Source organism: Emydura macquarii, unplaced genomic scaffold (assembly GCF_026122565.2).
Source record: "Emydura macquarii macquarii isolate MOO-44397 ecotype Brisbane River unplaced genomic scaffold, CSIRO-AGI_Emac_v2 contig_318, whole genome shotgun sequence".
Taxonomy (NCBI): Eukaryota; Metazoa; Chordata; order Testudines; family Chelidae; genus Emydura; species Emydura macquarii.
In genome coordinates, this window is record NW_027130455.1 from 2,841,449 (window position 1) to 2,896,607 (window position 55,159).

Sequence of the window (55,159 nt, forward strand, 5' to 3'; positions counted from 1 at the left end):
TTACGCCTGCAGAAATTAAATTTGTTAGTCTTTAAAGTGCTACAGGATTCGGTGGTTTTATTAATTCAAATGTTTCTGCCAGTTGAACTATATCATCTGCATAAAGCAAAGAAGGTTGACTCTAGATCATCCAATATCATACCCTCCAACTTATCTAACATTCTTAATGTACAATTTAAAAACTGGATGAAAAGCAGCAGTGATTCCACACCCCCTTTGACTTAAGCCAGTTGCTTAATTTTCCACCAATTATGGCATCATAGGAGTCTTAGTATATAACTGCAATTATAAAAACTCTTATGTGAAACGCCATATCATTTTGCTACTTTCCATAATGCTTCCCTCCAAACTGAATCAAATGTTTTGTGAAGACCATGAAAACTGCAAACATCTTTAATTCCCATTCTTGCTTCTCCCCACCCTTCACCATCAACTGTCAGAGAATAAATATCTGATTCATGCAATTTCTGCCTGTTCTAAACACTCATTGTTCCTTGCCCACAGCTTCCTCTAAAATTGGCCTTAATCTGTTAATTGCAGTCATGAATTTCCCCACCATTGACAATAATCTTACATCACTATAATTATTGGGGACTGTCAAAACTCCTTTTTTCATGATTGCTAAAACTATTGCCTTTAAACACTCATCTGATAGGTCTTCTTGATCCCATACCTTCTTGAATTTTTCTTTAATGCTTTAATAGAACTTGTCCCACCAGCTTTTAGCAGCTCAGCTGTTATATTGTCTATTCCTGCAGCTCTCATTTTTTAACGGCGTCACTGCTCTTCCTATTTCTTCTTCTGACAGATCAGTTCAGATATTCATTTTACCACACAAGTTGCCCTACTTTCTAGAATGCTTGCATCTGGATGAATGACAGCGGTCAGCACTTTGTCAAAATGCTCCTTCCATAATCTCAGCACCACTTTGGCATTTGTTCTCAGTTCACCAGTAGCCTCTCTTACCACTTTCATCACTGGCCTGATTATGTTTCCACCTTTTTGTATCCTGTTTTCATATCTTGTTTGCTTGATGCCTCCTCTACTTGTTGGGCCCCTTCCTTCCAAAACTTTTGCTTGCCCAGTCTATGTGTTTATTCACTGCTTTGTGCAATGCTTTTGGAAGGCAAGCAGATGAGGGTGGAACTGCTGATAGCCTGCTGGCTTGCTAGGAACAGGTATGCAACATGGAATTCCCCATGACCTGGACAGGGTTGATTGGCCTAACAAGACATTACATCTGAAACTCACTGGTTATAGGAACAGTACTGCAAACCAAACTGATTTATATAGATTCTGACCCAGGCCTATCAAACAGCAGTGGTCTTGGATTTCAAATAATGGCTAAACACATTACACATATTGCAAGCTGGAATGGTAGATCTCTGTTTGCGTCAGACCATGCTCAGTTAGTAAGGAGTTATGGAAGTTACAAGTTTTCCTTGCTGCCATATAGGCAATACATTGCATAGGTACAGGAAAGATGACACTTGGAAATTACAGTGTCCTTTACACTGGACATTCAAATGGACAAGCAAAGCATAGGGTTACTATAGCGATGGGCAAGAGAATAGTTAGTTCAGCAAACAGCTGGAAACTGGTGTCTGTTCAGATGGTGGTAGTAGTAAATCTTGCTATGACAAACAAAATATGAATAACTGTGATCTGCTGTTACAGACAAACAGTTGCAGATGAGGAAGAGAAGGACAGAATTATCATCAGCTAGATGGAATTTTAGAGGAGATTCCTGATCAAGCTATGATCCTGATAATGGGAGATACGAACGCAAAGGTTTGTAGCAGATATGGAAAACAAATGAACAGAGTTGGACCACATGGCATAGGGATAGCAAACGATAATGGGGAAAGGTTAAGAACTTGCGGTGACATGCACAATCTGATTATTAGTGATAATGGATTTCCTCATAAAGACATGCACAAGGTTACATGGAACTCACCAGACGGTCAAACCACAAACCAGATTGTCCACATGTTAGGATACCTGGTCGCAGGCAGTCAATCCTAGTGGTCAGAGCGGTAGTCATGCCCAATGGTCAGAGTCCAAAAGCCAGAGCCAGGGGCAAGACAGGGCCAGAACCAAGAGGCATATCCAAAGGTCAGAACTGGAGTCAGAGTCTGCATGCCACAGCCAAGGGTCAAGACACAGAGTCAGGAATCAGAGGCGATGTCCGAACCAGATTACTAAGAGTCAGGGAAGGCAGGAGCAGACCTAGTTCGGAGGCAGAAGCAAGGATGGAGCAAGGCTGGATTCAGGGTAGGAACTGTGAAGAAGCAGAGCAGAAGCAGGGCTTGGCAAGAGATGCGCACAGGGAAGCAGAAAGTCCATGGGCAAAAACGTTGAGCATCCAGTGAGCTACTGCACGTACGAACCTGTCTGCTAGCTTCCTCAGCCAATAAGGCAGGATGGTCTGTCAAGCTAGGGTGTCAGGAATAATAAGCAGGCACAGCTGAGGGCCTTACTCCTGACACCACATATCAGTAAAAGGCACAGATGATCACTGCTGGAACTTCTATAAACTCTAACCTCCAAGTGTGGCAGTGATCATGAACTACTAATGGGAAAGACTAAGTTAAAGTCCAAGAAAATGATGGTGCAATGGGAGCCAAATTGGATCTTGATAAATTAGAGGATAGCTCTTTGAGGAAGGCATAGAGAGTAGCATTTAGGGTGCATTTCAGGCCATTAATCTGTGGTGAAGAAATCTCACTACAGACTGACTGGGAGATATTCAATACAAAATGCAGTGGAGGAAGTTACTAGAATGTGTAAAGCAAATAGAGAAAAGCAGATCAAGCCAGGGAAACAAGAATATTACAGGAAAAAGAGTAAACAAGCTAAGACTACTGAGAAAGGGAAGTAAAAGCACTGAACAAAGTGTTGGGGGGAGTAAGGGGGGTAATCCACAAAAGTTCCCCAAATCCTATTATTGTCAGTGGAATTAGAGAGCCATTTCTGTATTCAAATTGCATGTACACACACACACACACACACACACACTAATCAGATGGATTGAAATTTGACTGGATTCTGATCTCATTTGGGCCACGATTCCACACAGCAGTCAAGCATGCATTCAAGGCACCCCTCTCCAGAACTTCAGTGGGATTCAAGCACACACAGAAGTGCTTTCCTGACTAGAAATGCTTTTTGGAATCCAAGCTGTTAAGTCCAGGGTAGTAGGGTGCAGTCTCTGAACATTCCCCCCATAATGTAGCATGCTCCAGCAGATACCTTGTCTCAATTCCTCTCCTTTATCTTCACCATCCCACACATCTTTCAGCACACTCAGCTGCCAAAGTGACTTTAGCCTTCCAGCTGAGTCATACAAGAGTCAAAACCAAACCAATCTTCTACTCCTCTTGGGGTCTGTTCAATTTCTGTTCTCTTATACTCTCCCTAGAATCCCTCCACAGCCTGGATCCTCTCCCTTACACAATAGGCATCTGTTAAAGACCTCTTACTCCTTGTAACTCATCCCTGTTCTAGTCCTCCTCTGCTGATCTTTTGCTTTAAATATGCCAGGTGCTCTTCATCAGGCCCTACAGCTTCAGCTAGGAGGCAGCTAACCACTCTCAGGTGGGGCTGGGCCCATCTCCTCTTAAAAGGCCAGTCACTTGTAACACTGAGAAAGAAAGAGATTATTAGTGTTTGTAATTTTGAGCCTAGCCAGTGTAGTTGCAGGTATTAGTTTTATGCCAATTACAGAGAGGGGCTTTGTTTTGCTGCCTACTCAGCTGAACCAAAGAAATCTATAAGCATAGCAACATATAACAGATGCATTTCTGGAAGGTACTCAGTACAATGATGAGAGCTGTACAATAACCAGAATAGATCAGAGAAATAACAGAATGCCGGAAATATATAAAACTCTGAACCTTTTTGACTCGGTGCAAGTTATATAGCCTAATTACCCCATAACAAAAATGTAATGTTTTAATTTACTAGAGGCTCTTGCTGAGGTTTACTCACAGAGAAAAAAAGTGAATAAAAGCAAGCAAGCATGGTTTTGTGGTTAAAGCACTGGAATGGGACTCAGGAATCTGAATTCAGCTCTGCCACAGACTGGCAGGTCTGTGTGACCTAGGGGAAGTTACTTTATCTGTCTGTGCTTCAACTCCCCAGCTTCAAAACTGATAAAACACCACAGTGGTGCTGTGACAATATATTCATTAATATTTGTACTCAGCTGTCACTATGATGGAGCTATATAATTACCTACATAAATAGAAATTATTTTCCTCTAATTTATGAGGTTGCAGGGAATGACACGTTTTCATGCTTCCGATTCTTGTATTTTATAAAAATCCTACTCACATTCCACTCTTTAAAATTAGGGATGCTTTCCTAACTTTTCTATTTCCTCCCAAAAAATTTTATCATCTTTAACTTTATAGGTACCATGAAAAAACTTTAAAGAAATACTGTTGCAAAATTAGTTATTGAAGGACATCTAAAGATTTTTTCACTACTATTCTTATCCGATATAGTTAGCTCTACAGAATAACAGATGAATGACTACAGTTCAGTCACATAGTGTAATAGTTAGTGATGTACAAAGCTCTCGAGTACACAGAAATTTCACAATACTTTCACATCTCAAAGCTTTAATTCTGATTGCTTAATGGCATGAAACAACAACAATAGATTATACAATAGTCTGTAGAGCCAATGCCAATTTAAACAGGGTGTGCAAAGTACGATAACTTCAACCCTTATTCAAAATATTCTAAAAGATGAAAAATGAGAGTATTTGCACTTTACTATTATTCTGGATCAACAATAGATTGCCCTATCGATGAGGAGAATAAACTTACATTTCATTATTGAGGCTTGAGTGAGCCACTTGAAACTGTTATTGACAAAAGGTTACTTAGTTATTGATTCCAATATAAGATTTGTTTGTACAGTATACCGTTTTGTTTGTCTCTGTCTTTAGCTGCCTTTCTCCACTCTTAACACTTTCAGTTATGCCCTCGTTTCCCTGGGTGCATGCATACACACACAAATTCATGCACTAGCTGTTCCAATAGTCTCTTCAAATGTTTATGGCAACAACACGTTCCTTTTATGTACAACATAGCTAGACTCTCTATATATTACTATATTTCAGTCTCTCCTTCATACACCTCTTAGCCACCCAATAAATCCTCCAGTCTTCTATAAAACTACAACATACAGCAAACTCTGACATAACATAGATCCGATCCTTCATTGAGCTTGGGCACGAGGATTCTTGCCCCCATGTGCAGCTCACTGTAGGATCAGGGCCTACATCTTTCCAAGATACATAATCCCTTTGCTACTGATAGTAGTAGCAGAGAAAAGAAAAATACCCTGTAATATATTTTCCCATACCTTTCATATATCCTGGCTTTCCTAAAATCAGTCAGCATTCATAGAAAATCACAATTCACAGTTAAGTCTCCTCTAACATGGCAGTGACTCCTTTAACTACTTTCTTGATCAGTGACATATATAGAGAGGCCTATATAATACTGTCTCATATAGGTCAACACAAATTGCCTCCTGTATTACATCATTTAATGCAACATCTCCTGTAAACAGGTGAGACTAGGAAGATCTGACTCAATGCAATGGCAGTCAGACCAGGTGAAGGAACAGCAGCACAGAAGAAAGTGGCAGGCAGCATTCTTAAACTCAAAACAATATTCAAAAATCAACAGAGAGAATTCAAAGTTTCAGCAACAAATCAAAAAACAGGAGAAAATGACTCAGGTAGAGAAAACAGTAGAAGTAGGAACAAATATCAAAATGCTATGTCTTTCTCAGTACATCTGCAATTGGGGGAACCCAACCCAGGCCTAAGTGGCAGATACCAAGACTTAGGGCTTTAGGCCCAGATCCTCAGAGGTACTGATTGCCTCAGAGGCATTGATTTCCATGGATTTAGAAGCCTAAACACCTTTGTGGATCTGGGCCCTACTCCTGCAAAATGATCCACACAGGTAGATTTCTGTGTCTGTATTCATTTCAATGGTACTCTACACAGACATAAAGAATCAAGAGAACTCCATACATGTAGATCAGAATGTAGGTCAAAGAGCGAAAAGGTATTCATTTGACATATCCTTCCTGACACACACATACATGTGTGCGTGCACATATAGTATCCCAACAGTTTGTTTATTCTTGTAAAGAAATGATGTGACACACACAAAGCTGACTCAAAGGAAGGGACCCATCCCTAGATGCAAGCCATAAAAATGTGTAGTGATATATGCCTAGAGAGCCAAATTATAGGAATACAACCACTGGGAAATGCAACTTAAAGTAGTTTTATTTCCTAATATCCCTCATGTTTGGGGTGCACACTGAGGCAGGGAGTAGCTAGCAGTTTGAAATATACCCACACACAAGCTGATCTGTTGCTCTTCATCTACACTCTTTATCCATAAACTTCCAAGACCGACACGCTAGTTGGCGGGTATTGCAAGGCAATGAGCAAAGAGCTGAGTGTTATCAACTTCCACTGACTTTAGTGGGAGTTGCAGATGCTGAGAATTTCTCAGGACAAGGTCCCATATGATTACCAACCAGTGTAGCCAACTTTTGCAATTTTGGGGGGAGTTCCTCAAAGCCCTAGCTCCTGGATTTATGATTATGTGTGACTCACTTTTCGCCTTTAAAAGTAGGTTTCTAGACCTCATGAATGCAGAGAAAAGCTTGAAAATATGATCCAAGTTCACTCAAAAGGCTCAAAATTCAGAAAACAAAGAGTTCAATATTAATTATTTCTTTAAAAATCTCATAATTTTTAAGCCAAACTAATAGTTTGAGTTGAGGCCTGACCTGTGATTTTTTTTTTTAATGCTTGGGCTTGGCAATATGGCTAACATGGTAGATGCAATTATATACTGCGCTCTTGCAGTGCATTAGGAAGTCTGCTGAGTGCTATCCCCCAGGAAATATTGCTTTCACACTGGACAGGAGGATCTGTGGGATCAAGTTCCCATATTGAGAGAGAGAAGACAGTTGGGGTATGTCTACACATCATTTTGGAACAACCCTTCCAGCTCAGTCAACAGAGCTGGGCTAGCAGGGCTCGCACTAGAGCTCTTTAAAGAGCAGTACAGACAGTGCTTTGAAGTTGTGGCTCAGACTGGATCTTAGGCTCTGAAGCCCAGGGAGCTTAGACTTCAAAGCCCAACAGCAGCACAGGCCAACGGTGCTGTCAGTACAGCTGAGCTATTCTGAGAGACCTAGGACCAGCCCTGCTAGCTCAGGTCTGTAGACCCAGGCCAGGAGGCTGGCTCCAAACTGCTGTGTAGATATACCCTCAGAGGCAAAGTAGCAGGCAGCAGCACTTGGCTGATCCCAGCTGCCCTCCGGGTTGGCTGACTTCATCTGGGCAGATCACGGACTCAGGCATGGTGGGGAAAAGACAACAAGCCTCCACCTTGGTGAGGGGGGATGGTGGAGCAGGTAGGGAAGGGTTAGTGCAGGCAGACTGAGTTGAGAGGAATTCCCTTGGGAGTCCTGAAGGCTTTCCAGGGAGAGGGGCTGAATTCACCCTGAATCCTCCAGCAGAGGGAATTAATTCTGCGGCCCATGCCTAATGCCTGCGGCCATAGCCACAGTGGCCTGCCCCGCACCCTTCCCATAAACCCCGCGTGGAAATGCCCCGCAGCCAGCTGCGCCTGCCCCAGAAGGCGGCGAGGGCACGTCGGGGGAGCAGGCAGGGCGGGGACGAAGGCGCCCCGAAGGGGGTAAGCCTAGGAGAGACGCGTGGCAGGGCACAAGCGGCCTCTCTCACAGGCTCAGCCGCTGGCACCCAGCCCTCGGCGCGGCTCCAGGGCGCAGAGAAGGTGGGGGGGCTCCCCGCAGCGGAGCGGAGCGGCCAGCCGGGAAGCAGCCGCTAATCCGGAGCACGGCGGCAGCAACAGCAGCTTCCTGCAGCCCCGCCGCAAAGGAAGGGAGCCACCGCCGCCACATGACACACCCTGCCCCGCCTCTTCCCTCCCTCCCTCCGCCCGCCCGCCGGCTCCACCACGTGAGCTCCCCGCCTCGGTGCTGGCGGGCCCTGACCACGGGCGCAGCGCCGCGGAGAGAGGCGCGGAGGCGGGAAGGGCGAGTGCCGCCGCTGTCGCACGCAGCCGGTCCGCGTCTGGCTAGCAGCAGCAGCAGCGCTCGGTCCTTGCCTCCTGTCCCGGGGCCCGGCTAGGAACGGGGCAGACCCGCCACCATGAGAGCCTGCGCCGGGGCGGCCAGCCCCCTGCACGCGGCGGCGCTGCTGCTGGTGCTCCTGGCTGCCCGTCTGTCCGTGCAGGGCATAAGTAAGTCAGAGGCGCGGGTCGCGGGGCCCAGAAGAGGCTTTGCTCTGTGCCTGCTCCTCGCCCCGCCCCAGGTGGGGGCCCGTCTGTCCCGCTCCGGGCGGTTGAAGGGCCCGGCGCCGAGCACACGGCGGCGGAGGCGAACTAGTAGCGGGGCTGGCGCCAGCGCGCCTTGTAGCCAGCGTCTGGGGGTAGGTCGCCTCGCTCAGTGTGTCTCTAACTTTTCGCCGGCATGCTGCCTTCCTGAACTGTGCCAGCGAGATCTCAGGGACCCGGTGCAGTCCTTGAGAAACGCTGCCCTAGCCCATCACCCTGCAACGCAGGAGGACGGTTCCCCGCAGCGCCTTACGCTGTGCGCACTTGCCATGCTGCAAGAGGGGTATGTGGCCGGGCTGTTCCCTGTACCGAGACCCCAGGTTAGGAACTGTCTTTAATGCCATTGCTTGGGGTAAACTGGTGAGATGTAAATCCAGCTTTCAAGAGGGGCCCTGAAGCCGCTGGTCATGCAGGTTTAAAAAAGCCTGCTTCCTTACCGCACAGGTACAAAAGGGGTGCTAGTGTCTCATGGGTGCAGTCATTTCAGTTTGTTTTGCACCAGGCCTTTTTCAAATAAGGGATCAGATACATCTCTAGCAGAAATGTGTTGTGCCTTTCAAAGACACTTGCAAAAGATGCTTTTCACCTTTCTAGGATGAGCTAATCTAATCCGTAGATGATTTACTTTATGTCAAAATCACACACTGCAATCAGGACTACCGTTTTACAATGTGCAGAAAGGTTTATGATCTGCATTTACTGAGCGATTGTATCATATTTATTGGGTCAGTTGTGCACCTCTTATCCATATTGTAAGCGATGACACGTTCAACTATGTCCCAATTTAAGTTTCTCCCCTTTATGGAGGGATCTAGGGAGTGGACCAGGTGTGCTTTTACCTTAGAACAGTGCCCACTTCAGATGGATTATCCAGAGTACAAAGTCTGAGAATCTGTGTTGTACTCTTCCAAAATGACCTTCATTTCAAACACAGTTTATCTTTGGTTTTATCATGTTTACTGTTTGATTACATTGTAACTTTTTTTCCTAATAAAATCTGAACCATGACACTGAAATTGCAGAAATAATCTCAAAACCTAACATGTTTGCTCTGTGTCTTGCAAGATGTCTAGAGTAGGAAATGAAATTGTAATACAATTTTATTAGCCATTGGGTCAGTGAAGAAGCAAAATCCCAGAAAAACAGACCAAAAATTACCGTATTGGAGAGAGTAGCCTTCTATCTGTTTTAAAGTTGTCCTGCAACGAAAAATAAAATTGTTTGTGTGTGTTCCTTTAAAAAAAAAAAAAAAAAAAATTGGTCTGTTGCTTTTTTTAGAATGGAAATCGGGTCATATCTGCCCAGTTTTTCTTGTAGGATCTATGGATAACTAGTAGGTTTTGATTTCACAGATATCAAAGAAGTGAAACATAACTGAATAAAAATCACTTCCTCTCTTAATTACACTGTTTAAAACTTTATTTTTGGTTTCTATTAATATGCATTTGACCAAATGTCTAATTAACAATTGGAAGAGAAAGGGTTCTTGTTAAAGAATCAAATTCTAACCTCTTTAATTTATAGCTGAAAACTCCCAATCCTCAACTCTGATTCCTCTAAAGAAGACCTCCAACAAAACAGGGAAGACAAGACTTGACATTCTTGATATTTCTAAAGTGGAAAAAAAAATAGAATCCCTTCTTTCTTTCTTTCTTTAAAAAAAAAAAATCCCCTTAAATCTTATACATCGCAAGGAAGCAGAAGAGGAAACAACTTCTCTAGTTGGGGTTTTTTTCTTGTTCACCTTTGAATTCCACTATCCCCTCTTTTCCTTCAACAAACAAATATACTAATAAATTGGGACACAAAATAGGGAGAGGAGATAAATATAAATGGGATAAATACAACCAAAACCATAGCTGACAAGCAACTGGAACAAAGCATGGATCAAGGTCCTAGTGAACTATCCTAGGAGCTATACTTGATGTAAGAGAAAGGAGAGGAGGGTGTCATAATACTCCTGGCCAGTTGTGTAGTATAGTGTCATAAATTGGGGGGGAAATAGTTTTCCTGATCAGTGCTGCATTTATGGCAAGACCATGGTTATCTGCTGCTCTTTCTGCAGTTGTGTGATAACTCTTCAATGTAAAGAAGGGCCCATTTTTGTTATGCACTTTGTCTGGTGCTAATGATAATGTCTCCTAGTGGCTGATCCCTGCAAATCTACAGATTACTGTTTTCTCACATCAGATGAGTCCTTTAACTCAAGTGGTGAAGGCCCCAGATTCATTCAACCCTGATACCCTCTGAAAACACTGATGATGCAATAATGGCTGTAAAAACTGAGACAGACAGAATGTCAGAAAAATTACCTTCACAGAGTGCCACTCAAAACACAACACTTTTGTTAGATTAGGTAACCAAAATAATCTACAAAAAGCAACCTGACATCAAAAATTAAAGTGAAATGTCACTTGGTCTAGCAATCCTTAGTTGTTTCTCGTATTACAGATACATAATTAGTAAAAGTTTTTAGGCTGAGTTTACTTGGGTGAAACGGCAATAAAAATAGAATAAAAAAAAGCAGGTATAGGAATGTGACAGGCTTTAAAACCTCCTTTTAAGTAGAAAACAACTCTCCCTTAGATAAAAAAATGCTCTTTTGAAGAAACATATGCTGTATCCTGTCTATTGTCTTGTTTAATGCATTATGACCCTGTCATACAAAGAAAAGCTGCAGGAGGTTCTCTTTTACATAATGAACAGCATGATTTGTCTTTGTAAACCAATACAGGACCATGGTAAACAAGTTGACTGGTAAATATTGGTTAAATGTTGTAAGAAGTTAGTTCTGTTTTTATTGTCTGTATTTTCCATGTACTGTAAAGTAGCATTTTCTTTTTCAAGAAATGTGATCTAGATGAGCAATGCTTAACTGACTGTAGAAAAAAAAGCAGTTATAGCATGATTCAAAGACAGTGAAAAGATTCAGATAACTTCAGTGGGCTTTGGATCAGGCTGTTAATGTGATACAGTGATGAAATTACAAGTGCTATTCCAAGATAAATAACTTCATTAAAGAGACACTGAACTTGAAGGGTTTTTTATATTAAGTAATTTTAAAACAAGGCCAGTCACTAATAGAGCACCCCTTAAATATTATGTTCTGACCTTTTTAAAAACTAAATTCCATTAAAAAATTCTGTGATAGTTTTTCTGCTCCCCTGTTGATATTCATGTCTATTTCAGCAAGGATTAAAATGATTCACTATTTGACAGTACACTGGAAAGTGTGACACTAACTGTACTCAAAATGCTGTCAAATGCACAAAGTAAACAAGCTGGGAGGGAATAGAGAGAAATGGGTTTTGTAATTATAGTGGGTACAAAATTTTCAGGCAAAATTGTGATTCCAAGAAGTTGATGGTGTCCTTTTAATCTTCTACTAATGTTATGAATATGCATCAAATATTTAAGGGGAAAAAACTTTACTAGAAAATTATGGTTTAAAGACCCCCCCCAAAAAAATCAATTCATGAATGTGTGAAATCCCAGAGATTCAGAGTTATGGTTAAATTTTTTTTAAAAAATGTGGAAATGAAGTTAAGGTATATCAGACAAAACTCTGTATGTATATCCCCATCCACCTACATCCAAAGATCAGAGCCAAGTGGACACTGATGACATAGGCAACACTAACCACATACCGCTACTGTACTTGCTTGACATATGGACACATGCACTTGCTCATGAGTTATTGACAACAAGTCCTGTGATTGCTGCTATGATCATGGGTTCTCAACTTGGCAACCTGGGCCTCCAGAGTGGTCACGGCCACCTTCCCTTTCTTTATCTTTAGATGGGAGGGAGGAAGATGTTCCCCCTAATGTTTTTTAACATAAAAACAGCCATATTGAGTCAGACCAATGGTCCATGTAGCCCAGTATCTGGTCTTCTGACCGACAGTGGCTAGTTCCAAGTGCTTCAGAGGAAATTAACACAATAGGGGCAATTATATAGTGATTCATCCAGACCCAGCTTCTGGCAAACAGAGGCTAGGGACACTCAGAGATTGGGGGTGCATCCCTGACCATCTTGGCTAATAGCCATCAATGGACCTATCCATGAACATATCTGTTCCTTTTTTGAACCCTGCTATAGTTTTGGCCTTCATAACATCCTCAGACAATGAGTTCCACAGGTTGACTGTGTGTTTTGTGACAAAGTGCTTCCTTTCGTTTGTTTTAAACCTGCTGTCTATTAATTTCATTGGGTGACCCCTTGTTCTTGTGTTATGTGAAGGGTTAAATAATATTTCCTTATTCACTTTCTCCACACCATTCAAGATTGTAGAGACCTCTATCATATCCCCTCTTAGTCACCTTTTTTCCAAGCTGAACAGTCCCAGTCTTTTTAATCTCTCCTCATAGGAAGCTGTTCCATATCCCTAATCATTTTGTTACCCTTCTCTGTACCGTTTCCAGTTCTAATATATCTTTTTTTCTGTTGTAACATTGGACTTTGGAGCATCAGGGTTCTTGAATTCTGAGTTATGTTGGTAGAAGTTGAGTGACTCAGCGCTGAATCTAGCCTTCCTTGTACATTGTCTCTCCTGCTAATGGCTTTAGTTTTGGTGAAGTTAGACTGGGATTCTGATGAAAGCTAACTTCATCCACACTCCCCATAATGTGAGATTATATAGCACCAGCTCTATACAACACTTGGATTACTCCTACAGACTCAGGCCCTGATCCTGAAAACACTTCCACACATGCTTAACTTTAAGAGCAGGTATAGTCCTTCAATCATCATTTCAATCATAACTTCAATCACAAATTGCTAGTGAGTGGTCCTCCATGCCTGATCTGCAGAGGAAAGGAGTCTTTTATACCCCCACCTCCTGAGCTTTATCTCACTCTCAGCTATAGCAGCTCATGGTTTTAACTCTGGAGATCCTAAGTACAGTCCCCAATGTGTCAGCCAGAATAGTGGCCATCACAGTTTAGGAACAGGGCCTTCTTTAATATGTAGAATAAAACACATTGTAAATTTGGCTCCTCTTTGTTTTATGCAAGTGACAAAACTGTGCATATTTCAGACCTTTTTGGCCCAGCGAAGAAAGATCTTACACACGATTCTGTCGCATTTCATCTATCTGTCTATTTACCAGAGCCCCTGGTATAAGGGAGGAGTGTTGGGTTTGCAGGGAGTCCCTGAAATAGAGGGTAATGGGAGATTGACACGCAGGGAAGTTGTGGTGGGGATGGAGGAATGCAAGGATCCCACGTGTGTGCAGTGAGCTTAGCCTACAGAAGCAACAAAGTGCACAACCCTGTAGTTATGCATTGGTTTAACACACATGAAGATTTCCACTTTCTATATATATACGCTCACACTCAATTTCATCGAGATGCTTATAGAAATAACCATTGGAAATGACTCAGACCCTTTCCACATAAAACAACTGACTGATTCTCTGTGTATGAAAGTTTGTTTCTGGGCTATCAAAGTTAGCTTGTCTCAGGGATTTGACACTGTGTGTGGTATAAGACCACAAGTGTTTTCAGGAGATAGAATAAGTCATTGTGACAGACACCATCTTAGATCTGCACAGGAAATGTTCTCTCCTTCAGATGCAGCTGATCCGCCTCAGCAGAGCAGACCACAAACAGTTGTGTTTCAAGATGTATCTACAGATGACACTAACAAAGGAAAAGAACAGACTGATAAATAGCTGGTAGAGCAGATAGTGAATACACATTTACATGGGTAAAAGTAGGTCATTGTGCCTAATGCAGAGAGCACATGATTGAACTTGCATATAAAACGCCATCATTAGAACTTATAAATTGTGCTTAGTATAGTAGCAGAGACACAAACTATTGCAACGAATTAACTTTTAACACAATTAAAATCCATTCTTTGAACTGCCCTGGAAATTGGAGCTTGATCCTACAGGCCTCTCTCAGGCAAAACTCCCCCTTATACTCTGAGTAAGTATTGCAGGATTGGATTCTTTGTAGTGAAACATATTTTAACTCTGTTCCTGTGCGTTAACATAGCCCATTAGGAAATATCATCATTGTCAACAAGTATTCTACCCATTACATCAGTCCCATCGTAATATCAAAGTGTCTTGCAACACTGCACTCTGCATGGGTACCTTAGATTTAAAATACAATGGGAACTAGTTCACCTCACTCATTTACAAGCCTGATTATTTTGAGATTTTTACTGGGAAGTAAGAATGGAGGTTGCATTATTATTAAGCCTCTATTGTATTTATGAAGTAAATTACAAGACAGGACAGTGACTTGTATTTTATGGTGTATTGTCATATATATTCAGAACTAAACGATGCTTGTAAAAGTAATAAACAGTACATTTTTGCAGTGCAGGATTACTGGTCTCTTCTGCTATACCTGTGTTTCTTGCTAAGTCACAAAAGTTAGTAACCACCACAAGTCTCCCGATCACTTGTGCAAATTCATCAGTTTGTATTGTATGCGCGTCTGTTTTCTTTCACCTTTTTTCCCTTAACAACTGTACATAGACCATGTGCTCGCACAGACTAGACTGGCCCTGCTAGAGAGGAGGCTCAGAAAAGTTAAAACATATCAATTAAAGATGTCAAGTTAAAGTGAATTAAATCTTTGTGTGGGTGCTGTCATTCAGAACTGGCCTTAATTCACTGTAGTGTAATACTCATTAACTTCACACTGTTAGCTGATTTGTCTTAACTGTCCTGACTACTTGTGTGGACAAGGCCTTGGAAGAAAGAGATTTGGAAGCTTTATGTGAGAACTGGGGACTTCTCTTCCTACCATCCTGCTTCTCCCTCCCAGCATGATGTAGCTGGCATGGATGTTGCATTGGTGTTACCTAGGGAGGATACATGCCTTTGTGCCTTGCTGTCATTTGTACATTAGGTACTAGAATCATGCAATTTAAGAAAGAATGGCAACTCTTTTTCCTGGGCATTTGAGGAGGTGACGGCTTGAATGTTAACATCAGGGACTGGAGGGGTTTTCTGTTGATTGATATTTTTATATTAGGCCTTCTGAGAAGTGGAGTAATCACTCTTTTATTAGTATATCTGCAGATGGGTATGTTATTTTTAGCATGCAACCAGCAGACTTCTATTCTGTGAAGGCTGTTATTATGCACTCATTACTGTAGCAGTTTAACTTAATTTTCATAAAGGTGCCCAGAGCATGGGATGGGGTCTTTACCAATGTTACCTATGTTGAAAATCATAATAAAACAGATAAAACAAATCTTTTACTTTTTTTTTTTCCCCCCAAAGGAAATACCACCACAACCATGACCAGTGCAAAACTTTCTACATCAGGTAAGCCTGTGTTAACACTTTAGTTTCTGTCTCTGGTATGTAGAGACCCTATATATATATTTTTACACACCCTAAAACTGTCCTCACATTATTCTGCCTTTTCTCTCAGAGATTTCTGGTTTTGGGGAACAATAGATTCTGTGAATTCTACAAGTATTTCACAAGACCAACAAAAAAAGTAGAGGTATTCCAAATGTACTGGTTAAACAGCATAATGCAGCCAAAGCCCCTGCTTCTTTCATGGACTCTGGAGCAACAGAGTGGTGAGAAAATACAGTGGGGAAAAAAGTGGGAGGAGGAATAAAATATGAAAACAAATGATCATTTAAAGAAAGGTGACTGTATTTACATACTTCCCTCAATGCACAATTAAAAGGAAAAGGCAAACGTACAATAAGCAGGGCCATTCACATTGGCTGACCAGGGAAGGCTACACCTGTCAATGAAGGTATGAATGAAAAGAACTAGTTCCCATTTCAATTTGATTTTTAAACTGAAAATAAAATGTAATAGTGGCTCTATTCCAGGTATTGTACAGGCATGGCCGGCAGATTCCTAAGAGAACATTAAAGGCTAAATTTTGATGGTAGGCACAGCCCGGAGCAATGGGTGGCAAGGTGGATTGATTTCAATCAAAGTAATTTCATTACCAATTTTAATCATGATTTAAACCAGCAAGCAAGAAACTTTGATTTAAATCACTAATTGTAATAGGGTTTTGCATTTGCACTTTTTAGTTATTTTGTAAACAAGATTGATTCTCATTAGTTGGTGACCATGAAAACATATTGATTTGCAATTAAATATAGCCTACTAAATTTGGTGCTTCTTTTTGCTATCCAGGAGGATACATTATATCTGTACACATTTATTTAAGTAATTATCTAGCTTAATTTACATTTATTCAGATTGTTAATTTTTACATTTTTTAATATATAAGAAAATGGTGAATGATGCTTTTTTTTATTTTACTAGATGATGATTACTTTTTTTTAGTTGTGACTTGTGTCAGGCTGTTTGGATGGAAATTCAAATTCAGTTAAAAATACATACAAGCACCATTTTCATTTGTTTAATGATTTAATAAAATTACATTAAAAGTGCTGGCAATATAAGAACAAAAGTTTTTCAAAACATGTTTTGCATTTAATACTAATTGTCTATCCTTCTGTCTGTGCCAGGCAGAAGTCATTCTTATGAAAATAACACAGCAAACTGTATGTGTGTGTGTGCAATTTGCTTAATCTGGTTTTAAACCTTTACACGCTAATTGCCTGTGTGCAGCTGTGACCGAATCGCTTGGAAGGGAGAGGTTCCATTTCGTTATGGAAAGAGGTGGAGGTGGAGGGCAACGTGAGAGGAGAAAGAAAGAAAGAAAACATATGACAGCCCCAACTTCAGAGATCCCGAAATAAGGAGAGGAACACTGTCCAAAACTGAAGGGGAGAAAGGGGGGAGGAACAGCCCCAAACATGGGTTGAGAGGAACAGCTCCACTAAGATATAAGGATTGTAGTGTGGACACATCACAATGGGAGCTGGAAGAACAATGGGAAACAGCATGTGGAGAGCAGGAGAACTGAAAAGAGCAAGAGAAGAAAAAGGAGCTGGGAGAGAGGAAAAGAAAAACTGAAAGACTAGGATGGCCTTTTTGCTATACCAGCAAACTTTCCCAGTGTAGACACAGCTTATGCTAGCCAAAAAGTGATTTTCCCAGTATAAACTATACCAGTTCTCTGAGCAAAATAAGCTCTACTTGAAAAACACTTTTATGCCAGTATAACTATTTACTCTAGGACTTTTGCCAATATAGAAATATCATAAAAATCACACCCCTAACTGACATTTACTGTAGACTTGGCCTAAAACAAATGCAGGAGAGGAGAGAATGGTGTGGGAGGCAGAGAGAGCAGAAGAAAACAAAATACTCAAAAGCACAACCAGAAAAAAAAACCCAGGGAAAAATCTAAAATGCAAAAATCCAGACGAGGACAGTCAGAGCATGTCCAGATGCAGCAGCTGTGACAGAGCATGGAGGCAGGAGAAAAGGGAACAAGGGAAGGCAATTAGGTAAAAAGGCAGGTAAGCAGGGATTCAACCCATAAAGTAGGTATCACTGGACTTAAGGAATATAGCCCTGATCCTGCTCAAAGGGAAATCAATGGCAAAACTGTCATTGCCTGCAGTGGGAGAAGACCCACTCTGTGTGACTATGCCCTCTGCCCTGAACCCTAGTCATGGCCTCCCATTGGATGTTATGAGGAAAAGCTGTGTGTACCCTGGGGACTTGCTCCTTCAATTGCAGTACATTATTGTTGAGCAAAAATGGCTAGTTTTGAAAGCTAAAAGAGTTAATTCTCTCACTATTTTCTTTTTTCCTTGAAGGGCCCAGGATTACATCCAATACAACCACACAATCCCCTTCAAATACTTCAGCACATGGTAAGTGTCTGATAACCCTTTTCCTGCTGGGACGATGTAGGCAAGCACCAAAAATACCCAAACTGAAAAATCAAACGACACTCCACAGACAAAAATTGAAACAGTGCATTTTGGGGGCCATTAACAATTTCTGCAACGGGACGGCCAACACTAAGAGACCTCGCAAGCTAGATTTTTATTTTATTGGTAAAATTGAAGGTGACACTATTCCAGATAACTCGTTGGCCACAAGCCATGAGCTCCCCAATGCTATAGGAAGAGAAGAGTCAGGAGAGCAAAATCTGAAGTCTTTTGATTAATTTTCTTCTGGGTCTTTCAGAACTTTAGCAAACATGCTCCATTTCAATGGAGTAGAACGGTGAGTAGACTGCTGTGTAAGCAGTGGATGTTTGTTTGAATTTTCATTCTCTGCAGTAGCCTGGAAATGTAACCAACAGGTGGGAATCCACATTTCCTGGGGGAGGGAAAGCAAGATAGATTTCTGTTTGGCTGAGGCTCCGGGGTAGGTGTACCATGGAAACGTGCTCAGTCTCCCCGGAGTCTATATCACAAAATACTGCAATTCAAGCAAGATATTGACAGTAAGAGCGAATCACTCTTTCAAAGGTATGCCACCAACTCCGTCCCCCATTCTTTGGGGAAAAGCCTCAATACTTGGAGGCCTCCAAATCTTTAAAATACAAGTTATTCAGACTTTTAATGCCATACCATTAGAGGGAGCAAGAGGTTCATATTGCCAGGTATACTATGGTAAAATACATCAGTATGTATAATTAATGGGTGGTAGCTGTAGACATAGAGCCCTGTAAAATTATGTTTCTCTTAACCCAGACCTCTGCCCCATCTTTAGCAGGGCTGAGGTATGAATTTTCTATGCAATTTTTTAATCTGCTACTAAAACAAATTACCCATCTCATTTGATTTGCAACATTCCAGTCTTGGGTTGTTGCAACATGCCATTATTAAAAGAGAATAAATCACGGCAGGAGAACTGAGAAACCTGAAAGTGGTTTTCCATGGGAACTTCGCATAGGCATGTTTCACCATGTTAGTAAAGGGTTGGATGAGAGCTAGCACATCATACCACTTTCCAGTGTGTGAACAAGCAGCAGAACAGATAAATTGTTGTCATGGCCCTCTGAAGTTTTACACTTGAAAGAGGGAAGAGAAGGAAGTCTAGTTTTTTCCCCTCGTCTCTATTTTTGTGTCTCATTATTTGCTTTAATATCACAAGTTGAATACTACTTACTTATTATTTGTATTGCAGTAGCATGTAGGGGCTCCAGTCGTGGACCAGGACCCCTTTTGTGTGCTGGATGCTGTACAAACATGAAACAAAAAAACAGTCTCTGCCCCAAAGAGCTCTGTGTAACATAAGTGGGCTGTTATGTCTTTAACAACAGCTACTTCTACATCAGTTAACGAGTTCCCAGTACTCCTATTTCTGTGGGTCTTGGTGAACACCAAGTAGCCCTGTCACCTGCAATAATCAGGAAGGTGAGCAAAGGGCTGTGAACATTATCACTTGGCTGATTCCTAGAAATTCCTCTTGGGTCTTGAATATTGCGCTGAAGAGTGTGGTGATTCATATAGATGAAACTCCATATGCACTTTCCTCGGCCATTAGCATTTTGACTTAAGGATTGAGTGGTGGGTACAAAAGAAAGGAGAACAGAAAGTGATCTTACCAAAGACTGGTAGCCTGGGTTAGCGGTGGAAATTCTGCACGTTTTAATTTTATTGTTTGCAGAATACCTGTTCAGGCATGCAGGCATAGGCATGAATGAAAAAGAGAACAGAGAGATTCGTATTTTACAGTTACTCTGTCCACAATAGGGCTGGACACCACATTTGAAACCATTGTCAAACACAGTTGTAGTTTGGATTGTGTCCACACTCAAGATGGTTCTTAAATCCAGGTTTCCTGTAGAGGTACTAACTTTATTATTTGTATTATGTTAGAAAGTAGAGACTGAAGTCCCATTGTGCGAGGCACTGTGCAAACCAAACAAAATGAGAGTTTCCTCCCAAACATCTTACAATCTAAGTAAACTCTAGCACCCCTCCACCCCTTATTTAATATGTGTAGATGTTAAGACCAGAAGGGTCCACTGTGATCCTCTAGTTTGACCTCCTGCATAACACAGAACATAAGAACGACCATACTGGGTCAGATCAATGTTTCATCTAACCCGGTATCCTGTCTTCTGACAGTGGCCAATCTCAGGTTCTTCAGACTGAACAGAACAGATAATCATAAAGTGATCCATCCCGTCTCCTGTTCCCAGCTTCTGGCAAACAGGCTAGGGGCACTCAGAGCACCGTTTTCCATCCCGGTCTGTTATGGCTAATGGCCACTAATGGACCTCTCTGCCATGAACTTATCTAGTTCTTTTTTGAATCCTGTTATAGTTTTGGCCTTTACAACATCCTCTGGCAAAGCGTTCCACAAGTTGACTGTGTGTTGTGTGAAGAAATACTTCCTTTTGTTCATTTTAAACCTGCTGCCTGTTTATTTCATTTGGTGACCCCTAGTTCTTGTGTTATGAGAAGGAGTAAACACTTCCTTATTTACTTTCTCCACCGCATTCATGATTTTTTAGACCTCTATCATATCCCCCCTTCGTCGTCTCTTTTCCAAGCTGAAAAGCTCCAGTCTTATTAATCTTTCCTCATATGGAAGCTTTTCCATAACCGTGATCATTTTTGTTGCCCTTTTCTGTATCTTTTCCAATTCCAATATACCTTTTTTGAGATGGGGCAACGAGATGTGCATGCAGTATTCAAGATATGGGGGTACCATGGATTTATGAAGAGGCAATATGATGTTTTCTGTCTTACTATCTGTCTCTTTCATAATGATTCCAAACATTCTGTTAGCTTTTTTGAATTAATTCGTGCTTCAAGTCAAATCTTGTAATTTGGTTTTTTACTTGAATAATTTTTTACAGCATTGGTGAAAAATGTCTCTATTTACTAGCAGTAAGTAGAAGAAAAGTGTTTCCTTGAGAGAAAATAGGATTTGTTTTATTTTAAGAGCCAATCACAGTGAAAATTATTAAATTTGTCATACTATGGTACTTAAAATATGGATGCATTTGGATGTGTCCATAGGGCTTTACACTTGTGGTGAGTCAGAATTAGGGATGTAAAATAAGTAACGGTTAAACGGTTAACCATTAAGTATTAGTCTTAGCATCAAGACTAATACTTATCGGTTAGCCAGCAGTGTGGGGGTTAACCGGAGGCGCGGGCTGTCTGTTTCCATGATGATGGCATCGGGCCACAGCAGAGGTAACCACGTTGCTGCCGCTGCTGTCTGGGGAGGCTGAGGCCCTGGTGCAGGTGCTGCAAAGCGGAACACTAGGGACCATAGGTCCGAGATGGGGGTCCTCTGTGGAGCCGGGCTGGGGTTGTTACGTGGGGAGGGAGCAGGGAGTGAGGAGGGACACAAAATTATATCGGTTGACCATTTAACCGATATAATTTTAATAGTTTAAACTATTACCTTTTGTAACCGATATGTACATCTCTAGTTGGAATATAAGCTACAGGTTGGTATTCAGAATTGATGTCATCTTTATGCACTCTCAATATTTGATTGAAAGCATTTAGTATATCTTTAAACACAGGCAACCTGTCATGCTCATACCATCATAAGAATTATGGTTCATTTTTTAAAAACAAAACAGAAGATATTTAATTGCATTATTAACCGTTTTCCCTTTTTAAGTAATAAATATGAAATAATGCAATATAGGTATGTTTAGCATTATGCATATCTGAGTACAGCTGGTTTTTTAGGGGAGAATTAATAATATGCGAAGTAGAAAGATAAAAGGACAGATGTTTTTCTTCTGTTGCTGTCTGATGTTCTTTCATCTTGGATTGGCTGCTAGGGTAAGATTATTTCCAAAGGCACAAAATAGGAGTTGGGTGCCCAGCTCACACTGACTTTCACTAACTCCCCTTCGTGCCTTTGAAAAGCTCACCCTTCATGTTTGGAAATTATTGAAACTAAATAAACTGCAAGAGACAGGCAAAGAAAAAGCTTACTATGTCACTGAGCACTATAGTCTTGGTACAGTAAGAAAAAAAGTTAGTTCAGTAATGGGACTGAGAATGCAAACATGCTGGGAAGCTTTACCAAAATCCCTTGGAAAAGAGCACAGGTGGCTTTTGTACTGACTCAAGGTTTGTGTATTATGGTGTTCGGTATGTCTGCTCGTGGCCCAGGAACCACGTTTGTTTAATCCCATATGCATATATATTCTACTCACATTAGTCAATTTGGCATGTTAGGAAGTTATGGACTTTTTAAAAATAAAAACCTATGACTTGAAATACTTTTACTGGGATTTTCCTTGTTTTTGGTTAGATTTCTGTTTTGTTCTGGTTTTTATCTTTTGGAGTAGGAGGGCAGTTAGCATTGATGTATGATACAACTCTATATGTCTGAAGACGTTTCCAGGAAGATGTCTGAAATCATCGAACAACGAGCCAGTTAAGAGACACTGCTCCAGTTCAATCCCAGAATTCAGTGTCATCAATGTCATCCATTTTAAAAGGGGCTACATAGCTCCGTCAAAAAAAGACAGTCTGCAATGCCAACCAGCATCTTTTTTGCTCTCCCGAGGGTTGGGGATTCTAGAATGCAGTCTGCAGATCATGTAGGAGACGTAGCCAGAGCTAAGTTATTGGGGTGGCACATGTTGGGGAAAGATTTATTTGTGGGTATTCAAGAAAAATCAGCACCTTTCTTTTCTTAGCACCTGATCCAAAGTCCATTGGAGTCAATGGTAGTCCTTCTGTTGACTTCACTGAGCTTTGGATCGGGACGTTAGGACACACCCACAGCTCCAATTTCTGTTACTGGGACTTGCACAAAGATATCAAGTGTAGATTATAAACCACTGTGGCAGAAGGAGCAGCGGTCAGGCACTCTGTCATCTGCAAGTCAAAATAAGATGCAAGCAATAAGTAGCTGAGGTTTTGTAATGCATTTTAATGCCAAAACAAAAGTTGATTCTTATGTCTAAGCATTGATACTTGGATTTATTGTTTTTTTTTTCTCCCCCTTCCTTTTAGATACAAATGTCACTTTCACAACTACATTGGGTGAGTTTAACCTTTTAAATTGTGTGATAACCCTTTTTAATTACTCTTTCAGTTTTTTAACGGTGCAGTCAAGTACTTACTCATTACTAATTTTGCTGTTATTAAAAAAATCATACAAGTTAATCTGGTCAGCATTTATATATTGTGCCTTTTAAATTACATAGAAATAGTGCTTTGATTTTCTATTTTTGTTTATATAATATTTGATTGATTTTAACCACTTATTGGTTTGGATTAGTCCATGAAATACAGTTTATTGCATATGACCCTGATACCGTGACTGTATTCATTATTGTAGAGCTGAAAGAGCATATGGCAGGGGTAGTCAACAGGCAGACCGTAGGCCAAATCTAGGCCGCCAGATGCTTTTGAATGGACCATGAAATCTTTTTTTTTTAACTTATTATCATTATTGTTATTATTTTTATTACTTTCTCTGGAGTCTGGACCTTGACTATACCTTGATCAAGAAATTTGGACCTTGACAAAAAATAATTGACGACCCCTGGAATACAGTATTGCTAGAATGGCTGCAAGTTGAGCACACTGTAGTCTAGATTGGTCTCTAGCTTCTATACATGCCTCCTTCAGTTGTTCATGATTTTCTGAAACAAATTTCTTGTGTCAGTCTGGGTGGGTGGGAGAACACTGAGGAGAAACAGCTAAGGTTTTTTTGAGTTTTTAATGGGGAAAATGCTCGAATTTGCTTTGTGTTAATCTGCATATGAAATTCTATTTTCTATATATAGAATTTTATTCAACAAATATATAATAATATAAAAAGAGACCGTATTTTAAGGACTATGGGCATATGCATAAGGGAACAGTTAAGTTCAGGTTTCAATTTTACCATTGCATTTTCTGACATTTGAGTGTTTGATTTATCAACCTCAGTGTTGTATCAGTAACACAAGATGGTTGCATTGAATATATGTTTATTTTGTCTTTTTCATGAGTGAATAACTGCCATCCGTAGTATGTTCCATTTCTGTTTCCTCTCTTGTGAAAAGTACAGTGAACATCATTAACTGAAATGCATTAGAATAAGAAATCCATCCTTTATATTATTGTGCTTTTTATTCCAAATGACATTAAACACTTTTCAAACACAAGAATCACTTCACCCACCACTGAAATTCAGACACCTCTGGGGTGAGGCTTGATCATTATTTATGGTTGCATAGGAACTCTAGGTCATGTGCTGAAGAATATTGTAGCCAGTAACACCTTCAGGGGAAGGGGGAGGGGAATGAAGGCTAAATTTCTGTAGCCACATTGAAAATGTTTGGAAGCTATTGCCCCTAATCATTCTTCAGTGACCATAGATGGAACAGACCTCCATTTCACATCCCTTTTACAAGGCAGCACCTTGGGTAGCACCGTGCCCCGTCACTGGTTTAGGGCATTGGGTCAGTACTGATTCAGAGGAAAGAGTTAGGTTGCTATAACCAAACTGAATTTACTGCAGACTATTGTGCGTAAGCACTATGGGCTCATGCCTAGGGCCCCCCACCCTCAGTGGCATCTGTGCACTCTTTAGATGGCTGATGTGAAGGCAGGTGTTATCAAGGGATCATTTGGTCTGCAGACCATCTATTACGGATAATGATGTTTGGGGTTTTTTTACACTGGATTTTGACTCGAGAACTATATTAAATCTCAGACTCTGTGACAGATTGCCTGTGAGCCACAGGCAAGTCAGTTTCTCTGTGCCTTGGTTTTGCATCTGTAAAATGGTGACAGGTGTGTTACAAGGATAAATTCACAGTATCGTCCAGATACTCTGGTGTTGAAGGCCATGTATGCACTGGAGGCAATGTCATGTAGTGGAGAGAGCACTGCATTAGGATTTTGGAAACCTGGGAGCTATTCCTGGCTTTGCTACTGGCCTGCTGGGTGACCTTGAGCAAGTCACTTCCCCTCCCTGTGCCTCAGTTTCCCCATGAAACTGAATAATGGGGATAATGATACTGCCCTCATTTGTAAAGTGCTTTGAGATCTGATGATGAAAAGTACTACATAAGAGCTGAGTATTTAAACAACTGGTGACAACACACATTTGTATTCACTAGATGGTAATGCCCTTTCTCATTGCCACATTACACCCTGGGCTCTGACAGTTGAGCTTAGATGTACCAAATAGAAAGAACCATCTATGTTACCACGAGAGTCATTGTGACTCTGTCGAGTATGTTTAAGCCCTTCTCCTTGAAGATAATGCCAGCAGAGCCAGCTGGTGACCAAAAAGTCTGAGGGTCCCAGAGGTGTCTGTCTCATAGTATACGCTGGCAACAGTGATTTTGCTATCTACCTGCAGTATGAGCTCATCCCAGTTTACTTCACTCTATTGGATTATAAGGAACAAGCGTGTGTGCCCAGCAGCTGTTCTGGTAGCTCAGCACTACTTTTTGTCAACCCCCCCCCCCCCCCCCCCTCCCCTGCTGGTTCAAGCCCCATGTGAAGTCTTAAATGCTACCTGTGGTAAGGGCTGTTTGGATATTTACAGATGATTGTGCCATTTGGAGGGTTTGCATATCACCTTTAAAATGTGTTCTGTATTTTACTTAATGTGTTTTACACATGCTTCAGAGAGGAGCTGAATTTCCTAATTGCTACAAGGTAAGCACATGAATGGAACAGCGCCAGATACTTTAATCAGAATGAACGTTGCCTTTGAACTAGACATGAGGGCTATTATGTGCCATCTCATAGGATCAAAGGAAAGTGATAAGACAGTATGGGGATGGTGTAGGGTTCTCTACAGTACATTTTCTAATATTTTGACCAGTTCAGTTTTAAGTGTCTTAAGGAATGAGGTGTCTACCACTTCCCTTTTAAAGATTGTTTCACAGCCTGGTAGATCTGTACTGCAGCCTCTCAGTTCTTTTTCCTGTTCTCAACTGTACTTGAAGCAGTGCTATCTCAGTCTTCGAGAGAACCTCATTTCTAAGATCAAAATATGGCTTCTCAAGTTTTATTTAAAGCTTCTCTATGAGACTGACGTGCTGTGGAAGGTTATATGGTGCTGAACAAGGAAGAGTAGAATTTAGAGTTAATAATTATAGTGGGAATTATAGATTTAAGAGTTGTGTAATTAAAGTGAAACCAATTTCTTTTTCTTCATTAACTTTATTTTTAGTCAATTTCAAGAAAGCATTTGTATTGCTGTAAATTTGAATAATCTAAAATATGAATCCAGATAAGTACAACTATTTCATTGTATCTAGATGAACCTTAGATGCTATATGGTTATATAAATAATGCAAAGGTAACCCAGCTATGAAAAGCGCTTTACTTCCAAATTCCTACAACCAAAATAGAAAACTCTTTTGACCAATATTGTCTGTTTTAGGAAATTTTAGTTATATAATGTTTTAGTGTTTTACGTTAGTTCTTCCTCCTAAGAATTACCTTTTCTCAGGATTTTTCTGCTTTTCTACTTCAGTATTCAGGATTTCATTATAACAGATATATAGCATATTAATCTCTATTATTTTTGTATTGTTCCCCTATGGTGGTATTATTCTGAACAGTTCATTGTCACTTTCTTAGGAGTGAGAGTGTTTGGTTAAAAGTTGAAGTTAGAGAGAGATCACATGTCAGCGAGAACTTGTAAAACAACATTCCATTCTTTGTTTGAAGTTTAGCAAGATCATCCCTTAGGAGGAGGAGGAGACTGTATAACTGTTACTTATGCAGTATTACTTTAGTTTAATTTTCATCATAATAGGGAAGGCCATATGGAATCCTGGGTCTAATATGTATCGGATAGGTATTCTTTTGGGCTGTGGTTTCAGAAGTGGTACAAAAGGAGATATGATTGATTAAAATTTGTCATTCTGAAAACTATAAAAGATTTCAGATCTGCGGTGTCTCATGCAAAGCCCTGATTCAGGAAAGCTTGTAAGCACCGGCTTTACTTCAACAGCAAAGCATGTCTTTAAGTGCTTTCCTGAATAGGGTTGCTTTCCTAAACTGAGGTCATAATAAGGAGAGATTGGGCACAGAAATCTCTTTATCTAAACAGGTTTGACACACCTGCAATGTAAGTAGAGTCAGTATCACTTTCAAGAACAACTTATGAATTTAGGGATAATCACTGACTCCTGTTGGAGCCTTGCCATAGACTTTAGTGGAGCAATGTAAAAATATTGGTATTTTATGGTAAAATTGTTCAAGGCCAGATTCTCATCACATTTAGATCAGTGTAAATCCAGATTAATTCTATTGAATTAGAATTCAATTAGAGTTCACTGAAGACTTTAACACTTGTGAAATTAATCAGAATTTATCCTCATATGCTTTTTTTTTTTTTTTTTTTTAACTTACAACCATAGTATTTGTATTTACAATATTCCCACCTAGTGGACATGAGCAGAATTCAATTCGCAAGCACTTTGCAATTCAGATATGAAAGTGAACAATTGTTGCTAACAATTGGCGGAAGTCAAACCTACCTCTCTTTCTACCACCCCCAAACCACTGTTAGGATAAATCCCTTATGGCTCTCAGCTCAAGTTACCAAAAAAGAAAAACCAGGATGAACAAATGCATCGTGCATAATAAACTCCCAAATGTGGGCTGTAGCTAGGCACAAGACAAAGCAGATTACATGGCAGAGGGCCTTGTCACCCCCTCCTGGAGTTCAGCACTGGGGACTAGCAGTTAGAAATGCAGGTGAGCAGGTGGTCTCTGAGACCCCATAACAATGTGCTGGTAGCATGTGCTTGCAAGAGCAGAATAACATCCAAAGTGATTAACTTGACCCCTTCTTTCTGGAGAGGGAGTTCTCCTTTTTAAAAGGAGCAAGGGAACTTTTTTTGATAAAGGGAATCTTTCAAAACAGTGTTAATCAAAAGCTGCAATTTGATTCCTAATTATCATCTTCTTTTTAAATATAAATTTTATGCAATATAATTATTGTATACGTTTGCAGATTCTACCAAAGCAGTCAGTACCACCAAGACTGCCACCACCGCCACCATCACCACCCAGACAACTAAATCATCCACCACCTCAAAGCCCTCGACAACCATGAAATCAATAACCAATGTCACAATGACCACTTCCAAGACTATGTCTCCTTCCACCTCTATAACAGGTATGTACTGTAGACTGCTGCCTCGTTCCCACAATGTGCTAGCTTATATTCTTCTATTCTCTGCATTAGCATTAGGAAAAGACCTTTTGGTCAAATGTGCTTTTGGGGTTTCTAAATGGCACAACGTGTTGGTGAATGCATTTTCAGGAAATAAACATGCCAGACTTACATTAAATGATTGTTTTATCTGATTGGGCATTTTAGACATGTTTTTCCATTGTTTATGAACTGTAACAGTAAAAATTTCCTTAAAAGAAAGAAGAATCTATTGAGTTACTGGTGTAACAGAAAGATTTACACAAATATCATTAAGATCAAATTCTGACCTGTCAACACTTAATTAAGAAGGAAATTTGTTAAGATGACTTAAGAACTTATGACTCTAAGGGCTTGTCTACACTTACCTCGGAGATTCGGCGGCAGTCGACCGGAGTTACGCAAACTACGCAAAAAATTTGCGTAACTCCCATCAACTTCTGTGCTTCTGTTCTGCACGCCATCTTCACTGCAGTGCGCCACTTGAAAAGGTGGTTTTCATACGTTGATTTCTGGATCGACCGAGCGGGTCTTCACTGACCGTTCAGTCGATCCAGATAAGACGACCTGACGGCGGTGAATTTGCCGCCATCAGTGAAGACATAGCCTACGTCAGTTTTGAAAATGTTAGCTGGGATTTTGAAATGGGCACCCCACTCCTATAAGACCTTTTGAAAATCCCATCCTCAAGCTAATGTGAGGACAGTGCACTTAAAGGTTAATGTAAGATTTGACTGCTTTTTTTGGTGAGGTATATGGGGATAGAATTCTATCTCATATGCTGTATTAGTGGTGAATCAGTACTTTGGTGGTGAGTACACTACAGTACACTAGTGGTGAGTCAGCTGTTCGGGAAGGGGGCTGGCAGCCATCCGTGATCTGGGGGCTGGCCAGCCAATCAGCTGCTCAGCGGTGGCCGGAGAGGTGGCAGCTGCTCCAGCCCTGCCCCAGAAGTCCTGGGAAGTCATGGAATCCATGACCTCTGTGACCAAATCGTATCCTTATTCATAGCATACATTCATATGACCAGTGTATGTCCTCTCTCTGTTGCTATGAAAATGGAAACTGAACTCAACAAAAACATCAGTATAAGCATAGTAGGTAACAACTGTGCATTGGTAAAGTGAGACACACTAGATAACCTGATAATTCTCTCTTCTCTCCAGCATCTGGGATTCTTTGTTGATACCAGCTAAGCCAGTCACACCTGTTGAGTTCAGTTAATTGACAACTTATGACCTCCAGATGCTGGAGAAGCATTTCCAAGAGTTATCTCTGTGCCAATAACACTGGGAAAAAATGTAGCAAAAACACCATCTTCCCATTTGGCAACTGTCATACAGTTAATATTCTGTTAATTTGCTGACAGTAAAGCCAAGAAGGGCCCTACTTCTTTGCTAAAAAGAGGAGGCATTCCTTCTCCTCAGTGAGAGCGATGTTGGGTGAAAGCCAGTTACAGAAGATAGCAAGAACTCTGCAGGAGACTAAAGAACTCAGCTTCTGTATTTCTGTCATTCATAGAATCATAAAATCATAGAATATTAGAGTTGGAAGGGACCTCAGGAGGTCATCTAGTCCAACCCCCTGCTCAAAGCAGGACTAACCTCAGCTATATCATCCCAACCAGGGCTTTGTCAAGCCTCAGCTTAAAAACCTCTAAGGATGGAGATTCCACCACCTCCCTAGGTAACCTATTCCAGTGCTTCACCACCCTCCTAGTAAAAAACTTTTTCCTAATGTCCAACCTAGACCTCCCGCCCTGCAACTTGAGACCGTTGCTCCTTGTTCTGTCATCTGCCACCACCGAGAAGAGCCTAGCCCCATCCTCCCTAGAACCCCCTTTCAGGTAGTTAAAGGCCGCTATCAAATCCCCCTCACTCTTCTCTTTTGCAGACTAAACAAGCCCAGTTCCCTCAGCCTCTCCTCATAAGTCCTGTGCTCCAGCCCCCTAATCATTTTTGTTGCCCTCTGCTGCGCTCTCTCCAACTTGTCCACATCCTTTTTGTAGTGGGGGGCCCAAAACTGGACACAATATTCTAAATGCGGCCTCACCAATGCCGAATAGAGGGGAGTAATCACTTCCCGTGACCTGCTGGCAGTGCCCCTCCTAATGCAGCCCAATATGCCATTAGCCTTCTTGACAACCAGGGCACACTGCTGACTCATATCCAGCTTTTTATCCACCATTACCCCCAGGTCCCTTTCTGCAGAGCTGCTGCCCAGTTCGTCGGTCCCCAGTCTATAGCTGTGCATGGGATTCTTCCTTCCTAAGTGGAGGACTCTGCACTTATCTTTGTTGAACCTCATTAGATTTCTTTTGGCCCAATCCTCCAGTTTGTTTAGGTCACTCTGTATCCTATCCCTACCTTGCAGGGTATCTACCACTCCCCCCAGCTTAGTGTCATCCGCAAACTTGCTGAGGGTGCAATCTACCCCATCCTCCAGATCATTAATAAAGATGTTGAACAAAACCGGCCCCAGGACTGACCCCTGGGGAACTCCGCTTGTGACCGGTTGCCAGCTAGACATGGAGCCATTGATCACTACTTGTTGAGCCCTATGCCCTAGCCAGTTCTCTATCCATTTTATAGTCCATTCATCCAACCCATACTTCTTTAACTTGCCGATAAGAATACCGTGAGAGACCGTATCAAAAGCTTTGCTAAAGTCAAGGTATATCACATCCACCACCTTCCCTACATCCACACAGCCAGTCACCTCATCATAGAAAGCAATCAGGTTGGTCAGGCATGACTTTCCCTTGGTGAATCCGTGTTGACTGTTCCTGATCACCTTCCTCTCTTCTGTTTCATCTGAAGACAATAATTCAGTTTGGGAGAGGATTTCATCACAAGCATCAAATCTACTTCCTGTTAAACTGAATTTATAGTCTAAATTACCTGTTTTCACCTACTACAGCTCCTATGCTTAACAGCTCCATATAGGTAATACAGGCCCTAATGAGCTTATTTAATACCATGTCCCTGGATGGGTCATTTGTCAGCAGGTATTGAATTTGGGACTGCTAGACCTAAACACATGAGCCTCTGCTGCCTGAGCTGAAAGATCTAGATCTGTTAGCCAAGACTGTAGCAGACTCATGTATCTCTAACTGTGGCTCAGGCACCAGCAGAGGCGGACAGAGTGCTACACTGAGTAGGTTTACTTCATATGAGTAAAGGTTGTCAGATGTGAACATAAAACTGTCAGTGTCCATGTTACCTAGGAAAAACCACTTTCATCATTGTCACATTGACACTTACTTATAAACAGATCATGTGCTTCAAGTTAAGTGAAGTCTTTTAAAATGGGAAGTGCCTGTTAACCTCAGCAGGTGCCGTGGAACATTTCTTTGGCCACATCAGCTCAAATTTCATCTTCTGATTGGGATCCTCAACTGGCTAAGCCAGTCGGGGGTTGGAATGTGGCTGGGGTGAAGGTGTGGGATGGGATACCCAGGCTCATGATCTCTGGGGCAGGAATCTGCCATAGGTGAGGGGCAATGGTGCAGGTTTCTCTTGGGCTGAATAAGTGTATCTAAAGGTGGGAAACCCCATTTTCCTAACCCACTGAGTTAGGAGTTAAGGCACTGAGTCTGGATTCTGGTAGACTAAAGGAATAGCTGTCTAGTTGTTCCTAAGGGAAGGTGTATGGTAAGAATATCTCATAGCATAGGAATCTAGGCATGGAAATGAGTATTCAGTTATGATTGATCAGTTTGTTTACTGTTCCAAAATTCCCACTGTCCTGTCGATCTCTGGAAAGCACCAACCTCAAAGAGTGTTCATTGCACTCTCCACTCCAGGACCGGCCAGCTCAACTGACTGGTGCAGAGAGAGGTGTTGGGGTAGAGAGAGGGAGTTCCCTCCCAATGGAACTCTTGCCAGCCCTTGTGCAAGCATATAAGGGAAGAGAGTAGCTCCTAGTGCCATCCTCCTCACTCATCGTGTGTGCTGGAGCTGGTCAGAATCTAGCACTAAGGAATGTGGCTCTGAGTTCCAGTGGAGTTGGTTGATACTTTACCAGCAGCAGGGTATAAAGTTGTCCCCTTAAGTCCTCAGATGATATGATGATTGGGCAGAGGGTATATAAGAATCTAGATAGATAAAACTATAGTCACAGTGCATTACAGCAAAAGTTACAAGCGACATAAAAACTTTTTTTGTTTGTTTTTTCTTCCTAGCCACACCAAAATCTGCAGGTGCACTGGCCAAAACCTCCAGCTTTGATGTGGGCAGCTTTGTCGGTGGCATTGTGCTGACACTTGGAATGCTAGCCCTTCTCTACATTGGATGTAAAACATATCACTCCAGAAGAGGTGTTCAGTACAGAACCATGTGAGTTGTTAATTTGTTGCTTGCTTGTTGGAAATGAAGGGAAGAAAATGCTCTTAATTTCCTGTTCAATACGGATTTTTTAAAAAGGAATCTCCGCTGCTTAGAACCTTCATCAGTTTCACCAGCTCAGCTGATCCTCGTTTATTCATGGGGCCTATTTTTGATATGGGATTTTCTTATTTTAGATTTTAAGATCCTTGTTTGTACAGTCCCATGGACCATGATGCTAGGCACTTCAATAACACAAATAAATAATAATGCTAACCTGTTCAATAAAATCCTTTCTTACTCCCCTGCCCTTTGGCTAGTCTAAATTAATTCATTCTACTTTTTTGTTGTCCTTACTTATTTCCTTGAAAGTTTTGACTGACTCTAATCTTGTTCCCTCTTCTTTCTCCATTTCCATTACGGGGTTAGGGTTGGGTTGTTTTTAGGGGGTGGAAGGGTTAATCCTCAGATCTTTTGAGAAGTTCCTCAGAAAGTTACACTGATCATCTCTTGTTCTTTGCCTTCTTCTTTTACACCAAACTGTTGTGCTGTAATTGTGCTGTCTTTTAGAATCCTCTAGCCCTCTTCCAGAATCATGCATGTTAATATTTGCTAGAATTCTTCATTGCTGAGTATTTCTTCCATTCTCTCTCTCACCCACACCCCTCTCTCTCACTCTCACACACACACTGTGTGTAGACCCTTTTGGGGAGTACTTTTTCTTATTCTTCATTTTCTGTGTTATCCTGGATGTGTTGGGTGCCAGATTATTGGAATTAAATGACTACTTGTTTCTTAGTCACTGATCAAGCTACTGCATGTTTTTGGTTTGTTAGTGATATGTTACTCCTTCCTGTAGGGGAATAATAACTATTTTGACTGCACCTTTTTGTCAGGATATATTTCAACTGTAGAGGTCAAGAGGATGTCTCTCTCTTTTGCTTTTCTTACTAAGCTGCCTTCTATCTTCTTCATTGTCCACTACTGTCCCAGTTGTGATCTCACCCTGAGGTGTCAGACCCTCTTGGTCAGAAGTTGGAATATTTTACAGTGGATTGCCTACTGCCTTTGGTTTCCACTCTCCATGTCAGTTGAAGGCGTTTGTTTTACTTGAGGAGACTTATTGGAACTTGCTGGGGTCCAGGCACACTGGTACATCTCCCTCATTTAACTTCTGTTGCTGGTCACAGGATTCATTGAGTCACAGCTCCACCCCTCATTATCAACAGTGACTCTCAAAACACCCCACTCTTCATTGAGTCTCCACCAGCACTCTCCAAACAAAGAAAAACAAACAAGAATCATCAACTAGCTCTCATTTTCAGCCATTCCTTTCCCAGTATTGCCAACCCTAAGCATTCAAAAATCATGTATCAGCCCCTCCCAATCACAAGATTAGCTTAATCATGATTTTTTTAAATAGGGCATTCTTTTTATTTACCTTTTTGTTCTTTGAATCTTTTGATTAGTGTTTTTAATTTTTTCTCCACAATAATGAGGGCTAGAAATGTCTCTTTAAAATGGAAGCCGAGATGCCTCATACTCAGATGACCCTAGGGGGTGGGCTTTGGGAATAACATATATTGTGAAAGTCATGATAAAAGTGTGAGTTGGCAACACGCACTGTAGTAGTAGTTGCCTCTCTCATTTCACAAGAATTGCCGTGTGGAATACTCTTCTCTGATCATTGGTGACAGTTTTTAAAAACTCTTGTCATTTTTCTTGTTAGAGAAGCGTGGACACTTAGGAAATAATGACCACATTGTCAAAATAGCTATTGATAAAAAGCAGGTACAATGAGGTACTTGACAAATTGGAACATATGATATGCAAATTAGTGAATCTGAGTGAAATGTACCCTGAAAGCTAAGGGGTGGTAATGAACCTATCAAATCAGTAAAATCTATTTTGAAAGAAGTGTGGATAAACGGAGATGTATTAGACAAGTAGGTGGGGAAAAAAACAAGTCTTTTTCAGAAGTGGTGTCCTGGTAGTTGCCATTTGGCATGTTTAAGTCCAAATGCTAGCAAAATCTAGAAGAAATTGGAGAAAATATAAAGGAGATATCATATCAAGGGCCTTATTTTCAGAGCAGCTGAGCACCAGGTGCTCCCTTCTGGACTTCAGTTGGAGTTTTGGATGCTCAGCACTTCTGAAAGTCAAGCCCCAAAAGGATAACACAACTGTAATCATGAAGCAATATAGCTTTATAGAGAGAAATCAGGCTAAATAAACGTAATTGTTTGTTCTGATAGAACTTCAGAATGATTGATTAAAGAGAAATACGCTAGATGACGATCTGCCACCAAAACTCTTATAGACTTCAATCATTATTATACATCATAGATTTTATTTTGGTTACAAGCTCTTCATCATGAGCAAAGCAGCTAACGAAGGCCATCTTTACACATCAAGAAACTTGTCACCAGAATACCCTATATTAATCCTTTTATTATTATTATTACAGTAAAACCTATAGATCCTACTCCAGTTGTACTAGGCACAATCCAATGTAACAAAGAGATGCTCCCTGCCTTGAAGAGTGTGCAATCTATGGGTCAGTGGAGCCATTCTTTTTCTAAAGCCAATGTACTTAAAAAGGGAGCATCAGATATCCAAAGAATGTAGGATTGGGCCTGTGTGCAACAAGAAAAATGTTCTCTTTGTAGTCTGGTGACCTGTTGTTTCTCTTAGTTTCTGGAGCTGCTGTGGTCATGTCCATGGGTAATAAATAAAACCCCAAGTAAAATATTTGATGTGGACTAGCAGTTGAAGTCAACTGGAGTGTTGGGTGAACAAGACCTGCAGAATCTGGCTCTAAGTGTTTCATTTGCCCAAATAATACACTGTTAGCCATTTGTTTCAAAATGTTTACATGCCCCAACAAGGGTGTCCACATCTGATGGGGGTTTTCAGAAACCATTATAAAAAAAATGCAATCCAGTACATAAATTCATGAAGGATTAATGCCAGAAAATTCTTATTTGTTTTAAAAAAATTTCATTTTAGCACGTAAAAGAGAAGAGAAAGAAATAGAATGAATTGCTTCAATCACTAATATAAGCAAAGGAAGACCGAATAAAATGTACCCATTGTGAATTTTGGTAGTTATTTATCTAGATGAATGAATATGAAAATACTGCAATGTCTGATACGTTGAGCAAGGCTTAAGGCATGTTGTAAAGAACAACTGTTTTAACATCAGGCCTCGTTCTGAGAAGCACTGAGTACCAGAAAGTCCCATAGAGGCATTGTGGGTGCCTAGCATTGCCAGGATGAGTGCCTTTATTAGCAAATAACCCTTCCTAGCAATAAATTGGGTCATCACAGTCTGAAACTTTTGATATTGTGGTGTTGACCATTGATGCTTCTACAAAATATTAATTACTATGTTTTTGTTACAGTGATGAACACGATGCCATCATTTAAAGATACTTCAGAGAAGACAGTGGTGAAAACCCACCCTACCACTGCTTTTAGAACATATATTTGAAAAATGTTTTTCCTTTTGTAAAGATGATCCCTGTCTCTAATGCATCCATGGATCTGATCCTGCACAGTGCCGAGAGCCTCCCAAGCATCCTGAACTCCCACTTATTTCAGTGGGAACTGGAGCAAGTTAACACTTTGCAGAATCATGCCCAGTTATTGATGCAATTAAAACAAAATCTTTAAAGTTAATTACCTAAAGATTAACTGAAAACATACAAACTTTGAGATACCAAATCATTACCATAATATACCACGTGACATTAAAATTGTGAATCCACTTGATTATTGCCTACATGTCTTCATAAATGCAGATGATCCTAGATTGGGTACAAGTGGCTGAACAAATAGTCACAGTTAAGGCAAAATGCAGTAGGTTTGGCAGGTAAAATACAAGAGGAAGTGACTTTGCTATTTTGTTTTCAAATGTATTTATTTGTAACTTAAGACTTTGAGAGGAAATTTTGTTAATGATTTGGGAATCTCAACTTTGTTTTTGAACAAAAACATTTCAGTTCAGTGCTGATGCTAGTAAAGGGATGTGAGATTATTCCAATTTATCAAATTCCAATTTACAATGTTGTAAACTGTACAGAACAGGGTGGCAGAAAACATGTACCTAAATTGTGGTCTACAGATCACCAATGATGGATCTGCACAGAGACTACACCTAACTGTTGATAGTTGCGGGGGAGGGGTACAGTTTAAAGGATCTGGGGGTAGGCAGCAGGGTTCAGGACAGGGCATGTTAACACTGGCAGAAATCTGGGGAAGGGGGCACCGGACCCCACGTGACCCTCTCCCACACCCCCGTGTTGCCTCTGGGTCTGCAGAATGAAATATTTGTGACAATCAAGCTGTGGGGAATTGATATGGGAAGGAGATATGGTCCATGAGAGGACCTCTCTCTTATGAAGTGGTGTACAAGTTGAAATGGGCTAGATAATCATTGTAATATACAAGTTTTATTTAGAATTAAATTAGTGATTCATATCCAGCAAGTCACATAAAATAAGCTTTTTTAAAAAAAAACAAAACAATTTCCTACTGTGAATATGAATATTCCCATTGAAAATTGTTCTAGCTTGACTATAACTTAAAATCCTCCTTTGTTTTATTAGGAAGCTGTATATAGGGTTTTTAGTAGGATTTTTTAGGCAGAGTTGGGAGTAACTGTCCAAATGCTTGTGGTAAAATATATGTAGGGTAGCATTTAAAATATATATTTAGGCCCTACATTTTTTAAACTGTTTGCAGGACCTGGTGCTGCTGTACTTTACGCTTTAGGGCCTAGTCCAAACTCCACTGAAGTCAATGGAAAGACTCCCATTGGGCGCTATCAATGGACTTTGGATCAGATCCTTACTTCATTGGGAGTCATATGCAAGGGGCCTGACGCTGATTTCTCATTCTCTTCCTATTTACACTGGTGTAATTGTATTGACCTCAGTGGATGTATTCCTGATTTACCTTGATATAAGATCAGTGTGAGGCTCAAAGACTGCAAGTCTGGCATTCCTTTAGATTATTTCAGCAGCAGTGAGATTGTGTCCAATCCCAGTCAGTTTCCCTTTCCAGTTGCCTTTGTATGGGGAAGTGCCTCCATCAGGGAAAACTGCTTTGGTGGTTACTATTGACGCTAATTCACGATCCAAAATGCAGCCATGTAGGGATTAGACATTGAAAAGTTTGTCTGGGGCATTTTTGCATGCAAGGTGGCCAGCAGCGTGTGATGCAGCACTTTGATGGAAACCCATCTTATACCCATGACTACTTTGTTTAGAAATGTTCCTCTCTTTTAAGTCTTGCACTTTCATAGGATTTTATTTTTTAAAAAATTCTGTCCTAAAGATAAAGTTCTTCCTGTATAAGATAAGGTCCAGGCCTGCGAACCCTTACTGCCATGGGCAGTTCTTATTCACACATGCCCTTTGCAATCAGTAGAGCTACTTGTTTGAGTACTCCCAGGAGGAAGGGTTTACAGGGCTGTCATTTATTTAAAAAAAAAAAAAAAAAGGAAAAAGTATCTTAAGTGATTCCCTAAAGCAGTGAAATTAAGAATACCTTATCTCTTTCTTTTTATATAAACTTTATCAGTTTGCAATCATTGTTCTACAGAGTTACAACTCCTTTTTTTTGTAGTAACCCAGAGTTTTACCCTATTAAGTGCTACTCAGTTGAATCACTGAGATCCTCTAACCTCTGTTGTACAGATGAATAATAAAATGAAATGTTTGCCTTTACTACCAGAATGACATGTCCATTGTATTTTTGATTTTATTAAATGGTGTCCTAATTCCTTCACAATCATTCCCAGAAATATAATGTTGGATGAAAATGTCACTTTACAGTATCCAGGTATTTAATCATCCTCTCTTTAGATGGTAGAACACAAGAACTTACATTTTTGCCAGACCTTCTGCAGTTTAAAATACATTTTATATTATGCTATGGAGTTTGTGTGTGGAAAACAATATTAATGTCTGCAGTTAAGATGTAGCAGCAACTGATGCAAAGGAAAGAGTTAAATTCGTTTAGCGCTGTGTGTATACTGTAGAAAGTGAAAATTATGAGTCCTACTCACAACTAAGGTTCAGCATTTACATTCTGACGAAAGAGAAATGGATTTCAGACTTATGGCCAGTTGACTCTTAAAATAATACCAGTCAGATAATGACTAAGGGTCCCAGATTGAGGTGTCAGAGGAGGATTTGGAACTAATTGATAAAATAAACAGCAATGAATCACCAGGACCTGATGATTTTTATTAAGAGTTCTGAAAGAACTCAAATATGAAATTGCAGAACTGCTAACAACTGTGATATGTAACTTACCCTTTAAATCAGCTTCTGTACCAGATGGCTGGAGGATAGCTAATGTGACACCAATTTTTTAAAAAGGCTTCAGAGGCAATCCCAGCAATTATAGGCCAGTATACCCAACTTCAGGACCAGGCAAATTGGTTGAAACTATAGTAAAGAACAGAATTATCAGACAAATAGATGAACATGATTTGTTAGGGGAGAGAGTCAACATGGCTTTTGTAAATGGTGAGGCATGATTTCCCATTTACTAGAATTCTTTGGGGGGAGGAGGGGAGGACGATCAACAAACATATGGGAGAAGGGTGATCTAGTGGAGGTAGTGTACTGAACCTTTCAGAAAGCTTTTGACAAGCTCCTTCACCAGAGGCTCTTAAGCAAAGTAAGCAGTCATGGGATAAGAGGGAAGAGCCTCTCATCGATCAGTACCTGGTTAAAAGATAGGAAACAAAGGGTAGGAATAAATGGTTAGTTTCCAAAATGGAGAGGTAAATGGTGTCAACATAGTCATAAATGATCTGGAAAAAGGGGTAAAGAGTGAGGTAGCAAAGTTTGTAGATGAAACAAAATTACTCAAGATAGTTAAGTCTAAAGCAGACTGAAGAGTTACAAAGGGATCTCATAAAACTGGGTGAACAGGCAACAAAATGGCAGATGAAATTCAATGTTGATAAATGCAAAGCAATAGACATTGGAAAACATCCCTACTCTACATACAAAATGATGGGGTCTTAATTAACTGTTACAGATCCCTTTCTTGGGTGGTGAGTCACCATGGATAGTTCTCTGAAAACATATGCTCAACATGCACTGTGGTGTGGCGCTTGATGGGGCGTCCACCCAGCACCCCTGACTCTGATGCTTCCCTCAGTGGTCAGCCCTCATCGTAGCCTATAGCCCCGGCTGGGGCCCATGGGGTCTTCACTCCTTCTTTGGGGAGGGCTTTGGGGGTGTCCGAGCCCACCCTCTACTTCGGACACCAGCCCAGGGACGTGATGGCAGCAGCCGCCTGCTGGTGCGCCTAAACTATTACAGTCTTTTCCCTGGGCTGCTTCCCCAAGCTGCCCTTCCCAGGCTTTAATAGCCACCCTCCTGGTAGTGGCAGCTTCTCCCTACCGTGGTTCTGTCCCACTAGTCCACTTCTGGTTGTCGCTCTGCTTCCTTCAGCTCCTCACTCTCACAGCTCCAAACTCCCACAGCACTCTGACTGGAGCAAGAGCTTTTAATAGGTATTGGGCAGGCCCTTAATTAGTCCCAGGTTACCCCTTCTCAGGTGGCCAGGAACAGGGCTCTGACCAATTTGAGGCTTGCATATCTGCCTTCAGTGACTCTCATAGCCACTTGGCCATATCTTATCACAGCAGTGACAGTCAAAAAAGCTAACAATGTTAGGAGCCATTAGGAAAGGGATAGATAAGACAAAAAAATCATAATGCCTCTATATAAATCCCTGGTACACCTACAGTTTGAATACTACATGCAGATCTGGAAGCCCCATTTCAAAAAATATATTAGAATTAGAAAATGTACAGAGAAGGGCAAGAAAAATGATTTGGGGTATGGAACAGTTTCCATGTGAGGAGAGATTAAAAAGACTGACTTCAGCTTGGAAAATAGATTACTAAGAGAGGATATGATAGAGGTCTACAAAATCATGAATCGGGTGGAGAAAGTGAATAAGAATGTGTTATTTACCCTTTCACATAACAAAGAACTAGTGGTTCACCCAATGAAATTGATAGGCAGCAGGTTTAAAACAAACAAAAGGAGGTACTTCTTCACACAATGTGCAGTCAATCTGTGGAACTCTTTTCCAGGGGACGGTGTGAAGTACAAAACTGTAACAGGAGTAGATATGTTCATGGCGGATAAGTCCATCTATGGCTATTAGTCAAGATGGGCAAGGATGCAACACCATGTGCTGTGTCCATAGCATGTTTGCCAGAAGCTGGGCCTGGATGACACTTGATTGCCTCTTCTGTTCATTCCCTCAGAAGCACCTGGCATTGGCCACTGTTGGAAGACAGGATACTGGGCTAGATGGACCATTGCTCTGACTCAGTATGGCTGCTCTTACGTTCCTATGACAAAACTCTGCCATACAATAGCATGTGTAAAGAACATATATAGACCTCAGTCATGCAAATTTGTTCCATGCTTGTGGACACCTGCACCTAGATGGAGGTGAACTTGAATTCAGTGGGACTCCATGCAGCTGCAGGGCTCTGCCCATGTGGCATCACTTGAAAAAATCAAGGCCTTAAAATGCACAACTAATTAGCTAAATTGATTGTCTGAACATCACCAACCTTATCTGCTCATTTTAAGGACACAACTGATCTGTGGCAAAAAAGGGATCACATCCAAGTTCCCAGCCCTATACTCAGTCCTTCAGGCTATGTTGCCTTTTGTAAAGCTGTTTGACTTTAGCAATAACATTTCCAGCATAGATGCATTGTGAGAACATGCAACCGAAAGTTCCAAAGGTCTCACAATGCATCAACTCTGGAAGAGTGATACACAATATGCAAGTAGTCTCACTGTTGTTGCCTTATATGAGCTACAAATCAACAAAACACTTAGTACATTCTTACCACCTATTAACAGCAATGAGATTTAATTTACGTGCACCATTGACTCAGTGCCTAATTTAAACAAACTAGAAAGAATAAACAAGTGTCTCAAACTGTCTTTACAATTATCTTGTACCTCTCTCCCCCAGGTGCAGAATTATATGTGGAAAGATTGGGGGGGGGGTTTAAATCATCAAATATATTCTGAAAGGAAAGTGTTATATAATACTCACCATGGCCCCCCTAAAATAGGTTGCCTTGAAAGTTAAGTGCTGCCTAGCACCCAATAAAAAAGTTTTTAAAAAAATCTATGGTGCAGGCATCAGATGTGAGATTTCAAATTCTCAGAACTACTCAAGTGACTTCTTTCAGTCTTGGACTGAGCTTTTGATCTCAATGTGATGTATAAAATGAGCCTATGATCTACCTTCAACCATTATTCAAGTTACCTGTATGCAAAATTTATAATCAGAATGTATATGGGAAAAAACACATTTTGTTTTTTTCCCCCACACTGGCAATTTATAAAAGGGTACTGTTTCTGCTCAAACTTCCATTTAAAAAAAAAAAAAAAAAATTTGGACTGAGACCAAAAGTGAAAAATCAGGAATCTGAGACAGTTATGAGCAACTGTGTCTGGTTGTTCAAAGCCAGCAACAAAACACAGACAGGGTCTGTGAGTTATTCCAGGATTTTTTTTAAACCCCTGTATGTTTGCCTTATTTTTCTTTTGTAAAGTGTTTACGCTTCACTTAAACAAAATTCACCTTTTGTCATAGCCAGTGGGCATATCACAGCCTGAAAATTCTCCTCTCCCTTATGTATACAGCAGTCCCATCTTCCACACCTAGCAGAAGAATGAGATATCAACTGAATTACATTATGCAGATTTCAGAGACTTGTCCCTTCCGTCTTCCCAAACAAAAGTCTGTCCCTTCTGTCTTGACTAGAAACCTTTTGTTCTCCAGCTTTATCAAAATGAAATTCATCAGGCCAAAACTTAATTTGAAGCTAGCTGCTGGGACTTTTCCTCTAACTGCAAATGTTCATGTCGGCCTCTTATTAAATCTTGCATTTCAGTGGCGTTTATGCTTTTGAGGTATGTACTTGCATAGTTGTTTCACCCAGCTGCTCTATTTTTATCTTCAGGAAATGGAAAATTACTGACTTGTAACTTTGCTTCTCTGAAGATAGTACAACAGAATTCTCACTGCTGGGTTTCAGCATCCTAGGGCAAAACCTGAAGCATCCCCCCAAACTCTTAACATGATGAACCCCTAAACCACTGTAAGAGTATGGCGCATGAGCCAGGGCTCCTAGTTACCTAGCAGTTGCACACCATCTGCTCAGCTTAACCTCTGACCTTGGAGCTTTCCTTCTTGTGGTCAGAACTCCCAGAGGAAGTCAGCCAAGCAACAAAAGCCGAATATCTTCTAAAAAAATGAAAACAAAAACCATCCAGCGTTTCCTCTAAACAGCCCCCTCCCCCCCCCCCCCCGTCCCCATCCCCCCCCGTCCCCCACGCACACACACATTTGTAGGGGGGAGGAAGGCAGGTGAGTGAAGTCTATCAGAATTGTTTCAAAAGAAACAGAATTACAGATCAGTAATTTCCCCTTCTCAAAATACAGCACTTGCCTGGATTCACACACCAGAATAAGAAATTCTAGAGATTGTCACAGATTCACAGGGTCTGGTCTGTGTCCCAGCCTGTCACCAGTCTTGGGAGGGACCTGTTTAATGGGCTGGGTCTCAAGGGCCCACACAGTTCCATAAGGCCACCCCCGTGGCATCCACGACTCTTGAGACAGGGCCTTCAGTATCAACAATCCCTGTCTCTCTCTGCAGCGAATACAGCCAAGCCAGACTCCTGCAGGAGGCTCATGGTGGATCCTGTCAGGGTGCAATGCTCAGTGAGTATTTGCAGAGACAACAGGCAGCCTTTTCAAGCAAGGTAACAATTTATTAGTCACTGACTACAGAATGTGGAAGTCCTTGGGTTAGCAAAAAGAAGCAAAAGTTAAGCCATTGTCCATTCTGGCCAAGCTAGTGCCATGAGCCAGCCAAGCCATAATGGATTCTATTTCTGGCCCTCTGTCTTTCAACCTTAATCCAGAGCTTCCAGCCTCTTCCAGAAGCCAACTCTTTAGCCACTCCTGGCCACAGCTCAATCCTTTGTTCTCCAGGCAGGGACATGCTGAGTTCATAACGCCCCTGGCCGGAGTGTCCCGCTGTTGAGAGTCGATTCATGAGCCACTGGAGTTTGTATTATCTTGCTGGACCCCTTGCTGATCTGGGTAGGTTTCAGCCAGTTCCCAGACAGGGACATGATACACTTACACACGTAGTCTGCCCTGAGAGCAAACAATCCTTTCCCCCTACTGGGTAGTAATGCTATGTATGGGAAGATATGGAGGCACACATCACCCCCTTGGTTTTTTTGTAACTTTTTCCTCTACGCCTCACGTGTCCCCTCATAGTTAAGCACCAAGGCTCTTTTGAACAGTTTATAGATCCGAGTCTCAGTCCCATCGAGTTGGCTGTAGGCCTCAATGGCTCGGGGACCCAGTAATGGAGTCAGACACAGCCAGTCTGAAGGGGAATTTGGTTCAGCTCACAAATCTTCTCAAAGGTAGCAAGAGAGGTATCTATAGCTCCCCTTTTTCTGGAATGAAACCAACAATTTGGCATCTATGCCCCCTGCAGAGTGGGCATCCCACAGTCTCTCCGCACTTACTGTTTCCTTTTGTCTCTTGCTCATCTGCTTCTTCATGTTCAGTTCACACTATCATTGCTTTTTGTGATGCTCTTGTTTCTTTTCATGCTCTAGTATCATAGAATGTTACAGTTGGAAGGGACCTCAGGAGGTCATCTAGTCCAACCTCCTGCTCAAAGGAGGACCAACCCCAACTAAATCATCCCAGCAAGGCTGTGTCAAACCACACCTTAAAAACCTCTAAAGATAGATATTCCACCACCTCCCTAGGTAACCCATTCCAGTGCTTCACCACCCTCCTAGTGAAAATGTTTTTCCTAATATCCAATCTAGAGCCCCCCCACTGCAACTTGAGACCATTGCTCCCAGTTCTGCCATCTACTACCACTGAGAACAGCCTAGCTCCATCCTCCCTGGAACCCCCTTTCAGGTAGTTAAAGGCTGCTATCAAACCCCCCTCGTTCTTCTCTTCTGCAGACTAGTAACCAGGCCTCACTCTCCAGCCTCTCTGCCTCCACATGGAACCTGTCTGCAGCCAGCTCAAGAATCTGCTGCTCCAACTCCAGCAATGGGGAAGTGGGTTGAGGGTCTGCCCAGAGGTTGCTATTGGGAAGACCGGGATGCTGTTCATGCCTCCTTCAGACTCTCTCCCTTCCTCAGGTGGATTTTGATCTTCCCTGGCTCACGTTGGCAAGTTGGGCCACGCATCCAGAACCCCATCTGGGAGTGGACTCTGGTTCTTGATCTGATATTCCCCAGCTGCACCTTAGTTAACTGCACTTTTTAACTTTCTCTCTGCACAGCTACACAAAGCTGCTCCTTATGGAGGTGGTTGCATGCCATTTCTCTTTGCTGTTTCCTTTGTTACTGCTGCAAATCACTTATTGAAAAATACTCCTGGTGCATTCAGTAACTATCCTCTGCTACCACTGTCACGGATTCACAGGGTCTGGTCTGTGCTCCAGTCTGTCACAGTTGCTTGGGAATGACCCCACCTTTAATGGGCCAGGCCCCAAGGGCTCGTAACCTCCAAGATGCTGAAATGAGGCCTTCAGTACGAGCAATCCTTGTTTCTCTCCATGGTTCCCTGCAGCAAATCCAGCCAAGGTAGAATCCTGTCAGAGGCTTGTACTCTGCACAAGGCTCTCAGTGAGTATTTGCAGAGACAACAGGCAGCCTTTTCAACCAAGGTAACAATTTATTAGTCACTTGACTACAGAATCTGAAAGTCCCTGGGTTAGCAAAGGGAAGCAAAAGTTAAGCCATAGTCCCTTCGGGCAAAGTCAGTGCCATGAGCCAGTCAAGCTGTAATGGATTCCATCTCTGGCCTTAGCCCAGGTCAGAACTTCTGGCTTCTTCTAGAAGCCAACTTTTGATCCACTCCTGGTCACAGCTCATCTTTTGTTCTCCAAGCAGAGCCATGCTGAGTTCACAACATCCGTGGCCAGAGCTGTTGGGAGTTGATTCATGAGTTTTTGGCATTTGCATTGTCTCTCTGGACCCCTTGTTGATCTGGGTCAGTTTCAGCCAATTCCTTAACCACGCTGTTCATTCCACCCAGATAGGGAGATGACACACACACTTATGTCTCATAGTCTGCCTTGAGAGCAAACAATCCTTCCTCCCACCCCACTGGGTAAGAGTGCAAACTATGGGAGAAATGGAGGCACACACAGGACTCAAAAAATATTGCAAAAAAATTCCAAAGCCATCACAGGGATTGTCTCACATTTAAAGGTGAGACAAGACAAATTGCTTTGATTTTGTGAGTTCAAATCAGTCCAGCATTGTTACTTTAATGGACTGGCATGTGCCCCAGAATCAGCGTGCACTGTAACTCTGCTGCTAGGATGAGCTACATGGAGATGTGGAAGAAAAAACTGTTACTAACCTGTAACTGTTGTTCCTCAAGATGCGTTGCTCATGTCCATTCCATGTAGGTATATGCCAGGAAGCCCTCAGAGTATGGGACTTTTGCATCACTCGATCGATACATCTGGAGGTATCCTACTTTCCCAGAGCTCAGAACAAGTTGGCGGACAGCCTCAGCAGAAACTTTCTCAGTCACGAGTGGTCTATTCGTCCAGATGTGGTGAGCAACATCTTCCAGGGGTAGGGAGTTCCCATGTAGACTTGATTGCAACAAGGCTCAACAGGAAGAGCCTGTAGTTCTGCTCCTTCCAGAATCATAGTCCGGGATCAATCGCAAACTCGTTTCTTATCCCTTGGATGAGTCAGCTGTTCTAGGCATTCCCACCTATCCCGCTTAGTCACAAGGTTCTGCTGAAAATCAGGAAGGAAGGATCCTCCTTGATTCTGATAGCCCCAGCCTCGCCACATCAACACCGGTATACCACACTTCTCAACCTCTCAATGGAAGTCCCAATCACTCTGCCTCTAGTTCCAGACCTGATCACCCAAGACCACAGCAGTCTTCAGCACCCCAGCCTCAGGTCTCTTCACCTCATGGCATGGAAGCTGCATGGCTGAACCCTCTGGAACTAGCATGCTCGGAACCGGTTAGAGAGGACCTCCTAGGCAGCAGAAAGCCTTCTACGAGGGCCACTTTCCTAGGTAAGTGAAAGAGATTTTTGATTTGGGCGACTCAGAAAGGCATCCCACCTATGCTGTCTTTAATACCCTCTATTTTGGACTATTTATTATAGCTGAAGCAACAGGGTCTGTTGGTTGGAGGCCATTCAATCTTCACTAACCCTATGGTTGGGCATTTCCTTAAGAGCTTAGACAGGCTATACCCTCATATGCATGAGCCGATTCCCCAATGGGACTTTAACCTTGTGCTGTCAAGGCTGATGGGACTGCCATTTGAGCCCCTAGCAACATGCTCGCTCCTCTATCTATCGTGGAAGGTAGCTTTTCTGGTGGCCATAACTTGGGCCAGGATGGTGTCTGAACTCAAGGCTCTCATGTCAGAGCCTCCTTACACAACTTTCTTCAAGGACAAGGTTCAACTTTGCCCTCACCCAGCCTTCCTTCCAGGATGGTTTCCCAATTCCAAACAAACCAGAACATATTCCTCAGTCTTCTATCCGAAACCACACACCAACAGTTGGGAGCACAGGCTGCATTCTCTGGATGTCAGGCAGGCCTTGGGCTTCTACATCAAAAGAACAAAATCATTCAGGAAAACAACAGAGCTCTTCATAGCAATAGCAGACAGGATGAAAGGTCTCCCTTTCTCTTCTCAAAGAATTTCTTCATGGATCACATGGTGTAGCTGGACGTGTTCTGACTTGGTGCCTGCCTCTGCATTGATGGCTCATTCCACAAGGGCACAGGCATTTTGGGCAGCATTCCTGGCCCAACTCCCTATCCAGGTAACATTTGTAGAGAGCAATGTGATCATCTATTTGCACCTTTGCTGCACACTACACTATTACACATCACGCCAAAGACGATGCTGCTTTTGGTAGGGTAGCTACAATGCATGGTTTTGAACTTTGATCCCTCCTCTAGTGGATCAGCTTGGGAGTCATCTACTTGGAATCAACTTGAGCGAATACTTAAAAAAGAAAAAACGATTACTAACTTTCTGTAACTAACAGGGAAGCATTCCCCCATCTGTTTATATAAAACATCATTGTATTGTCTGTCATGAACGATACACACTAGTCTTCCAGATGGACTTAGAAGGCCTGACAGGCCAGGCATACCACTCTCAGTTCTCTTACATTGACATGGAGTAAGAGTTCTGCGTAGGATCTTGGGTCCTGAGCTCCCCAGCCCATCACCAAGGCATCCGTCACTAAGCACAGTGAGGAGTGAGGTGCAGAGAAAAGATACTGCTGTGCATGCCGTGCGAGGGGTAAGCCACCAATCTAGGGTCTCGATCACTGAGGGGGGAGGAGGCGAGTGAGATTACTCTATGTGACCCTGAGCTGGATGGTACACTGAGGTTAGCCACACCTGAGGAGGCCGGAGGTGTAAACTCACATGCTGAACTACGTATGTGCATGCTGCCATGTGCCTCAACAGCTTCTGGCAATTTCAAGCCATGATGGTGGGGTAGTGCTTTAATTCCTCTATGATGCCACATAGGGACAGGAAACAAGATTCCGGGAAGAACGCTCTGGCCTGAACCTAGTCTAACGCCACCCCAGTGAATGCTATCCTCTGAGCGAGCATGAGAGTTGACTTCTGTTCGTTGACCAAGAGCCCCACACTGTTGAACGTTGATCTTATCAGATTCACATCTGTTTTCACCTGCGCACTGGTGCATCCCTTGACTAGCTAGTCATCGAGGTAAGGATAGATTTGTACCTTCCACTTCCTCAGGAATGCGGCAACTACTGCCATACAGTTGGTGAATATGCGAGGGGCTGCAAATAAGCCAAAAGGTAGGACCGTGAACAGATAGTGGGTCTGATTGACTACAAATCAGAGGAACCTCCTATGACTTGGGAAGATGGCCACATGGAAGTCCATGTCCTTCAAGTCGAGGGCAGCATATGAATCCCCCAGATCCAGAAAGGGTATAATGGAGGCCAAAGAGACCATTCTCTTTGACCAAGAGACCAAATTCTTCATGAATTTGTTGAGGTTTGACAGGTCAAAGATAGGCCTAAACCTGCCTTTGGCATTCGGGATTAGGAAATATCAGGAATAAAATCGCTTGCCCCTTAGCTCCCTAGGAACCTCCTCCACCTTTTGTAGTAAAAGTTGCTCATGAGAAGTGTCCCTGAAGAGGGATGGGGAAAGTGGGGATTGGGTATGAAGGAGGGAGGAAAATTTCAGTGAATAATCCAGTTCCACCATGCGTGGTACCCAGGGGTCTGATATGATCAGGGCCCACACATAGTAGAAATAGGATAGGTGGTCCAAAAATAAAAGGGGTGGTGGATCCAAGTCTCTGATTAGTGCACCATCCGTGGACGCACCCTCAAAAGTTTTGTTTGGGACCAGAGGATTGTCTCACAGGTCCAGACCCTTGACTGGAGGAAGGCTGAGACTACAGGAGGCCTCCTCCTGTAATTCCTGCCCCTCTTTCAATTTTAGTCCTGCCTAGGCTGATTTTAATAAAACTGAGGCAGGGGCTGAAGTTTGAAGTGCCTCTTTTGAGGTGCTGGAGTGTGAAGGGCCAGGGACTTCAAGGTAGCCCAAGAGTCCTTAAGGCTGTGAAGTTTGGAATCTGTCTGTTCAGAGAACAGAGCTGGTCCCTCAAAGGGGAGGTCTTGAATAGTTTGCTGGACCTCATGAAGGAGGCCTGAAGCTTGTAGCCAGGAACTTCTTCACATAGCTATGCCAGATGACATGGTATGAGCTGCCGCGTTTACCACATCAAGTGCTGCCTGGAGTGAGGCCTTTGCCACAACCTTACCTACCCTCACCTACTAGGGCTATGAATTCTGGCTTGGCCTCCGGTGGTATTGACTCTGCAAACTTGGATATGGACCCCCAAGAGTTAAAAGCATATCTGCTTAGGATCACTTGCTGGTTTGCAATGCGACATTGGAGCCCCCCGGGAAAGTACACCTTTCTACTAAAAAGGTCCAACTTCTTAGTGTCTTTGGCCTTCAGCCCTGCCTCTCACACTCATTAGCCGCCACCCCTACAAGCAATCCTGGTGGAGGATGAATGTAAAGGAACTCATGGTCCTTGGAGGCCACAAAATAATTTCTCTCCACCCTCTTCGCCATGGGAGGCAAAGATGCTGAAGTTTGCCATAGTGACCTCATAGTGTCGCATATGGTCTTTATTAATGGCAAAGCGACTCTGGAGGAACCCATCAGGGCTAAAATGTCAACCATGGGGTCTCTGCTATCTGAGACCTCTTTTTGGAGCCCCATGTTCTGTGTCACCCTGCGCAACAGCTCCTGGTGAGCCCTGCTGTTGTCCACAGTAGATGCAGCCACTGCTCCTGCCACTGCTTTTTCCAGGAACAAAGAAGTAGCTCTGATGGGCACTGTGCCCTGTTCTTGCTTTTGGGCACCCATGGAATCCCGTGGTACCGGTTCCTTGTCCTCGGTACCAGAGTCGAGGTCCTACTCGATGCCAGGCCCAATGCTGGGTTCAGGACCAGGTTCAGTGCTGCATCCAGTGCCACGCAGTATTTTCCCAGCTGTATGAGTTGGTAAGGTTCTGCTCTCGGAAACAAGTGAGAGTGACCATACGGAGTGCGACCCTTGTGCCTGGTGGAATGCCCACGAGGTCCAGAATGGCCATTGGGCTGGCATCAGCAATTGGGGAGGCCAAGGCATGGAGAGGAGCTGTGCTGCTTCAACCCTCTGGTGCCATCTGCCCGAATGGTGCTGCCTCCTCTTTGACATGTACGACTCCACGGAGTCAGAGGTGTACTGTTTGCTTCTAGGTGACCAGGGCGGGGCGGTGCCAGGCAGTGGTGCCACAGAGAGAACGACCGCGGCATCATGGATGGTTTGCCCCTAGACAACATCAAAGCTTTTTTGAAACTGGTGGTCTCAGGTCCTGGTCTCGAGCCCGCCGAGGAGGGGGGTGTCGGTGCCATGCACTCAATAAGCTCTCTCACCACCTCAATGATCTCTGGCCTGGAGGGGAGCTGCAACTTCTCCTCACAGCTTTCCCTGGGTGGGGAGTCCAAGGGCACCGGACTTGATGGACCCCCCTCAGCAGGGCCAGAGTTAACATTACCACGCCCGAGGATCAGGGACTGGAGTGGCCCGATGTGGGTCGCACTCTGCTCAAACGTTTATGCACAGATGTTTTCGGTCTTGGCAAGCATTCCGTCTGTCTTCTTTTGCTTTTTATGCAGGACCAGGGATTGAGAGCGGTTCCACGTCTCTCCATGTGAAGCGTCCCTGGGGGCCGGTGATGCATGCCAGTGCCAAGTGTCTCTATGCATAGATTCCTTCCTCGGCACCGTATCTCTGACACCACTGCATTCCGCACCGAAGCTGAAGTGCTGGGTCTTGACTCTGCTGGATTTTGCTCTGGGGATCAAACAACTTCCTCCATTAGGATAAATTTAAGTCTCTGGCTTCCTTCCTTTTTGGTTCTGGGACAGAAACCACTGCAGAGGTCTCTCTATTTCTCTCCCAGGGAGCTGAGACAGGTTGAATACAGCTAATTTCTTGGCATAGGTTTCTTACAGGCCGTGCATGGCTTAAAGCCAGGAGCTTGAGGCTTCCCTCTGGAGCCGAGGCATAAGACCCTGATAAGCGGGATCCTAACTACACTAATCTATGAATTACCACTACTAACACTAAATCTTAACTATTTATAGGTACATATAAAAAAGTCCACTGGGGAAGAGCTTGCTGAGCAAAAGAGTAATGTTCCAGAGACCAGCACACGTAGTAAGAAGGAACTGAAGAGGTTGGGGTAGGGGTTGACAGGACCCTATATATGGTACCATGAGAGCACAACACCAGGGGGTACCAGAGCCAATCCTATGGATACCACTGGGGAAAAAATCTTCTGGCGACTGTGCATGCAGCATACACATACATACTTGGAACTGACATGAGCAAGCACTGGAAGAACAGCTGCTTCCACTTTCCAACCCATGCCCCCCTTTTGCTACCTCAAAAGAAAAACAATTGGGAAGCAAAGGAAGGAACTGGTGCTTCCAGCAGAGTGTGATGCTAGTGCTATGAAGGAGTTGGACAATTATCATGATTGATGCAGTGAGATCTTTGAAAAAGATATTTTAAAATCAAGCTAATTGAGTTCTTGAGGCTTCCACACATGGCTCTTGGATTCAGCTGGTCAGAAGGGTCTCTTATCACTGTCCCTGGTCTCAGGCCTATGCGTACAGGGCTAGTGGTTCTGCATGGAAAGCAACATGGAAAGTTCTAAGCCAACGGCTTCTTTGTTCAAAACTCACAAGGGGAATGAGGAGGGGGAGAGAGCAGGTTCAAGACATCTATAGGAAACCACAAAACAACTGTGGTGCAACTTCCCAATACATTGCAGTGTAAATGTGTTTCAATGTTTCATCAGGAGGCGAAGCTGTTCCGCAGCCATATAGCATCGCTGGGCATTGAACATCCCAAAATACCATCAGAAAAGCCTGGTGGTTTGGGGATTGTCTAGGCCAGATCCTCAGTTGACAACGCAGCAGTGCTCCATTGAAGTCCATGAAACTATGATTTATAGCAGTTCAAAATCTTGACTCTGACTTCATCTGAAGATGAATTAGATCATCAGGTTTAACTACTGCTGTTTAAAATCATTTTAAAATTTCTCAACAGCCCCCCCTCCTCCCCTACTTCTCCTATCACTACAAGGGCAGTGGGTTTGAAATGCTGACATTTTACAAACTCCTTAAATCTCTTGGTCAGCAGTTACAGAGGAAGTCAGTGTTTATATTCCTTTTCTTTGTTTACCACGGTCTGCTGCGAAACTCTTGTACAAAGGGTCAAAGAAAGTTCATTTTTTAGAAGGAACTGTTCTTTTCTATTATTGTATCAGCAACTGAAGCTTTGCCAAGAGACAGCTCTTAAAAACATTTTCAAAGCGGACTCTGATAACTTTCAAACAAGGCACTGCCTATGGCATGAAATATGAACAAGTGAATTGGTTTATAAAAATATCAGAAATTGCTGGTTTCTCCTTATACAGAGGGAACGCAAGCCTCACTCTCTTTAACCTTCACACTAAACGTCGGTTCAGCCACCCATCTTTTGGTTTCATTTTACACCACTTTGTTTACCAATAGTGTCACCTTGAGGAGTCTCTTTGCCTAAGTGCTGTTTGACTGCTTCTCACAGCCATATGACCAAGTCAGCAGCCAGTCTTCACACGCACACACCCCTTAGTTCACAGCAAGCTGTGGTGTAAATCAACTCTGCACAAATATGATGCATACTAAGATCCTGTGTGGAGCCTGGCAGGAGGCATTAAGAATTCCCTAGTGTGCTTTGATCTATGCTGCTTTGAAATGAGAGTAGATCCAGGCACACTGGGGCACTTTCAGTGTGCAGCAGCAGGGTCCACACAGAAACATAGTGCACAGCTGGTTAGTACATGGTACATTTACATCCCAGCTTGCCACAAACTGTGGTCTAGACAAACCCTTGATTACCATGTCAGGCTGCACTTGATTCAAAGACCAGCAGGAACCATTATGATCTAGTCTCACCTCCTGCATAACACAAGCCAAAGAATTTCACCTAGTACCTCCTCTGTCAAACTTAAGCCCTTTAGGGTACGTACACATAGTATTTTGGAGTGAGCAAGAGTGAACCTCCCAGCCCAGGCTCACAGATTCCGGCTAACATAGGATGGGGATGGATTTCAGAGCCTGAGTATGCTCCCAACCTCTTAGAGCATTTGCATCTTCCTACAATTTCTAAATTCTGCATGTATCCTGCAATTTTAATGTCTGAAAGATGTTGAAACCATGAGACCAAAAGAACATGCACAACCGCTAGAGAATTTCTCTGATCCACAGACACGACAGCCCCTTGCTGCAGGCCATGCTCAGAATAAAAATCAGTATTGGGGAGCAATTTGGAACACTGTAGGTAAGGCAACTGAACTCAGCTGCACTCCTGAAAACTCTCTAAATGCTCACCGGAGGTCCTAGTGATCCATGAAAGAATCCTAGGCTATGTCTACACTGCCAGCAGCACCACTAGCAGTGCAGGATTGATTTTGCAGGTTTGATTGAGTGGCAGTGAAGACTCGCTCAATTGAACCTGGAATTCAACTCTATAAAGCCACGTGGGCAAGAAGCATAGCACTGCATCACCGGGAGGGCATTTCCCGTTGGCGCAGCACAGTGGAGACGCCGTGGTAAGTAGATGTTAGGAAGTTGACGGGAGATGTGCAAGCTACATACAGTAGCTTGTGCATCTCCCGTCGACTGCTGCTGAAATCCATGGCCAATGCAGAGCAGGCCTAGATTCTAATTTGCTAATTGGGTATTGAATAAATTACTATACTTCTGAATGTCTCATGTCTAGTCCTGTGAACTACTTCTGGCCAAGTTCTTCTACAAGTTGTCTGAAGTCTCTCAAAGTCATTTTGTAGTTAAAGGGCAAAAGGGCATTAGAAGAATTTCTGAACTGATTAAAGCAATGGGATGTAGAAAAATAGTTTTGCCCAAATAAGGCCATGTGCCAGATTTGAATCAAAGAATTTTTATTGAAAAGTTGGAGGAAAGAAATTAAAGGAACAGAAGAACAAAGTCTGGTTTATATAACAAATAAAATTTCTCAGCCTTAGTAACAGATCAACTATCTCAGCTGCATAACAAAAAAATGTTTAAGGAATATTTTAAAAACTTGGCCCTAGGTGGCAGCATAGTGTCTAATTATATTAAACTTTTACCAGCAACAGTGGGGGGGCTGTGGGAAAAAAAATGGATGCAGGAACACAAACATTGCTTTTACTTGAATGAATATTCTTACACTGTTATAAGAAAAACAACGCTGAGGTAGCTTTCAAGTCAAGCTGGCAGCTCTAAATCAGTATCTCTAACATGCCAAAAAAGAGGGTCTCTTCTCCCCCCCACAGTTACCAAATGGATTTTGGGAAATTAAAATCAGCTAAGATTCTATCCACAGAGGATCAATTGATAGAGTAGGACAAAGAAAGATGTAGCCAGGCTGTATTGGTAAGCGTTGTCCCTCCCCCTGGCATTGAACTAAGTTAACAGCCATATATTACCCATCGCTTAATTTCAGTGGTAGCCAAACTGAGATTAAGTGATGGGTAATAGATGGCTGCTAAACTTAGTTCAATGCCAGTTCATCTAGTGATGATGAAAGTGGTCAAAGTCAGGTTATAAATCTCAGCCTAGCTCAGGTAAACAGTTTTGGCTGCAGTAGTGTCTGGCTCTTTCTGCATTAGGCAACAAAACTGTACTATAGTCTAGTTCAGCAACAGCGGAGTGAT

General features: G+C 42.3%; 1 protein-coding gene across 1 annotated transcript; it reads left to right on the top strand.

Annotated features, from left to right (window-relative positions):
- Positions 1–8,003: 8,003 nt before the first annotated feature.
- TMEM123 (transmembrane protein 123) lies at positions 8,004–38,461 on the top strand. The gene is made up of 7 exons (XM_067567765.1): positions 8,004–8,315; positions 15,655–15,699; positions 18,084–18,140; positions 23,229–23,258; positions 28,195–28,359; positions 32,579–32,732; positions 36,125–38,461. Exons 1-7 carry the CDS (start codon positions 8,225–8,227, stop codon positions 36,147–36,149), a joined length of 567 nt encoding a protein of 188 aa, XP_067423866.1. The 5' UTR covers positions 8,004–8,224; the 3' UTR covers positions 36,150–38,461.
- The last annotated feature ends 16,698 nt before the right edge of the window (positions 38,462–55,159 follow it).

What these genes read in the sequence shown, in the direction of transcription:
- TMEM123 (XM_067567765.1), top strand. Translation starts at nt 8,225, where the DNA reads ATGAGAGCCTGCGCCGGGGCGGCCAGCCCCCTGCACGCGGCGGCGCTG. An exon ending in TCTGTCCGTGCAGGGCATAA is followed by an intron (nt 8,316 to 15,654) that starts GTAAGTCAGAGG and finishes TTCCCCCCAAAG; the next exon opens with GAAATACCACCACAACCATG. An exon ending in TCCTTCCACCTCTATAACAG is followed by an intron (nt 28,360 to 32,578) that starts GTATGTACTGTA and finishes TTTTCTTCCTAG; the next exon opens with CCACACCAAAATCTGCAGGT.